The sequence below is a fragment of the Camellia sinensis genome, chromosome 1, assembly GCF_055761805.1.
Source record: "Camellia sinensis isolate YWXY chromosome 1, ASM5576180v1, whole genome shotgun sequence".
Lineage (NCBI taxonomy): Eukaryota > Viridiplantae > Streptophyta > Magnoliopsida > Ericales > Theaceae > Camellia > Camellia sinensis.
Genome location: NC_138961.1, coordinates 253226106 through 253298194, shown reverse-complemented (window position 1 = coordinate 253298194; position 72089 = coordinate 253226106). Strand labels below are relative to the sequence as shown.

Below are 72089 nucleotides of genomic sequence, written 5' to 3'. Positions count from 1 at the left end.
AGGAAATTGTTTCAAATAGACTCAAGTAATTGTGGGTACTATGTCTTGCTTTCTAACATATATGCTGATGTTGGAAGGTGGAAAGATGTGGAAAGGATGAGAATATTAATGAAGAATCATGGACTGGTTAAACCACCTGGGTTCAGTTTGGTTGAAGTTAAAGGTGGGGTTCATGTATTTTTGGTTGGAGATAGAGAGCATCCTCAGCATGAGAAGATATACAAATACTTGGAAGAATTAACTCTGAAGATGCAGGAAATTGGTTATGTTCCCAATATGACATCAGTTCTTCATGATGTTGATGAGGAAGAGAAGGAAATGACACTGCGAGTTCATAGTGAAAAGTTGGCTGTTGCCTTTGGAATAATGAGTACAGTTCCTGGCACAACGGTTCAGATCATTAAGAACCTCAGGGTTTGTAGTGACTGTCACACTGCTATTAGGTTGATTTCCAAGATTGTTAACCATGAAATTGTAGTCAGAGATTCAAAACGATTTCACCATTTTAGGGATGGGATATGTTCCTGTAGGGATTATTGGTGATATTTGAACAAGAATAGGATAATTTATGCAAATGTTTAACTGCAAACTGTTGATCATTCTTGACCTCTTCAACAGAATTGTTGACAGGGAACTGTTTTGAAGACAATTTTGCACCATGATGAGATGCCAGGTATATTTGTCCAAAAAGACGTTTCAAATGAATTGTTTTTTGGTTGAGGTATACTGTAGAAGAATGAAAAGGAAAAAGTGAAAGAAAATGAAAGAGAAGTAGCAATTCAGTTCCTCAATTTAATATGAGTCATAAAAAAATTGTATTGGCATTTCTTTCAAATATTCTGGATAGAAGTTGGATTTTAAATGGATTGGCTACATTGTCTTGTGGGGAGTTGAGGCTGACACTGAAGGCATATGTAAAAGGGTTTGGTCTGCGTATCAGCAGTGTTCAAATTGCTCAGGTGAAATGTTGGACTTGACATGCCATCCATCTTGACTTTATCAGAGCTATGATTTCCATTATGGCTTTCACTGGCTTATCTATCTCTACAAATATTTCACAATTTCAAAGGTTAGTGAAATAGAACAGAACTCGGTATTAAGTATTTTTTGTTGGAGGAATTCTCTTTTTTGATTGATTGATTGATTTATTTATTTATTGATGTTTTTGTTCAATTTTTACTGGGCAGGCAAATATATAAACCTACTATATTGATGTTGTTGGCCTTCTCTAATCATTTTAGTGTACATCTAAAACTTTTCAGTGGGTAAGTCACGCGTGTGTGCATCAGTGCATGTGTGTTTGGACAAGTGGGAGAGGAGAGTGAGAGATACCACCTGATAAGAGTTGTCTGAAGCCATTGAGAATGGTGGGGGACTAAGCCTATGAGGGCTATCCAAGCCCCATGAGACAGAAGTTGACCACAACTACAAGAATAGTCTATGTGGTGTGGACCACCACCAGGCCTTGCAAAAAGACAGATACCACCGGCCTACTTCCTCCATAGATCCTTGGGTTGACCTCCCACACTCCTTACTTTTTAATAATAATAAAGCAGAGAGTCTTTTTGTCCCGAGAATAGGGGCGGCGGACCCAACTTAATCACGAATCCGGATCCTCGGCCGCCCTACCCGGCGGCCCTACCCGACAGCCCCCCAAAACGACGTCGTTTTGGGGTTTTTTTTTTTTTTTTTTTTTTTTCTTTCTTTTCTTCTTCTTCGTTCTTTCCTTCTTCTCCATTTTTTCCGACGAGCTGCCATAACCAGAGGGGAGGGGAGGGAGGAGGCTGCGCGTCGCAGCCCGTCGCCTCGCCGCCAGCCGTCGCAGCCGTCTCCGCCTCCGCCTCGTCGCCTCGCCGCCGGCGCGTCGCAGCCGTCGCCTCGTCGCAGCCCGTCGCCCCGTCGCCTCCTCCTCCTCCCCCACTGGTTATGGCCCCCTCCAGTCCGGCCCTTCCCTTCCTCCTCCTCCTCCTCCCTCCTCCTTCCTCCCTCCCTCCCTCTTCCTCTCCTTCCTCCCTCTCTTCCTCTGCGTTTTTTTTTTTTTTTGAAAATTTACCCCCAAAACGACGTCGTTTTGGGGGCTGCCGGAAACGGCCGCCGGGTAGGGCGGCCGAGAATCCGGACTCACTTAATCACTGCTGGAACAAATTCCTTGTGTGTAGTGCTTGATTTGCTACTCTTTTTTTTTTTTTTTTACCACATTGTGTGAATGAAGCCTTGAGGTTTAGCCACAATCAGTTGAAAAATGTTTTGGACTCTTATTTTTGGATTCCTAAACCAACCCTTAGTGATGTGTCGTATGACACATCATTTGAAAATTTCACAAAAATATAAAATCTATCTAATAATAGCTTGCCATGTCATTAAGAATAAATTTTAGGAGTCCAAAAATAGGGATGTATCATTACTGCAGACATTGTCTTCAATTGGCTGGTTATTCACCCCAAAAAACAAAAAAAAACTTTAATTGGCTGGAGCCACATGGTAAGGAAAACCAACCAACTTGAATATCAAATTGGGCCAAAGTTGTTGAATGGATATTTGACGCGATATGGAGTTGGTGTACGTAAGTCTTCTTTATCATGAATTCTGAAAATTAAGATAATAATAATAATAAAATGTTGCTTGTACGGGGAGAAAATGTTCGTCTCTCTCCGTACTCCTTGGATCTAAGCCTAGCGTTGCTCTAAGTACCGTCGCTCAACCTGAGAATAAAACGACGGTGAGCTACTCGGTGAATATGCAGTCAGAAAACTCCTTCGACAATCAAGTTAGCACACTCAGAGGAAGAAAGAGAGAAAGAGGACAAAAGATAGGTAGCCCTGATAACAAGAATTCCAGACCTGTTGTATGGAGGCGCAGCACTGTTTATATAGTTTCTACGCGCACTACTCTGTTCGTCCTTCCTTGGATGCGTGGATGTACTACCCTCTTGCCTCTTTACACGTGTATGCACAAATATTGCCAAACAGCATCAATAAAACAGCCTAACGGTATTGACGCGTACGGATGGCAGAATCTCTTTTCTGCACTTTGATTGGGCCACATGGCAATTTCTACCGGGGTATGCCTAGCCCGGTATGTCCCAACCTCCATCTTGATCATCCTCTAGGGCTGAGCTTATTAACCAGCTCGGTTCATCACGCGGTTTATTCAAGCCACGTTCGTTCGTCGAGATAAACCACGCCTGACCTCGACGCATAGTAGGAACGTCTAGCCTGGTCGAAGGCACGACCACGACTAGCTTGGCTCACGACCCAAGTCTAACAACTACCCTGGTTTAACTTCCAGATCTCGGGCCAACCCAATTGTGTGATCCAAGACCTCGGCCCAAATCTCACCAAACCACGTCAGCTTGGTTGCATAACCCAATGACATGGCCCAAATCACAACCAGCTCGGTCTGTTTGCCCAGTGCAAACTCCTCTCTCATTGCTGAAGAAGAAGGAAAGAATAGAAAGGGTAGCCAATAATAAGACCAAGTTTGGCAAGTCCATAAAAAGTCAAAAAGTCAAAAAATTACTCAAAAAGTTAAAAAGTTAACACTATTCACTAAAAGTCAACAATTACGGCTGCACAATTCCCAATTTTAATTTTTCCCTACACACTAATTTATACAATTTTTTAATATACATTTTTTCATAAAAAGTCAAAAAGTTAACCCAAACATCCATATTTTTTTCTTCAATTTTTTAGTCCAAAAAGACAAAAAGTACACTTATTTAGGACACCCCAAAGAACCCCTAAATAACAATAATGTTAGACATTATGAAAAGTGTTCCTGAAAATTCTCTATTATTAAGGTCTCATTTAGCAATTTCACTTTTTAGTCTAAAAGTAAAAAAGTCAATAAAAAAAAATTAAAAAGTCAACAATTTATATCAAAAAGTCAAAAATTCCCTTTCTCTCTACTTTTTGCACATCTTTTCGTAAAAAATTAAAAAGTCATCTCAAACATATTAGTTTTTTTTACATCATATTTTAGTTAAAAAGTTATTAAAAAAATATTTTTCCAAACGAAGCCTAAATTAATTTATAATATTTTATTATATGTTATGTAATTATTTTTAGATTAATTTTATAAATTTTTTTATGATATTTATTTCATAAATAAACCAAAAGTAAAAGTTAGAGAGAACATGTGTAGAGGGGGGATACACCAGCACACCACTCCGTCAATGTTACTCCGTTATGTGTCTTTCATAAATGCCTACTCTCTTGCCACAGAATTACGGACCTGCCCCCAGGATTTTTTTTAAACCTATTTTCTCTATTAATTCTCCTTATTCTTTCTCAATTATATTTAAATATTATTATTTTAAATTTAAGTTGTCAAAAAATTATTTTTGTATTGATTATAAATAGGTTACAAGCAGGCCAATCATCAGATACAAAATTATTTTTTAGAAATTAAACATTATATAGTCTTTTAACGGTATAGACTATGGATTGTAAAATAAAACAAGAACCAATGTACTAAAGTAAAAAATTTATGCTTGCTGTAACTCCCTACATTTCAGGAGTAACTCTAGCAATTCCAAAATTTGGGAACCAAGTAAGGGATATGTTGGAGATAATTTTTTGATAAAAGACTACTCAATTTATCTAAAAATAAGGAACAAGAACTCCAATGCTTGTACGTATTTACTTATCTAAACATTACTATAAAGTATATATTTTATTTTATCTATCAACTTTTTTATATTTCTATTTTAATCATACTTTTTATTTTAACTATTCATTCAAATACTATTAATATTATAAAATATTACATTAGAAACAAATATAGAGGAAAATGATCATAAGATTAAACATATTTTGTCTAGTTTTTGAAAACTAATTACATGTAACTAATGAATGTGAGTTGAGTTAAAATGCTTAATTATATGACTAATGTATTGGAGGAAAAAAAATGAATTACACTAGGTATTTTAACAAACAAGTTTTATATGTCTAGCAAATTTGAAATGAATTTGGAAATCAAGTAAGAAATATGTTATATATAATTTTTTTAAAATTTTTTATTTTTTGATAAGACACTCTTCAATTTAACTAAAAAGAAGGAATAAGATATCGATTGTGTGGATGCTCTAACTGCTGTAGTATATATTATGCGTATGCATCTATGATCTTGACCAAAGTGAAACTAACTTGACTTTGTGTTATTACCCTTCTACTTTGCTAAGTGCATGACTGACAACATTAGGTAAGGAAAAAAAAATCATAATGGTTGGTCTAACAAAATAAGCATCCTAAGTATAAAAATATATATTATGAGATTTTTCTTATTATTAAGACTGCATTTGGTATATGATTCTTTCTCTTAAATTTTTGTATTTATAATTATTATTTTTCAGTAGATTACTAATCTATCTGTGGTAACATATAGTAACCACAATACTCTCTTTGAACATATGTGATTGTGAGCTGCACGTTTTGAGAGATGTGAACATAACATTACTAACAATCTTTTCTCTTTAAAAAAATAAAAATAAAATTCTTCTTTCTTGAATTTTACTTTTTACAGAGCTCTTTTGGCAGCTGGAAAATTATTGCAAGGTGAGATGTCCATTTTGGTAATTAATGTTAATTCGGAGGGGCCGTATGGATAAAATAAGGAGAGGGGGCTTTAGCGGCTAATGAAAACGGGATATCGCTTTCTGTTAGAGCATTTCCAATTGAGTTGCCAAATGAGCTACCAAAGTTATAATTTGACAAGAATGAAAAAGATGGGATCTCCAATGACATGCTATTTCTCCTGCCAAATATAGCAGATGTTATTTATGCTGTCAAATTTGGCAAGAGTTTTGACATTTGCCAAATATGCCATATCATCAAAGATTAACAGAATTTCGGGTCCAAATTCACAAATTCTTCTGATTTTGTTCTTTATTCACAAATTAAAAACAGGTCTCATAAAAAAATTTAGAACAAATTTTCACAAATCTCAGAACAATTTTTAGAACAAATGAACCCAATTTTCACAAATCTCATAACAAAATTTAGAACAATTTTCAGTGAATAACAAATCTGAAACAAATTTACCTAGATTCACAAGATGCGTGATGAATTTTAGACGATTTCAACAATCTCAATCTTTCATCTTGTTCATATTCTTCATCTGTTTGCTTCGTCTTCGGGTTTGTTTGTACTTCGTCTTCATCTTCTCCATCAAAAAGACGATTATCTATAGTTGATTTCAAGGGTTTCGGGTTTCTCAAATGGATCGAAGATAGAGAGATCTAAAGGGTTTAGGGTTTAGAGAGAGATAAAACAGAGGGAATAGAGAGAGGTAAGAACAATCTGTGGAGATATAAATGAAGGTATCTGCATGAGAGGCATAGCAAGGCAGGGATGATCAGGTGGAGATAGAGATAGAGATGGAGAGAGAGAGAGGTAAGGACGATCCGTGGAGATAGAGATGCCATTGCTGCGTGAGAGATAGAGCAAGGTAGATATGATCAGGTAGAGAGAGAGAGAAAGAAAGAAAGAAAGAAAGAAAGAAAGAGAAAACAGAGATGAAAATGGAGATGGAGAGAGAGATAGGTATCTACGCGAGAGACAGAGCAAGGTAGGGATGATCTGGTGGAGAAAAAGAGAGAGAGAGAGCAGAGATAAAAATGGAGATGGAGAGACAGACATACAGAAATGAGAGAGCCTTGGGTTGAAATTAGAGAGAAAGAGAGAGAGATATGAAAATGAAAATGAAGATTCCAAAGACTGAATCTCATCCATGGATTAAGAGATTATCCAACGGTTTGGATGGTGTCTTGGGATTGCACAATGGCTCTTTTTGTTCCGAAAAGGAAAAAATAAATTGTAAAAAAGAGACGACGGCTATAAAAAAGAAACGGTCATATTTTTATGTTGCAACGGCTATAAAAAAAAATAGTTATTTTTGTTTTTATAAATACAAACCCCTAATCTCAATTTCATTTCACAGTGAACCTCACAAATTAAGGCTTTCTTTTTCTCCTCCATTTTTCTCAAATTTATTTCACAACAAACCTCCCAAATTATATTTTTATTTATAGTTTTTTTACACAATTACTATGGAAAGTGATGGGTCGGTGGACTCTTATAAGTACTGTTCACTCAACCTTACTATTCACTCAAACTTTGGGTCCAATAGGGGGTTTTGGGTACTTTCATAATTCCCATGTGCTTCCGTGTAACCCTAATTCTATACTTATAAATAGATGAGGGGGCACCTCTTTTAGGTTCAAAAGAGAGAGTTGTATTTTTTTGATCATAGTAAAAACCGCAACAGCCGTGGACGTAACCCTATTCTCGGGTGAACCACGTAAGTCTTTGTGTTCTTGTGTGTGTGATTCGTTTGATTCGTTAATTTCTTTCTTGTTTGTTATTTCGTATCTCACCGATCTTGGTTAGGAATGGTCAATTCCTAACAATTGGTATTAAAGCATTGGTTTGAGTGGGAGCTATGGCTATAGACGAAAAGTTTGGAAGTTGCTGGTAGGAGCTATGGTTGTTGCTCATGGTAAAAAAGAAAGCACCCTTTACATGACTACAAACAATAGGGATGCAGTAGCAATTACTAGTGAGAAGGAAGACTCAAATCTGTGATACCAAAGGCTTGGGCATATGAGTCAAAAATGGATGAAGTTACATGCATCTAACGGGAAATTGTTATATTTGAAATTGGTGGAGATTGACTTTTGTGAGGATTGCATCTTCGGCAAACAAAAGATGGTTAGTTTTTCAAAGAATGGCAGGAAACCGAAGTTAGAAAAGTTGGAGTTTGTTCATACAAATGTGTGGGGACCTGCACCAGTTTCATCTCTTGGAGGATCATCATACTGTGTTACCTTTATCGACGACTCAATGAGAAAAGTATGGATTTGTTAATCATGTTGTTTAATTTTGATGATGTTTACAATATTATTTAAAAAAAATTGGATCTTTTTTTTTTAATATACATATTCTATATTATTTGACACAAAATATTATTTGTTTAAAATATATATTGTATGATATATTTGCTATAAATATTATTTAAATAGAAATATTTTGAAAATATTACTATTCATGTTTTTGAAAAGCGCAGCTGGTCACTATTCACTTTTTGACAAAATTATTATTGATTAGTTGTATTATTTTGACAAATGTGATATTAGTGAGTTGTCATCTTTTGACAAATTTAATATACTCACATGGGATGGTTGGTTCATAGCAAAAATATTTGATTTATATCTTGCATGCAAAGTAAAATATACTTAAATGGTGTTTGAATGCAAATCATACTTTTTATTTAAATATATAAACACACACACACATATATATTAGGGCTGGGTATAGGGTTATCCGGCCCGCCCAAACCGCCTTACCCGAACCGAACCGCACGCTTGTGGGCGGTTTCGCAAACACATTAGGGTAGGGTGCAGTTTGGATTTTATATAAATTTTGGGTTACGAGCGGGTTGCGGGTTTGAACTGCACCCGCCCAACCCGCCGCATTAAATTAATTAATTAATTATTTTTTCTTTTAAATCTAACCGTTCAATGTCCATCATCATCTCACTTACTTACCTCATTTATACCAATCAAAACAAAAACCCTAATCTAATCGTCTCCCTCACTCTCTCAGTCTCCTCTCTCTCTCACTCTCTCGTTGTTCATCTCTGCACCGATCACTCTCTCACTCTCTTGTTGTTCATCTCATCGCACAGATCATCGCACCGTCGATCTACTCACAGGTAAACTCTCTCTCTCTCAATCTCTGTCTCTCTCTCTCTCAGCCCTATGGTTGATTTTTTTTATTTTATATATATATATATATATATCAAATATGATCTAATCTCATCAGATCTTGAATCCTATCTCTCTGATCTAATTTGTGTCCCTCTCTCTCTCATCTCATCAGATCAGTCTCATATCTGTCTCTCTCTCTCTCTCTCTCTCAGAACCGATCGAATCTGTGTGTTTCTTTGGAAAGAAATCTGTTTTTTTATTTTTTATTTTAGTTGTGTTGAATCTTAGTTGTGTTGATCTGTAATGTCTCCCTCATTCTGATTTTTTTTTTTTCTGATCTCACCTCTGTGTTTGTTTTGTTTGATCTTAGTTGTGTTGAATCTGTAATGTGTTGATCTTAGTTGTGAAATCTAAAATCTGTATGTTAATTTTATTGAATCTGTCTGTTAATTTCTGTTAATTTTATCTTAGTTGAATCTGTCTGTTAATTTTATTGATCTTAGTTCTATTAATTTCTGAAATCTGTATGTTACATTGAATCTGTCTGTTTACATTCAAACTGATTGAATTTGTTTACATTGATTCTAATCTGTCTGGAAATTTTATTGAATCTGTCTGTTTACATTGATTCTAATATGTTATTAAAATTGAATCTGTGTCTGTATTTTTGTAATCCGGTTTAAATGGAGGATAGTATTCAATCTCCAGCAATCAATCTTGTACCTCCGGAATCCTCTAATTCTCAGATGAATCCTCTCTTAGTCGAACCCAAACCTGAACTTGAACCTAAGCCTCCTAGACCCCCAAAGAGAAAAAGTGAGAGTGGAGGGGGGAGAGCACCATCAACAGTTTAGGATCATTTTGACAAGGTTGTAGGGACCGATGGGAAGCGTAGAGCCGTATGTAAATATTGTAAGAAAGAGTATATGGCTGACTCTAGAACTCATGGGACTAGTAATTTGAGGAGTCATACACCCAATTGTAAAGAATATCCAAATAGGGATACAAATGGTCAACAAACACTAAATCTTAAACCGAAACAAAATGAAGAGGGTGTTGAGGTTGTAGCAACAATTTTTAATTTTGATACTTGTAAAAGGGCTCTTGCGGAGATGGTGGTCATTGATGAGTTGCCATTTAGATTTGTGGAGGGTGTTGGCTTTAGAAGATTTTGTAATGTCATGCAACCCAAATTCACACCAATTCCCTCTCGTCAAACCATATCTAGAGAAGTGCTCAATATATTCAAGAATGAAAGGGATAAGTTGAAGAAGGCCATGAAGGGTCGTAGGATTTGCTTTACTACGGACACTTGGACATCTATTCAGAATTTATGTTACATGTGTTTGACTGCTCATTTCTTTGATGATAACTGGAAACTTCAAAAAAGAATCATAAATTTTCAACAAGTTGAGGATCACAAAGGAGAAACATTGGGTCGAAAAATTGAGTCGTGTTTGATTGAGTGGAACGTTGATAGCATATTCACCTTAACAGTTGATAATGCTAGTTCTAATAATCTTACCATTCAATATTTGAAAATGATAACCAAAGATTGGAAGGGGACTATTTTGCAACATGAGTTTATTCATATGCGTTGTTGTGCACATATTCTTAATCTCGTTGTGAGTGATAGGTTGAAAGAAATGGATGATTCTATTGCCAACATTAGACTTGCGATGAGATATGTGAGGTCTTCTCCTCAGAGGCATGATGTTTTTAAGAAGTGTGCGGCCATACTCAAACTTGATTCAAAAGCTCTTGTATGCCTAGATGTACCAACTAAGTGGAACTCTACCTATTTGATGTTAGAGGCCGCCGAAAAGTATGAGAAGGCTTTTAACCGATTGAAGTTTGTGGATTCCAACTTTGAACCTTATTTCAAGGATGTTGATGGTGGCATAAGAAGAAGTCCGAATGAGTTGGATTGGAAAAAGTATAGAATTTTTTTGAGGTTTCTAAAATTATTTTATGTTGCAACTAAGAAATTTCCGGGGTCTCTCTTTGTTACTTCCAATGCTTTTTACAAAGAGATGTTTGTTATTAAAAGCAAAATTAACCAATTAATTTTGGAGGAGGATGATACTTTGAGCACAATGGCAAGGACTATGAAGCTAAAGTTTAGCAAGTATTGGGGGGATGGAAGTAAAATCAATTTGTTATTGTATGTTGCGGTGGTTCTTGATCCTACCAAAAAAATGACATACTTGGAGTTTTGTTTTTCCAATTTATTTCTTGGAGATAATAGGAAGGTAGAAGAGATGGTAGACAAGGTTAAGAGTTGCTTGAGTCGTTTGTATAGCCATTATGTCACACTTTATCCTTCAAATGAGAAACTTTCAAGTGTGAGTGAAGTTGTGAATATGGTGGAAGATGATGATGATGATGATCATTATTCTTTAGTTGACTCCCAATTTAATTCCTATTTGGAGGGGCGATGCACTAGTGGATCTAAGTCGGAATTAGAACAATATTTATCCAGGTTTAACATTTTGCAAAGAATCAAACATTTGAGATTTTGGATTATTGGAAGGTGAATGCAACCAAATATAGGGTGTTATCACAACTTGCAAGGGATGTGTTGGCCATGCCTATTTCTACCGTTGCATCGGAGTCGGCTTTTAGTACGGGAGGGCGTATTCTTGACCCATTTCGTAGTTCACTCTCGCCTTCTATGGTTGAAGCGCTTGTATGTACTCAAAATTGGCTTCGAAGCAACTTTCCAATTTCTTTTCGAAAGGCAATGGATGATGTGGAAGGATTTGAGCAATATGACTCGAGTAAATGGGAATTTATTTATCTTTATTTTTATTTGTATTATTCATTTTCTAATGTAAGTTTTATTAATCTTCTCTTGTTGACTTCTAATTAGGTACTTTGGAGTCAAGCTCATCTTCAACTTCAACTTCAACCTATAATGTTGATGCTATAATTGATGTCTAATATCCATTTACTCATTGGTAATTTTTTCATATACTGAACACATTTTCTTACTATATTGAGATGCAATATATAGACATTTGTTTATCTTTTTATTTCTTTCTATAAATGAAGATTAAAGTTTATATTTTTTCAATTTGTTTTTGTATAAGGTTCATCAACTAAATGCATGGAATTAGAATTGGAATTCGAATTGGAATTTGTGAAAGTTGAATTGGATGTGATTCATGAAGATGAAGTTTGATATCTTAGAAATGTTTTAATTTTATTTCATGGGCATGTATTGAATGAAGTTTGACAACAATTTTTTTTTTTTAATTGCGTTTTGGTTTTGCATGAATGTAAGTTAATGAATTATTATTTTTTTTGCATTTTGGATGAATGTAAGTTAATGAAGAATTTTTTTTTTTTTTTATTTTTTTTGGGTTAGGAATGATGAATGTTGAATTTTCAATGTAGGATTTTTTTATTTGGGTTATGAATGATGAATGTAGGATGAATGTAAGTTAATGATAGAATGTAGATTTTGAATGATTTGTTTAGATGAATGTAGGATGAATGTAGATTTTGAATGTAGATTTTGGGATTTTGAATGTAGATTTGTTTAGATGAATGTAGATTTTGAATGTAGATTTTGGGATTTTGAATGATGAATGTAGATTTTTATTTGGTTTTGGATGAATGCAAGTTAATTGAATTTGTTGTGTTTTTTATTTATAAATTTTTTACAAGTTTTAATTCATTAATTATTAATGTTGGAGCATTTTAGAAAATATGAGAAAAAAGGTCCAAAATAAAGACTAACAAAATTGGAGAAAAAAAAGTTTAAAAATAAATTTTTGAAAAAAAAGTTCAATCCGCAAACCGCTCGCACATCCGCGAACCCTATATGCACAAACCGCAAACCTCATTGCGGGCGGTTGCGGGTTGATTTTTTCCCAAACCGCATAGATGCAGGCAGGTCTAAACCGAACTGCAAACCATCCCAAACCGAACCGCGGACACCCCTAATATATATATATTATTGTAAAAAGAAAAAGATAAGCAAATCATTTGACGATGGGTTTTGCATCATTCATACACACACACACACACACACATATATATATATATATATATATCACTATAATAAATAGAAAAAGTTAGTGTAAAAGTTTGACAAAATCCTTGCATATATATAATATTATATTCAAAAAGTTGATTTAACTTGCTTGAGTTTGACAAAGGGAAAAAGTATGCTGAGCTGCAAGCTATCTATAGGAGCGTCTGCCTCTCTCCTAACGGGTATATTTTTGTGTATAAATAGAAATGTTTTGTATAGAGAAAAATCTGTGTGCTCCAAAATTTTGAGTGTATTGTATTCTGCTCTTTCACTTTTAGATTTAAGTGTAATTTTTGTTCTTACACTTTCATATTTACTATTTGTAAGAGAATTACTGTAAAAGAGGGTTGAGTACCTCTCATCCTTATTTATTATTTTGTAAAGGAATTTTGTAAGAGTGAGAAATTTATTGTTAAGTGAGGCTCAATAGATAAAAATAAGACCTGTGCAAAATCCACAGGCTTGGTGAAGTCTTGGTGGTGTATTGATTCATTTTGATAGTAAAGAAATTCTCAATGAGGTTCCTTGGGGTGTGGACGTAGGCTCAGTATGCCGAACCACTATAAATCTCAGTATTTGAATTTCTCTCCCTATTTCTCTTACTTTTATATTGATAATTATTGTTCTGTTTTTTTATTTGTTAAAATTTTAAATATTGTGTTTATTATTTTTAATATTGTAACATTTTTTAATAACTCAATTCACCCCCCTCTTGGGTTGCTTACCTGGGATAACAATTGATATTAGAGCCTAAACTCTAGTTTATGTGACTTAACCGTCTTAGAGTAGATCATGGCAAACCCCAGTTATTTCTTACTTGAGGGACAAGCATTCAATAGGCCATCATTGTTTAGCAGCACAAATTTTAGCTATTGGAAAACTAGGATAACCATACATATTCAATCTAATGATTATGAATGCTGGAAAATTATTTGCAATGGTCCAAAAATTCCTACCAAAGCTGTAGATGGCCTTAAGGTACCAAAACCTAAAGATGAGTGGAATGAATCAGATACTATAATAGCTCAAATTAATGTCAAAATCACAAACATGTTGTACCGCGCCTTAGATGCCAACGAGTTCAATAGGATCTTCACATGTAAAACCGCAAACGATATTTGGGATAAACTTATAGTGACTTATGAGGAAACCGAACAAGTTAAAGAATCTAGAGTCAATTTGCTAGTCCATAATTATGAACTCTTTAAAATGAAACCTGATGAAACTATTCATCAAATGTTTACTCGCTTTACTGATATTATTAATGGTTTAACTTCTCTTGGCAAAATATATACTAATGCTGAAATTGTAAAAAAAAATGCTTAGGTCATTGCTAAAAAGTTAGGAGACAAAAGTCATTGCTATTATCGAAGCCAATGATTTATCAAAGCTAAGTCTAAATGAGTTAATGAGATCTCTCTTAACTCATGAGCTCCTAATGCAAGAAGGAAATGAAAAGGAGGACAACAACAAGAAGAAATAAATAGCCTTTAAATCCACCTCAAAACATCAAGAGAATAAGGAAGTGTCACGACCCAAACCCGCCTCTATGGGTTTAGCACCATAACCGGCCAGTAATCCGAGATTACCGAAGGCCTACTTAACAGTAATACAGTAAAACAGAGTACAGGGGCCTGGCGGAAGCCAATACAGTAAATAAACAATGTCCAATGAGCTGTGACAGTCTGTATGCCAAAAAGACTTTTCATATATATATATATATATATATACACAGTGCAGAACAGTATGTATAACATTTATAATCATCCAGACCAGGGACCTAAGCCCTATTAAACAGTACAGTAACAGTCTATACAGTCTACAAAACAGTTACAGAGACAGACATGAGAAAATTAAAACACCCCTAAGCCATAGCTCGACAGGCTCGGAACCTCGCAGTGAGGCACAGTGGTTGGCTTGACAAAACTGGAGCTTATCCCGACACTTTTAGCCACGGTCTGGTGCCTGTACACCTACAAATATATGTGAGCAGTGAGCTAAAGCCTAGTGAATAACATAATGCGTAAAGAGGTTTAGAATGAATGTCCTTACAGTAATGAAAATAGTTCATTAAATCAGTATTTCAGTCGTTCAGTCGGTACAGTCATATCTGGTACATCCATTAGCATAACAGTACAGTAAACAGTAGGTCTTGAAAGACCGAACAGTCAATGATGGCCATCAATCAGTAAACAGTAGTGGTTTCAACAAGGGAACCGATAAAGATCTCTGTAACAGTAACAGTAGTTGCTAAGGATGCCACAATACAGTTCAGAATAGAGGACATACATTCATTCTATTAACAGTATCGATTCAGAAACAGTACAGTTCAATTGTTCAGAAGATAATCATTTTTGAACATATCTTTACACAGTTGTTACTCACAGAGTTCTGGGCTACAGTTAGGCTAGAGCACATCCCCAGTCGCCAACCCTACACAGTTTACAGATTGAATACACACTAAGCTACACAGTTGGGAAAGATAATAACTTAATCCTTATCTTGACTCGGTGTGGTTCTACATCTATATCCTCATTACGATGCCTTAAACTAGGCCTAAGAATGCCTAGGATGAAATGAGGATGCAAATATGCACTTTAAAAGTATTTTCAGAAAATAGGGGTCCCACTCGAGCGTAGGTTAATCCGCTCGAGCGGACATGCAAACAAATATTTCCGCTCGAGCGCGGACTTACCCGCTCGAGCATAATGCAAAACAGTCAAAAGTGCTGGATAGGTGAAATTCACGCTCGATTGGGCGCTCGACACCCACTCGAGCGTAATACACAAGGTCTTGCTCGAGCGTAAATTACCCCGCTCGAGCTGACTCAAAAATAGAACAAAATGCTGGGAGCACGATTTCCACGCTCGAGCGCCAGTCACCCCGCTCGAGCGTGAGTTCAAAATCTGGAATTCCCAGATTCGAACCTCAAGCTCAAAATCAAGTTTCAAACACCAAATTTCGATCCTCTTGGGCTCATTTTCTGGAAAACACTTCAAAACTCATAGTTTAACAGGATTCAAAGCTCAATTTGTAAAATCAAAGCCCAAAGGAAGATCAATTAAACTCATTTTCAAACCAAGTTTCAAGAACACACTCCAAGCATGACATGCATGAGTTAAAACCACTTCAAAGCTTCAATGCTAGCTCCAATGAGCCAATTGTTCCAAAAACAAGATGAAAACATGGACTTAACATAACTATGAGCATGCATGTGACAATTTTCCATGGAATCAACTCAAAATTCAATAATATAGGCATGCATGCATGAATTAAGCTATAATTCAACAATTAAGAGCCATAACTTGGCTCTAGACTTCAACTTGCTCTAAAACCATGCAAGAATCAATTGAATTCACAAACAAGAGGGTAGTTACACTACCTTAGGTCTTGTAGTTCAAGAATGGAAGCACAATTTTGAAATCAACCTTCAATTCTTTCAAGTTTCTAAGCAAATCAACAAGGACAATTCAACTCTCTCACTCTCTCTCTCTAGTTCGGTGGTGGTGAGGAAATGAGCTGATGAAACGTTTGTTTGAGTGTATAAAGGCTCAAATATGTTTAGCCTACATGGCCCACTAACAATGGCACTATTGTAAATAAGCCTAACAATGCTATTCAACCTTAATTAATCTAATTTAATCATACCTAATCAGTTTTCAGATAATTACACCATAAAATCACATAAATTATGATAATCGTAAAACACTAATCAATCTCCGATTCGGCCGCCGATTCGGCCGCCGATAAGGCCTTCAATTCGCAATTTAAACATAAAACATAAACAGATAATCAAACAGTCAAACAGATAGATAATGCATTTAAACAGATACCGTCAATCAATCAGTTTCAGATTTCAGTCAGTCAGTTCAGTACTTCAATCAGTCCAATTACTTTTTATAATCAGTCTCAGTTTAGCAGTAATCGGTAGTTTATCGGTGAACAGTGGTGAGGGTTGTTACAGTCTCCCCTCCTTAAAAAGAGTTTAGTCCTCTAAACTCGAGTTACTTTCAGTTTTGGAAGAAAACAGGATTCAGTGGAAATAGTTCAGGATATCTTTTAGCCATGTCATCTTCCCTTTCCCAAGTGGCATACACGCCACCATGGTTTTGCCAATCGACTTTCACTAACGGGATCTCTTTGTTTCTTAACTTCTTGATCCGTCTGTTTACAATCTGAATAGGCCGTTCCTCGTAAGTGTAGTCATCACTCAGCACTACACGAGTAAGCTCTGTCACATGGAAAGGATCCCGGAGGTAATCCCTCAGCATAGAAATGTGGAAGACGTTGTGCATATGCTCCATTTCAAGAGGAAGCGCAACTTGATACGCCACCGGATTGATTTTCTCAATAATCTCATACGGTCTGACATATTTTGGCGCTAACTTGCCTTTGACTCCAAAACGAATCTGGCCTTTCATCAGTGTCACTTTCACAAAAACGTGATCACCCACTTCATATTCTCTGTCCCGTCTTCTGACAACTGCATAACTTTTCTGTCTGCTCTGTGCAGTTTTCAATCTCTGTTGTATCAGTTTCACTTTCTCAGTCATTTCATATACAATCTTGGGCCCAAGCAAGGCCTATCTCCAACTTCTGCCCAGCAAATCGGAGATCTACATTTCCTGGCATACAATGCCTCAAAAGGCGCCATACCAATACTTGAATGATAACTGTTGTTGTAGGCGAATTCAGCCAATGGCAAATAGCTTTCCCAGTTTCCCTGAAAATCAAGAACACACATTCTCAGTAAATCCTCCAGAGTCTGGATGGTCCTTTCTAACTGGCCATCTGTCTGAGGATGATAAGCACTACTCAGTCTCAATTTAGTACCCAATGCAGTCTGTAGGCTTTGCCAAAATCTCGATGTAAACTTCGAATCTCTGTCAGAAACAATGGACACAGGTACTCCATGCAGTCTAACAATTTCATCAATATAAATTACAGCCAATTCGTCCGCATTATAAATTGTTTTGACAGGTAAGAAGTGAGTAGATTTAGTCAGTCTATCAACAATAACCCAAATTGAGTCCATACCTTTATTGGAGCGAGGCAATCCCACAATAAAATCCATGGTGATATGTTCCCATTTCCACTCCGGTATGGGTAAGGGCTGTAATAAGCCTGTGGGTCGTTGATGTTCGGCTTTAACTTTTTGGCAATGAAGACATTTCGATACAAAATCAACAATTTCTTTCTTCATTCTCGGCCACCAGAAATTCAATTTCAAATCTTGGTACATTTTCGTGTTCCCTGGGTGGATAGACAGTTTTGAATTGTGGCCTTCTTGCAGAACTCTTCTTTTCAATTCAGAATCATTCGGTAAACACAGTCTTTCTTAAAATTTCAGTACATTATTTTCAAATTTGAAACCCGGTCTTGGTTTAGATTCCCTTTCTTCGATGATTTACTTCAAGAAGTCATCCAGTTGCTATTTCTCTTTAATCTTTTCAATCAGTGCTGATTGAGCAGAAATAGCAGCTAAGGTTCCATCTTGTTCTCACAAAACAATTTCAATTTCAGCGTTTTCAAGGTCACAAAGCAATTCCTTCTGCCCGGTAAGCAAACAGGCTAAATTTCCAATCAATTTCCGACTCAGTGCATTGGCAATGGTGTTGGCTTTTCCCGGATGGTACAAAATCTGTAGGTCACAGTCTTTAATCAGTTCTAGCCATCTCCGCTATCTCATGTTTAGTTCTTTCTGTGTGAAGAAATATTTCAAACTTTTGTGATCGATATATACTTTACATGTCGCCCCATATAGGTAGTGACGCCAGATTTTCAGTGCAAATACTACTGCAGCAAGTTCCAGATCATGGGTTAGGTAATTCTTTTCGTGCGGTCTCAGTTGTTGGGAAGCATAAGCAATAACTCTCCCATTTTGTATTAAAACACATCCCAAACCCTTATGAGAAGCATCACTAAATACAGTAAAACCATCCGTACCTGAAGGTAGGGTAAGAATCGGTGCAGTTACAAGTCGAGTTTTCAACTCTTGGAATGCTGATCTCCTTTGGTCAGTCCAGTCAAATGATATCCCCTTCTGAGTTAACTGAGTCAACGGTAAGGCAATTTTGGAGAAATCTTTGACAAATCTTCTGTAATATCCGGCCAAACCCAAAAAGCTTTGGACTTCTGTCACATTTGTTGGTCTAGGCCAGTTTACTACAGCTTCAATTTTCTGCGGATCAACAAAAATTCCATCTTTGCTAACAACATGCCCCTAAAACATAACATGATCAAGCCAAAATTCGCATTTAGACAGTTTAGCATAAAGTTTTTGTTCTCTTAGGGTCTGTAGGGCAAGTCTCAGATGATGTTCATGTTCTTCTATACTTTTGGATTAAATCAGTATGTCATCAATGAACACAACAATAAAGTCATCAAGGTATGGTTTAAAGATTCTGTTCATAAGGTCTATAAATGCAGCAGGTGCATTGGTAACTCCGAAAGGCATAACTAAAACTTCGTAATGTCCATACCTCGTTCGAAAAACAGTTTTGTCAATGTCTTCTGGTTTAACTTTCAACTGATGGTATCCTGATCTGAGGTCGATCTTAGAGAACACTTGAGCACCCTGTAACTGATCAAATAAGTCATCAATACGTGGCAATGGGTATTTATTTTTCACAGTTACCTTGTTCAGTTCACGGTAGTCGATACACAGTCTCAGTGAGCCATCTTTCTTTTTCACAAACAAAATAGGTGCGCCCTACGGTGAAGTACTAGGCCTGATGAACTTTTTGTCTAACAGTTCTTGCAGTTGCACTTTCAATTCTTTCAGTTCAGTTTGAGCCATTCGGTAAGGAGCTTTAGATACTGGCTGTGTTCCCAGAATCACATCAACGGTAAATTCAGTCTCCCTGTCAATCAAATCCCCTGGCAGATTATCTGAAAAAACATCTGGGAATTCTCTGACTATAGGAATACTATTCACGTTAGCATTATCATCAGTAGATACAGTCAATATAGAACACAGATATCCTTTACACCTATTTCTAATCAATTTAACAGCTTTCACAGATGAAATCAAATACAGAGGAGGTACTACTCCAACCCCATTAAACACAAATTCGGGTAACCCAGGTGGACGAAAAACTACTTGTTTCATTACACAGTCTATAGTAGCATGGTATTTCGTTAACCAGTCTATTCCTAATATTACATCAAAATGATCAATGTTCAGTGGCAGTAAGTCAATAAACAAATGTGCATCCCCAACAATAATTTCACAAGCAGAGTACATATATGCACAAGTCATGGATCCCTCAACGGGTGATGATACAACTAACAGATAATTCATGGGTTCTAATGGTCTTTTCAATTTTCGCGAAAAAGCATGCGACACATATGAATGCGTAGACCCCGAATCAATCAGTACATAAGCATTTTGAGTACAAATAGAGAGAATACCTGACACAATAGTCTCGGTATTTTGCACATCTCCCGGTACTAGGGCGAACACTCGGCCCTGGCTCATGGGCTCTTTCCTGGTAGTTTTGGGGTTCGGTTTTGGTGCAACAGTTGATGCTGCCACGCTTGGTGCAGCTTTACTATTGGCTTGTGGAGCAGATGGGCAGTCTTTAACCATGTGGCCCACCTTGCCACACCTGTAACAGACTCCAGATATTTTGTAACAGACCTCTTTGTGCTTCTTGCCACACTCAGAATAGGGTGGTATGAAACCACTCCCTTGGCTAGGGCTAGTTGTTGACCCCGTTTTCTGTTTCTTGTTCAATGGGTTATGCTTGCCTTTCTTGAATTTGAAACCCTGTCTTTTACCACGCCATTCAGACGCTGGTGTTTCAATTTTCAGTGCCTTGATGTTCGATTCAGCCATCAAAGCTCGGTCAAGAACATTTACATAATTCGGTAGCTTCAAAACATTAATTCTATCCAGTATTGCAACATTAAGGCCGCCTTCAAACTTTCTGGCTTTCTTATAACCAGTGTCCACCATATGCGGTGCATAACGGGTATGTTCAGTAAATTTTGTCTGATATTCAGCAACAGATATTGTGCCTTGTCTCAGCTGTTCAAATTCAGTTACCTTTCTGTCCCTAACACACCGAGGGAAATACTTTTCGAAGAAGGCTCCTTTGAATTGAGCCCAAGTCATAACAGTGTTGTCACCACGGATAACCATCCACCACCTTCTAGCCTCTTCTTGTAAGGTGAAGGTAGCTAAGAGTACTTTATGTGCTTCAGAGCACGGAAACACCTCAAATAACTTATCAGTCTCAAGAACCTATGCTTCAGTTTTTAACGGTTCAAGGCCTCCTTGAAAGGATGGCGTTTTCATTTTACTGAACTTTTGGGTGAGAGCAATTATGTCCCCATCATTAACATTCACATTCTGTTCCGGTTGTACCGGAGGAGGAGGTGGGGGCTGTTGATTCTGTTGTTGATCTAGTCTTTCAGTTATTAGTTCTATCATTCTTTCTAGTCTTGTCATTCTTGCCTCAGAAGATGAGGATTCAGATTCATTTGTAGTTCTTGCATTATCCATTTCACTATAGGCAGTTATAATAGTTATCAACATAGGCAGTCATTTGTTTAAACAGATTAACACGTTAGCATATATTCAGTCATGTCATAGCCACACACTTATCATGCTTATGTAATGCCCTAATCGCTTTTCTAGGACATCCTATAGCTCATTTGGACACGTGTGTGCGGTATAACTCGTGGTAAGTATCGTTCTGATCACGACCCAAACCCGTCCCTATGGGTTTAGCACCGTAACCGGCCAGTAATCCGAGATTACCAAAGGCCTGCTTAACAGCAATACAGTAAAATAGAGTACAGGGGCCTGGCGGAAGCCAATATAGTAAATAAATAATGTCCAATGAGCTATGACAGTCTGTATGCCAAAAAGACTTTATATATATATATATATATATATACACAGTGCAGAACAGTATGTACAACATTTATAATCATCCAGACCAGAGACCTAATCCCTATTAAACAGTACAGTAACAGTCTATGCAGTTTACAAAACAGTTATAGAGACAGACAGGAGAAAATTAAAACACCCCTAAGCCATAGCTCGACAGGCTCGGAACCTCGCAGTGAGGCACAGTGGTTGGCTTGACAAAATTGGAGCTTATCCCGACGCTTCTAGCCACGGTCTAGTGCATGTACACCTACATATATATATGAGCAGTGAGCTAAAGCCTAGTGAATAACATAATGCGTAAAGAGGTTTAGAATGAATGTCCTTACAGTAATGAAAACAGTTCATTAAATCAGTGTTTCAGTCGTTCAGTCGGTACAGTCATATCTGGTACATCCATTAGCATAACAGTACAATAAACAGTAGGTCTTGAAAGACTGAATAGTCAATGATGGCCATCAATCAGTAAACAGTAGTGGTTCCAACAAGGGAACCGACAGAGATCTCTGTAACAGTAACAGTAGTTGCTAAGGATGCCACAATACAGTTCAGAATAGAGGACATACATTCATTCTATTAACAGTATCGATTCAGAAACAGTACAGTTCAATTGTTCAGAAGATAATCATTTTTGAACATATCTTTACACAGTTGTTACTCACAGAGTTCTGGGCTACAGTTAGGCTAGAGCGCGTCCCCAGTCGCCAACCCTACACAGTTTATAGATTGAACACACATTAAGCTACACAGTTGGGAAAGATAATAACTTAATCCCTATCTTGACTCGGTGTGGTTCTACATCTATATCCTCATTAAGATGCCTTAAACTAGGCCTAAGAATGCCTAGGATGAAATGAGGATGCAAATATGCACTTTAAAAGTATTTTCAGAAAATAGGGGTCCCGCTCGAGCATAGGTTAATCCGCTGGAGCGGACATGCAGACAAATATTTCTGCTCGAGCGTAGACTTACCCGCTCGAGCGTAATGCAAAACAGTCAAAAGTGCTGGATAGGTGAAATTCACGCTCGATTGGGCGCTCGACACCCGCTCGAGCGTAATACACAAGGTCCTGCTCGAGCGTAAATTACCCCGCTCGAGCTGACTCAAAAACAGAACAAAATGCTGGGAGCACGATTTCCACGCTCGAGCGCCAGTCACCCCGCTCGAGCGTGAGTTCAAAATCTGGAATTCCCAGATTCGAACCTCAAGCTCAAAATCAAGTTTCAAACACCAAATTTCGATCCTGTTGGACTCATTTTCTGGAAAACACTTCAAAACTCATAGTTTAACAGGATTCAAAGCTCAATTTGTAAAATCAAAGCCCAAAGGAAGATCAATTAAACTCATTTTCAAACCAAGTTTCAAGAACACACTCCAAGCATGACATGCATGAGTTAAAACCACTTCAAAGCTTCAATGCTAGCTCCAATGAGCCAATTATTCCAAAAACAAGATGAAAACATGGACTTAACATAACTATGAGCATGCATGTGACAATTTTCCATGGAATCAACTCAAAATTCAATAATATAGGCATGCATGCATGAATTAAGCTATAATTCAACAATTAAGAGCCATAACTTGGCTCTAGACTTCAACTTGCGCTAAAACCATGCAAGAATCAATTGAATTCACAAACAAGAGGGTAGTTACACTACCTTAGGTCTTGTAGTTCAAGAATGGAAGCACAATTTTGAAATCAACCTTCAATTCCTTCAAGTTTCTAAGCAAATCAACAAGGACAATTCAACTCTCTCACTTTCTCTCTCTCTAGTTCGGTGGTGGTGAGGAAATGAGCTGATGAAACGTTTGTTTGAGTGTATAAAGGCTCAAATATGTTTAGCTTACATGGCTCACTAACAATGGCACTATTGTAAATAAGCTTAACAATGCTATTCAACCTTAATTAATCTAATTTAATCATACCTAATTAGTTTTCAGATAATTACACCATAAAATCACATAAATTATGATAATCGTAAAACACTAATCGATCTCCGGTTCGGCCGCCGATAAGGCCTTCAATTCGCAATTTAAACATAAAACATAAACAGATAATCAAACAGTCAAACAGATAGATAATGCATTTAAACAGATACAGTCAATCAATCAGTTTCAGATTTCAGTTAGTCAGTTCAGTATTTCAATTAGTTCAATTACTTTTCATAATCAGTCTCAGTTTAGCAGTAATCGGTAGTTTATCGGTGAACAGTGGTGAAGGTTGTTACAGGAAGATAATTCAGATGATGATGATGAAATGACATTCATCACTAGGAAGTTCAAAAGGTTTATGAAAAAGAAACAAGTTGGTTGTAAATGCTTTGTATTGAATAATAATAAAGATAACTTAGAAAAATTTGATGATAAATCAGATGAAGCTATATTTCTTGGTTATTCAATATCCAATAAAGCTTATAGAGTATTCAATAAAAGAACTCTACTTGTTGAAGAATCTGTGCATGCTACTTTTGATGAATCTAATAACATTATTTCTAAGAATCTTCTAAGTAATGATATTATAGAAAATAAACCAAGCATAAAGAGCATTTACATAAAAGAAAATGAAGAAAATCCATTATGCGAACATGAAGAAGAAATGACAATGGAGAACTTCAAGAAATATATGCTCTTCTAGAAAACGACTCAAATCTACCAAAAGAATGGAAGTATGCTCATGGTCACCCCCAAAGACCTTATCATAGGTGATACAGGGAAAGGTATAAAAACTCGTTCTTTTGTTAAAAATGTTTGTGGTAACTTAGCGCTTGTTTCACAAATTGAACCAAAATCGTTTTTAGAAACTGAAAATGATGAAAACTGGATTTTAGCAATGCAAGAAGAATTAAATCAATTTAAAAGGAATGAAGTTTGATTTTTGACTCCTCGTTATTGGTACAGAATGGGTTTTTCAAAATAAAATGGATGAATCCGGAATTGTTACTAGAAATAAAGCTAGATTGGTAGCATAAGGTTATAATCAAGAAGAACGCATTGATTTTGATGAAACTTTTACACTGGTTGCTAGACTTGAAGCTATTAGAATGTTACTTGCTTTTGCATATTTTAAAGATGTCAAATTGTATCAAATGGATGTTAAAAGTACTTTCTTAAATTGGTACATTTCGAAGGAAGTTTATGTTGAACAACCTCCCAGTTTTGAAAATCATAAATACCTGGATCATGTTTTTAAACTTTCAAGAGCCCTATATGGTTTAAAACAAGCTCGTACAGCATGTTATGGAAGATTAAATAATTTTCTACTTGACAAATGATTTTCTAGAGGAAAAATTGGTACAACATTTTTTATAAAAACCAAAAAGGAGAAGGATATGCTAATTGTCCAAATTTATGTTGATGATATTATTTTTGGTGCTACTAATGAAAATTCGTGCAAAGAGTTTATTAAAGATAAGCAGGGTGAATTTGAAATGAGTATGATGGGGGAGTTAAATTACTTCATTGGTCTACAAATTAAACAAACTAATGATGGAATCCATTTAAATCAAACGAAATATATCAAGGATTTACTCAAAAGGTTTGAAATGGAATCATCAAAGCCTGCAACAACTCCAATGAGAACATCAATAAAAATCGACAAAGATGAGTAAGGTAAACTTGTAGATGAAAAGAAATATCGAAGTATGATTGGTTCTTTACTCTATCTTATTGCAAGTAGACCCGATATAATGTCTAGTGTTTGTATGTGTGCACGTTTTCAATCTGCACCTAAAGAGTCACACATCACCATAGTTAAACGTATTTTTAGATATCTTGTTAGCACTCCAAATTTGGGATTATGGTATCCTAAGGGAACCAATTTTGAACTTTTTGGTTACTCAGATGCTGATTTTACGAGATGCAGACTTGATCGAAAAAATACAAGTGATACTTGTCACTTTCTTACACTCACTCACTTCTTAATTTTGCAAAAAACAAAACTCAGCGGCTCTGTCAACTGCTGAAGCAAAATAGATTGCCGCCGTTAGGTGTTGTGCGCAATTGCTTTGGATGAAACAATAATTTCAATATTTTTGGATTTCACTATGGTTATATTCCTATAAAATGTGACAACACAAGTGCCATTAACCTTTCAAAAAATCCTATTCAGCACTCACGCACTAAACACATTAAAATAAGACATTATTTTCTAAAAGATCATGTACTCAAAGGTGACATTGAACTTGAATTTGTATCTACAAATCGTCAATTAGCTGACATATTTACTAAGCCTCTTAATGAAGAACAATTTTATTATATTAGAACTAAACTTGGTAGGATGAATACTCCAATATAATATATATCTATATATATATAAATAAATAAATAAATAATAAATAATTAAATAAAATAATTAGAATATACATATATATTCTCTCTTCCATCCATTTTGTCTTTATCTCTCCCTCACTCTCTCTTTTCTCCTTCACTCTCGCTTTTTGTTTCACTCTCTGTTCCCCTATCTCTTTTTCGCTCTCGCCTTTCTTTCATCATTCAACTCCGGCTCCACCATCCACAACATCATCCATCATTTTCATTATTACTATCATCCACTCAAATTTCTCACCAACCTACCAAGATCCATCACTGATCTACAAAAATTGATCATCGATCTACACGATCTTCTCCATTCTTTCACATCATCAACGTCATTGCCAATCAACATGTTAAAATTATTTTTGCACTGTGTTATATTTTTGCCTTGTTGTATGTGCTCCAAACTCTTTTGGATTTTATTATGATTGCTTCTACTTTGTCTGAAGAAATTGTTTTTATTTGTATTTTCTTTTTTTATGCTAGTGCAATTGGTGTAGTTGTTTGTAACTGGATCTTAATGGCCCTTGGTATTATGGATTGATAATCTGTTTCTTCCAATTTATGTAATTTTTGGTGTATTAATTTAGGGGGAGACTCATATTATGTAATATTTTGAGATTAAAACAATTATTTAAAAAAAATGGGCATTTGTATATTCTGTGCATAATTTTAGGAGGAGTATATATAATTTTTTTTACTCCTTATTTGCACCAACAATTTTTGTTTGCAAAGACAGAAATTTATTTTTTAAGAAGAGAGAGAGAGAGAGAGAGAGAGAGAGAGAGAGAGAGAGAGAGAGAGAGAGAAATGCTTGCAATTTTATTTCAGAAGGAGAAATATTACTCGATTACATGTAAGTTTTCAGAAGGCTTCATAGATTTTTTTTGTGTCACTTCTCTGAACAACCTTTCATGAGCCTCATTTACATTCCTCTATCTATTTTCGACTTCTGTGAGTCTTGGCATTATAACCGTTGCATAATATTGCACCGCATTCTCTAACTGCGCATTTTTCCTTTCTAGCTATCCTTTCTCCTTATGAATATTATCGAGGTTTTGTTTTAACAAGCACACATCATCTCTCCATTGCTGATTTTCTTGTATTCTTGCTTATAATTGTCGAGCCATATTGGAAACTACAGTCATTGCATGTGTACTAAGAGCCATAGTGTTATTAATAGCATCGATATCATTCCGATTACCATCAACACTAGGACTCTCATTTACAGGAATAGCGTGTGACTGCACCATTGGTAACCTCTTATTTGCCTGCATTACAGACACCTTATGCATGTCTGAACCATTAATGGCTAAGGTAAGGAATGATATGATTACATAAGAAGGTAAAACAAATTTTTCTAAACCAACACTTGACAATTTCATATCTCTGCCTATCATCCTTGTCACTTTTTATACACTTCACCGATCCAATACTTGAGACATATCTGCTTAAATCTTTTGTTTGTCAACATTTTGTGCGCCCGAGATGCTCCAAAATCCCCATAATGATCCTGACAAGACATAAGGACCATTATTATATTTTTGACATCTCAAATTATTTTATCAAATGTGTTTGTTTCCTCTCTTCATATTTTATTTTGATGATGTCAAAGGAGGAGAAAAAAATATGATTTTGAAAATTATATGTTACAGAGTTATCAAATATTTTGTTGATTTTAATTTTGTGTCAAATTCATACTTGTATTGCCATCATCAAAAAATGGGAGATTGTTAATCATGTTGTTTAATTTTGATGATGTTTACAATATTATTTTTAAAAAATTGGATCTTTTTTTTAATATACATATTCTATATTATTTGACACAAAATATTATTTGTTTAAAATATATATTGTATGATATATTTGTTATAAATATTATTTAAATGAAAATATTTTGAAAATATTACTATTCACATTTTTGAAAAGTATGGCTAGTCACTATTCACTTTTTGACAAAATTATTATTGATTAGTTGTATTATTTTGACAAATGTAATATTAGTGAATTGTCATCTTTTGGCAAATTTAATATACTCACATGGGATGGTTGGTTCATAGCAAAAATATTTGATTTATATTTTACATGCAAAGTAAAACATACTTAAGTGGTGTTTGAAAGCAAATCATACTTTTAATTTAAATACATACATATACATATATATATATATATATATTATTGTAAAAAGAAAAAGATGAGTAAATCATTTGATGGTGGGTTTTGCATCATTCACACACACACACACATATATCACTATAATAAATAGAAAAGTTAGTGCAAAAGTTTGACAAAATCCTTGCATATGTATAATATTATATTCAAAAAGTTTTGAATAGAAAAGTTAGTACAAAAGTTTGACAAAATCCTTGCATATGTATAATATTATATTCAAAAAGTTTTGAATGAATATTCAAAAAGCTGATTTAACATGCTTCAGTTTGACAAAGAGAAAAAGTATGCAGAGTTACAAGCTGTCTATAGGAGCGTCTGAGCAAGAAAAGAGCATTTGCCTCTCTCCTAACGGGTATATTTTTGTGTATAAATAGAAGTGTTCTGTATAGAGAAAAATCAAGAACTTGAAGAGAAAAATCTGTGTGCTCCAAAATTTTGAGTATATTGTATTCTGCTCTTTCACTTTCAGATCTAAGTGTAGTCTTTGTTCTTACACTTTCATATCTATTCTTTGTGAGAGAATTATTGTTAAAGAAGGTTGAGCACCTCTTATCCTTATTTATTATTTTGTGAAGGAATTTTGTAAAAGTGAGGAATTTATTATTGAGTGAGGCTCAATAGATAAAATTAAGACCTGCAAAATCCACAGGATTTGTGAAACCTTGGTGGTGTATTGATTCATTTTGATAGTAAAAAAATTCTTAAGGAGGTTCCTTAGAGAGTGGGCGTAGGCCTGACGTGCCGAACCACTATAAATCTCAGTGTTTGATTTTTTCTCCCTATCTCTCTTACTTTTATATTGATAATTATTGTTCTATTTTTTTATTTGTTAAAATTTTAAATATTGTGCTTATTATTTTTAATATTGTAACATTTTTTAATAACCCAATTTACCCCCTCTTGGGTTTCCTACCTGGGGTAACAGATTTATTTTCTGAAACATAAATCTGAAGTTTATACTACTTTTAAGAAGTGGAAAGCCTTGGTGGAGACTGAAACAGGTTTGAAAATAAAGTGCTTGAGATCAGATAATTGAGGGAAATATGAGGACACTAGGTTCAAGAAATATTGTGCAGAAAGTGGAATTAGAATGGAGAAGATTGTTCAAAAGACACCTCAACAGAATGGCGTTGTAGAGCGCATGAATAGAACTCTTAATGAATGTACTAGAAATATGAGGATACATGCCGGGTTACCAAAGATATTTTGGGCAGATGTAGTTAACACTGCAGCATATCTGATTAACCATGATCCATTTGTTTCATTGGATGGAGAGCTACTAGAAGAAGCTTGGAGCGGTAAAGAGGTAAATCTTTCTTTTTTTGAAGGCATTTGGCCGTGTTTCATATGTGCGTATAGATTCTGTTGATAGAAGTAAACTTGATCCAAAATCTGTTAAATGTACTTTTATTGGGTATAGCATTGATCAATTTGGTTATCGGTTTTGGGATAATAAAAATTGAAAAATAATTAGAAATAGAGATGCCATATTTAATGAGAAAGTAATGTTTAAGGATAGGGATAAGTCTGCATCTGAATCTGAATCTGTTACTTGTCATGAGCATGTTGAGTTAGAGGAGATTAGTGAGAATGATTTGAATAGTAGGATTCAGAATAATCTTGAAAATCTTATTCCACAATCTGAGCCATATACTCCTACTCCTAAGTTGAGATGGTCAGAAATAGAGTCTAAACCTACACAACGTTGGTCTCAATCTTTACATTATTTGTTGTTGTTTGATGGGGGTGAACCCGAAAGTTATGGTGAGGCTTTGCAGGTTGATGATTCAATCAAGTGGGAGTCAGCTATGCAGGATGAAATGGATTCACTCGTGGCAAACCAGACATGGGAGTTGACTAAATTACCAGTGGGTAAAAAAGATTTGCACAACAAGTGGGTTTATAAGGTCAAATAGGAACATGATAAGAGTAAACGCTATAAGGTCATATTGGTTGCAAAGGGATTTCAGCAAAAGGAAGGGGTTGACTACACTGAAATTTTCTCTCTAGTTGTGAAGTTGACCACTATCAGATTGGTGCTGGGAATTGTGGCTGCTGAAGATTCGTATTTTGAGCAGATGGATGTGAAGATGGCTTTTCTCCATAGTGATTTGGAGGAGAAAATTTACATGAAGTAACCATAAGGTTTCTTGGCACATGGCAAAGAGGAGTTTTTATGCAAACTTTGAAAAAACTTGTATTGTTTGAAACAGGCCCCAAGGCAGTGGTACAAGAAGTTTGATGGGTTTATGTGTAGCAACGATTTTACAAGATGTCAAGTAGATCATTACTATTATTTCAAGAGGTTTGACAAAAGTTATATTATGTTGCTCTTATATGTGATGATATGCTTATTGCAAGATCTAGCATTGAAGAGATAAAAAGATTGAAGAAACTTTTGTCCAACCAATTTGAGATGAAGAATCTTGGAGTTGCCAACAAAATTCTTGGTATGAGGATTCATAAGGACAAGGCAAATGGTACTTTGAAGTTGTCACAGGTTGAGTATGTCAAGAAAGTTCTCAAGAGGTTTAGCATAAATGGTGCAAAACCAGTGAGCACTCCATTGGCTAGCCACTTCAGACTTACCAAAGAGCAGTCTCCGACGACTGAAGAAGAGCAGGCTTACATGGAACGTGTTCCATATACTTCAGCTATGGGTAGCATAATATATGTTATGGTTTGTACTGGACCAGACATTGCAAATGCAGTGGGAGTGGTTAGTAGGTACATGAGAAATCCAGGCAAGCAGCATTGAGAGGCAGTGAGGTGAATCCTTAGATACTTGAGTGGTACTACAGACATGACACTTTGATTTAGACGAACCGGCATCGGGTTACATGGTTATGCTGATGACTTGGTTGGTGATATGGATAACAGAAAGAGTACTATTGGTTATGTTTATACATTGTGTGGTACAACAGTGAGTTGGATTTTATAGTTACAGAAGATTGTGGCCCTTTCTACAACAGAGGCTGAGTATGTTGCTATTACTGAAGCTAGGAAGGAGATGACTTGGTTACAGAATTTCCTAGCAGAGTTGGGTAAAACGCAAAAAATGAGTATTTTGCATAGTGACAGTCAAAGTGCTATTCATCTTGCAAAGAATCCGACTTTTCATTCTAAGACGAAACATATTCAGCTGCGATACCATTTTATTCGTTCACTTGTAGATGATGGAGTCTTGTCTCTTGAAAAGATCCAAGGCAGTAAGAATCCAACATATATGTTGACCAAGACAGTCACCATTGACAAACTAAAGTTGTGTGCAATTTCAGTTGGCCTTCAAGATTAATGAAGAAAGATCGAGTTGTTGTGGTGTTCCTCTATGTGATGAAGATGATGGAGAGCTTGTGTTATCAGCTTCCAAGTGGGAGATTATTGGGTCAATGGACCCTGATTAGTACTGTTCACTCAACCCTACTATTCACTCAAACATTGGGTTGAATGAGAGGTTTTGGGTACTTTCGTAATTCCAATGTGCTTCCGTATAACCCTTATTCTATATTTATAAATAGATAAAGGGGTGCCTCTTTTAGGTTAAAAAGAGAGAGTTGTATTTTTCTGATCATAGTGAAAACCGCAGCAGCCGTGAACGTGACCCTATTATGGGGTGAACTATGTAACTCATTGTGTTATTGTGTGTGTGATTTGTTTGATTCGTTAATTTTTTTTTCTTATTTGTTATTTTGTGTCTCACCGATCTTGGTTAGGAAGTGTCAATTCCTAATAAAAGGTTCATCAAAAACAAAGAGAGAAAAATTATTCACCATTTATGAAGATGTGACACTTTGCAAAGCTTGGTGTCACATTTTCTGAAGATCTAATTGTTGGCAATTTGCAATCTTATGCTCACTTTTGAGGGAGAATTTATAAAAATTATTGCTTATTTCAGAATGATCAGTCAAGAATACAAGTGTCTATCCAATTTCAATGGGGTATAATTATGAAATGTTCCAACAAATTTTGTTGATATTTAGTGCAAGTCAAAAATGTACACCCAAGTGGAATGCTTCAAGTTGATATAGTAAGATTTTATCTTCATTTATTATGTTAATTTTTTATTTCATATTGCATAAAAGTTAATTAACTAATTAATATTTTATTGATACAGATGTTTCAAGTAAAACTTTTATACCATCAAGATGAAAATAAATATTTTATTTTTGAACATTGTTGGTCAATCTTGCAAAAAATAATATCAGATGGCAAGATGTAATTCCTACGAACACAGTGAAGTTAAGAATACATATACCGCTTTCCCTTAATTCAGGCCCTGAATCTCTTATAGATAACTACATTTCTCTTGAAGACGACAACAGTTTAAGTATTGGTAACAATCCAACTGACGGTAATAATCCAATTGGTAAGGGTAGTGTCTCTACAAGGGATAAAAGGCCTATAAGAAGAAAATCTGCAACATAATTGTTTCGAAAAAATCAAGTTGTTTGAAGCTGAAATCCACAAATTTAACAATTTGTTGAAGACATTTAACTAACACCTTACTGAAAAGGAAATGAAAAAAACTGAAAGAGAAGAAAAAAATGATTAAAGAACTTAAGAAAAAAAAGAAAGAACATTTGATAATGACTACAAACATTTTTCATTTGGACCTTCAAACAAAAGCGTATTGCATAATACGTAAAAATGAGATTTTCGCTAAGTGATACGCACATGTCAGCAACCTAAATTACTATTTTCTTCGACCTCCTGATGAATAATTATGGATGAATGTATTTTTTAATTTTGAAATGTCATTTATTTGCCAATGTAATTTTTATTATTTCTTTTTAAATATAATTTTTATTTTGCAATGTAATGTAATGGTCCATGTAATTTTAATATAGTTAATAATTTATTTTTTAAAATTTTTTTTGTAGTCGTATGTTTTTTTTGGTGGCATGAATTATATAATATAAAAAAATTTAATTTTTTTACATTTGTCTAGTAAGGTATAGTGTAAATATTTAATTTTTAATTTTTTAAAAAAAATATCACAAAAGACAAAAAATAAATAACAAAAAAATTACGAAAAAATTTATATTCAAATATAACTTACAAAATTAAAAAAAAAAATTAATTAAAATTTATTATTATGTGACCATTAAAGTATCATTATCATAATTTGACAAGTTTTTATTATTTATTTATTATTATGTGACCATTAAAGTATCATTATCATAATTTGACAAGTTTTTATTATTTATTGTCAAATTATAATTATGACAAATGCTATCTTCTTGGCAGTTTTTTATTTTTTATTTTAACAGCTTTGTTAGCAGCTTCGGACAGAGAGAAATTAGGAGAGGGTGATTGATTCACTCTTTCTCTCTCTCTCTCTCTCTCTCTCTCAGAGACCCTTCTCTTTCTCTTTCTCGCTGCCGATATCTCTCTCTCCAACCTCCTGCTGTTATGGCTTTCTCTGAGAATTCTCGACAATCTCTCATCCCAAGCTTTCTCTACTCTTCTTCCTCATCATCTAAAGCCCTAATTCTTGAGAAAATGACCTTCAGTTCAAACCCTAACCTCTGCTCTTCACCAGCATCATCGTCACCTTCCGCAAATGGAACTGAGGGACTCTCCTCATCGCACAAGAGCTTTGTCATTCCTGCTCCGAGCGAGCCTCGCAAGATCGAGTTGTACTCTCCTCAGTACTATGCCGCTTGTACGGTCGGTGGAATCCTCAGCTGTGGCCTCACTCACACGGCCGTTACTCCTCTTGACCTCGTCAAGTGTAATATGCAGGTCCGTCCGACCGACCGACCTTCCTCGATCTGTTTACCCCCCCTCTCTCTCTCCGCTATTTTTCTTCATTCATGATCACTCTACTGTTTCGATCTGATTCTTTCTTAGTCCGGATCGGCCTCCCGTGTCATTTTTACACCAATTTCTGTATATCTCCATGAAATAGGCCTAGATTTGTAACTATCTGTTGCTGTTAGCCATTTTATCTTCTGATTTGGCTTTGTGATTCGTATATTCAATAATTTTATGCCAGACTTGTCTCTGCATTAGATCTGTTGTCGTGCATTTTTTTTTTTTGATTGTCTTGTTCATGCTTCAGATCTTCTTCAGGTTTACTGCTTAAATATATATATATATATATATATGTATGTTCTTCAGGCTTACAGCTTACTTTGTTGACTTGTGCTTTACTAAAAATCGACTAGGTCTATGGAACTATTGATTCATTGCTGAAATAGGTACAAGTTCTTCAGAGCCGTTTACATCTGCAATTATGCTAGATCCCAATTTTCTCATTAATTTTTCATTACATAGGTTTAGAATCTCTTGAATTGGCTGTTCTGCTTAGGCATTAATTTCTACTGATACTTTATTTTCCCTTTTTCCTTCATGATTTCATTTCTATTTTTTTGATTTCTGCATTTCGGAGTCTCTAAAATAATATACTTACACATATGTTAGCGGAAATTCTATTTGGCATCTGTCACACGACCTGTGTGTGATGTTATATATTATTTTTATGGAATGAAAGGGTGATGTTTTTGATTTTGTGATTGTCATATGTTCTTACTTGAGCAAGCAAATTTATGCTGGCTTTGTCTCACTAACCCTTCCTTGATGATATTCTCCAGTTTTTGCTGTGTAAGGATGTTCGAGGTGATTTATGCCATAATTTAGACCTTTCATCTGTGTTACTAAGTTTACATGATACTGATATGTTATTTTCCCTTATTCCTTTGTGGTTTCATTTCTATTTTGTGGATTTTTTTGTTGTTGTTTTGGAGTCTCTCTCTCTACATTAGAGGGGAAATTCTATTTGGCATCTCTCACTCCTCTGTGATGTTTATATATTATAAACTTATGTGACAAAGGGCGATGTGTTTGATTTCGTGATCGCCATATGTTCTTACTTGAGCAAGCAAATTTACACGAGTGTTGTTTTACTAGATTGACCCTTCAAAGTACAAGAGCATCTCGTCTGGTTTTGGAGTTTTGCTGAAAGAGCAGGGTGTCAAGGGACTTGTCAGGGGATGGGTGCCCACTCTGCTTGGTTATAGTGCTCAGGGTGCCTGCAAGTTTGGCTTCTATGAATACTTTAAGAAGTACTACTCCGACATTGCTGGACCAGAGTATGCAGCCAAATACAAAACTCTGATCTACCTTGCTGGTTCGGCTTCTGCGGAGGCCATTGCTGATGTTGCTCTTTGCCCCTTTGAGGCAGTCAAGGTTCGTGTTCAGACTCAACCTGGTTTTGCAAGAGGATTGGCGGATGGATTGCCTAAATTTGTCAAATCTGAAGGCATTCTTGGGTATGCTTATGAACTATTTCTTTTGTTTTAACAATAAGCTAGTAATTGGAATATTTATATAGTAGTTTAAATTTCTTAAAACCTTTGTAGGTTGTACAAGGGCCTTGTTCCTCTGTGGGGGCGTCAGATTCCATGTAAGTTAAGGGTCGTCCATATGACAGCTTTCGTCTTTTCCCAGTATATTTTTTATAAGAAAAGACCACTTTTTTTTCCCCAATATGTGGATTTTACATTATTGTTAATTAGTGACTTGACTCATGGTTTTGAATTGAAAACGTTAAACTGCTGATTAATGACATCTTGCTTATGGTTATCAACAGTTGGTTATTTTCTGCTGGATTTTATATTGCATTCTTGTTATTTTATTTACTCGTGCTCTGTTAGCTTTCTTGCATTCCTGTTGCTTTATAATGCATTATGCGTTCCTGCTATGTTAATTTTCTTGCATTTTTTACATGACAGCCTTGATTTCTCAATTATTTTGATTCCAAGTTCCACTTTCCTGCTATTTCATCTTTCTTCTTTATTTCTTCAAATACCAAAACAAAAAATATTTTTAGTATTACTTCTTTAAATAATTATGCACACAAATGAGCACATTCTTCCGATCATCATCTTTAGACTTTAGTTCTTTAATCCACATGCTCTTACAAAAATTTTATCCTGGCTCTCTTAAATACTTTTTGTTTGCATGATGTGAATGTTATTTATCACTGAATATTGCTTTTTTCAACTTAGTGGTTTTCCACATTTAGTTGTTATGATTTAGGCGGCCGTTATTTTCTGGGAGCAACATCTGCTGTTTATTTCCCTCAGGTTTGGTTTATGAGACTGGAGATACTTTTTTCATGATTATTTTGGATAAATCACATAATCAATAACATGTACGGTGTTGCCAAAGGTGATGTATTATTTCCCATTTTTGATATAACAGGAGATACACAAATTGTATCCAATCTACACCTCCCAGACCACCATCAGCGTACTTTTAGGAGATACAAAAATTGTGTGCTTTCCCAACCTTCCACAACCACCCCCCCCCCCCCCCCCCCAAAAAAAAAAAAAAAAAAAAAAATCTTCTCTTTCTGAACACAGCATTCAAATTTACCAAGTGGTAACAAATTTGAATGCATAATGATTATGCATTATAACACAAGAAATATTTAAGGGATAAACTATATCAAAAGGTCTACAGTGGAGGGATTTAGCAATTAATAACTTTCTTTTCTGCTATTGTTTGACTATTGTCAGTTGGTTTCTTCTGATTATATTTTGTTTGTATCTGCCAGAGCTCAAATGTTGTTGTCCTTGCCCTTTTGTTTTTTGTGTTTAGTCTGAATATGCAGCACCTTTAATGTTGCCATTTTGTGTGTTCACGGTGGAATAAGTTATAACTTGCAGTCTGCTTATCTTGTTGCTTGATTTCACGTACACTTTCTGTTCTGTCATTTGGAGGTGAACTCAACTGCTATAGTGAAAATTGATCTGCTCTTTGATTGGTTCATTGTGTATATCTTCTGATATAGATATTCATAGTATAATTTGCAAAACTATCGATTAAGAAGTCAAGCTACCTCTTTAAATGGTAAAAAATGTGAGTGTTTTCTTTTTCTTTCTTATATTTGGTGAGTAAACTCCTATACATCTGCTCTCACATCCTGCAAGATTGTCTTAACTATTTCTTCGAATGGAATTGGTAACTAACATCTGGGACCTTGGGCACAAGTCCATAATCCCTATTTCCCTGGAGTACATGAAGAAGATTATACTAAGAGCATAAGGGCATAAAAGCCCCACCATGGATAATTATTTAGCCTAAAATAGTGAACAATTCAAATTGAATAAATAAATTATTTGAACAACAAAATTTTAATTCAGAAATCGTATAAGCAAAATAATCATAATCATGGTACAGAACAGAACAAAAATCATTAAAGTGACAATTAAAACAGAGGTCAATGGATCCATGATAAACAGGAGGCCACAAAGTGACCAATCAGAAACTAGTGGTATATTTAAGTCCCCCAAGGCATGGGACTCCCGTGGTGGTATTTACAAAAATAATTATTTATATAATCATTATCAAATAATTTATAAAATTTAACCAATCATATCCATGAGTTTCAATTTAAGCAAATAGAGTTCATAAAATAATCAACGTAATTAAAATATTAATATAACTTATAAAACATGAATTGCATAAAATAAATTATGGTAATTCGAGATATACATAAAATATGTTATGGTGATTCAAGGTATAATATAACTCACCTTAGTATAGATTCCTTCTATTTATTTCTGCTGTGAGCCTTTTCACCCCTGCCTTCTTTTTTTTTTTTCTCTTTTCCCTTACTGCCTTGACAGCCCCCCCTTTATACATACATTGGGTGGTGAATCACCCTGTAATTATGCCCCTAAGTTGATGACTAACACCCCCCCCTCCCCAAGTGCTAGACAGCACAAATGGCTCAACTTTCGTCCCTCTAGCATTTTGCACACCTTTCTTTTAATCTACATAGCCCCCAACTTTTCTCTCTAATTAATTGTTGTGATAACTTGGCCCCCAAGTAAAATATATTCATCATATTTTTGATATATCAATGCCCAATGAAATTACATTTTAGCACGTATAATTACGTAATTAGATATTTTTATTTTATATATATATATATATTTTTTTACATGGTGTTAAATTAAATATTTGGGGTGTCACATTTCTCTCCTTCTAAATAGACGTTTGTCTTTAAACTTGTCGTACGTTAGTTTTCGAAAAAATGTGGATATCGAGTCCGCATTTGACTCTCAATTTCCTATGTAGCTTCTTCAACACGATGATTCCGCCGATTCCGCTATAAAACTTTTACAAGAGGTATAGTCTTGTTTCTGAGAATTTGATCACGACGGTCGAGGATCTGTATCGGCTGCTCTTTATAAGAGAGATCGTTTTGAACTTCGAGGTCTTCGTGATCAATGAGATGTTCTGGATCTCAAAGATATCACCAGAGCATTGACACATTAAATATATTATGAACATTGGACAATTCTGGTAGAGTCATTCTGGTTCGAGCCCCCGAGAGCCCACCTTGTCTTGAATCTACTAGAGGGGTGGGGGAGATTCATAGAGTATCGTCAGACAGGCCCACCTAAGACTTGACCGGCTTATGGGAGAGACCTGTATACTTACTGGCTGACCCCGATGAGGATTTTTGGTTTTGGAGACTTAACCGTGGCAGCACACGCAAGAGATACATTGGGCCGACCCATGTCATTCATTGGTCTTACTCCTGATCTAGGACATCCGCACTTTTTGGTTGCATCTTTGTCCCTGGGCTTTATGGAGAGGAGAGGGCACGCGTACCCCAGTAGCCACATACGTACTACGACGCCTACCCCACAACACATTATCCATATCCCAGCTGTGGATTTCATTGATAGCGCGACATACTTGGAGGTACCTGTACGGATTACTGGGCGGGAGTTCTGGGGACACTATCATGGCGTTCCTGTCTATATGGTATAGGTTGTATGGCGTTGTTTTGGAATAGAGCATAGTGGCTGGGAGTTTGAGTCCCTTATGCAGAGTGAGTTTGCAGGGCTGTTTCATGGTCCGGTCTTTCAGAGCCAGTTCTCGTGGTTGCTTAACGGTCCATTTTAGATGCTCAACTAGGAGACTTTTGTAAACTGACCATGATTAGTTTGATCTTTATTTTTGTATTAGTAGGATTAGACACTAAGGCCTTGTTTGGCATATACTAAAAAAGTCAAAAAGTCACTATCCTATTTAAGTCACATCATCTTATTTAAGTCACATCCCCTCTCTATCACATCATTTCAAACCCAACCCATATTTCATAAAAAGTCAAAAAGTGCACTTATTTAGAATATCCCAAACAAACCCTAAGTGTTTGTTTGGCATGTGTTAAAATAACACATGTTATTTTAGCACATTATCCTATTTGGGTCACAATCATCTTATTTGGGTCACATCACTTCAAACCCAACCTATATTTTATGTTTTTTGGCAAAAAGTCAAAAAGTATACTAATGTAGCACTTCTCAAACAACTCCCAACTCCTGACTACTATATAAGTATGTAGTACTAATACCATATTTGTAGTAAAGCTAGTATTTTATATGTATATATATATATGATGTTTTATAAATGTGATGCCATATTCATTAATTTTTTTTTTACTTAAATCTACTTTGTAGTAATGGCCAATGATGGTAATGGGATCGGGTCGTCAGTTAGCGGAATAGAATCAATGGAAAGAATCATGGAAATAACAGTTACCAGTTTTCTGCAGGCTCTGCAAACTGACATAAATAATGGAATGCCCGAACAGCGAGAAAAATCACTTATGATAAAACAGTTCCAAGGTTTGAGACCCATCACATTTATTGGCAGTCCAAATCCACTGGTATCAAAAGCTTGGGTTAGGGAAATCGTGACCAAGGCAAGATTCTTGGAAATATTTTACGAAAAATACTTTCTGGATTCACTACGAAAACAAAGGTATCGAAATTCATAGACCTAAAGCAGGGAATAATGACGGTGGCCGAATACGAAAGCAAGTTGACGCAACTGGCTCGATTTGCGACATGTCATTTCCACCGAAACTTGGAAAGCTAGGAAGCTCGAAGTCGGCTTAGATGATGGCATCAGAAACAAGATTAAGGTTCTGAAAATGCCAACCTATGTTGGAGTGGTGGATCGAGCATACATTGTGGAAAAATGGATTAAAGCCTCGCGTTCCAGGGAAACGAGCCAAAAGAAGCGATTTTGAAAAAAAGGCAACAGAAGATCTAGTGTTGCACCCCTAAAGAAGGTAAATACGGGTTCAATTAGTTCAGGCAATCAAGGTCCTACTAACCCCAGAAATGGCACTATTCCAAATTGCCCTACTTGTGAGACTCATTGGGGATGATGCTATCGAGACACGAGAGCATGCTTTAAATACAGGCAAATTGGCCATTTGCTGCGGGATTGTCAGCTACACTTTCTATCTGTGGTCATTTAGCTCATGTTCTCTTTGACTTTGGTTTAACTCATTCTTTTGTTGCACCATACTTTGCTTCCAAGTTAGCATCAACACCCCGAACTCTTAGGATATATACTATCTGTGTCCTTTCCTACTGGTAATTCTACCCTTGGTACTGATGTGTACAAATCTTGTGTTATATCCTTAAAAGGTGAAACCTTGTACATAGACTTGATTTCCCTCCACGTTGGTAATTTTGATGTGATCTTAGGAATGGATTGGCTAGTTGCCAACTACGCTTTTATCAATTGCAAAGCTAAAAAGGCATCCTCTAGTTACCAAACCAACTTGAACTTGTCTTTGATGGAACTAGGATTTCCACCCCAACATGTGTTATATCCGCTATGACAGCCCAACAACTTTTAAGAAAGGGGTGTTGTGGTTATATCTATTATGTGATCGATACTTAATAGGAAATCCCCACAATTGATGCAATCCCTGTGGTTAGAGAATTCCCAGATGTCTTTCCTGAAGACCTACTTGATACCCCAGTTGACCGGGAAATCGAATTCACTATTGAAACACAACCTGGTACACAACCAAAATCAAAAGTCCCTTATCGCATGTCAATGACGGAATTGAAAGAACTAAATACCCAACTCTAGGAACTACTGGACAAAAGCTTCATTCGACCAAGTACCTCACCATGGGGAGCTCCAGTACTGTTCATAAAGAAAAAAGGATGGCACGATGAGGTTATGCATCGATTACCGGGAGCTGAACAAGGTCACCATCAAGAATCGGTACCCCATATCACAAATCGATGACTTGTTTGATCAACTTCAAGGCGTTAAAGTATTCTTGAAAATCGACTTGCGATCCGGCTATCATCAACTAAAGTCAAAACGGAAAGTATCGAAAATATTGCTTTTAGAACATGTTACGGGAAGAGTTTCTCGTCATGCCATTTGGCGTCACAAAATGCTCCAACGGCCTTCGTGGACATCATGAGCCGAGTGTTCAAACCATACCGTGATGAGTTCGTCATCTTCTTCATTGACGACATTCTGATATACTCCAAGTCACCGAAGGACTATGAGCAACACTTGCGAATAGTTTTGCAAACACTACGTGATCACAAATTTTATATCAAGTTGAAGAAATGCGAATTCTGGATCACTAGTGTACACTTCCTCAGTCACGTCATTAACAAGGATGACATCTCATTTGACCCCCCAAAAGTTGCAGCAATCGTAAATTGGCCACGACCTACTAATGTGTCTGAAATTCGAAGTTTCTTGGGTCTAGCCGACTATTACCGACGCTTTGTTCAGGATTTCTCAAAGAGAGCGTCACCTTTGACCTAACTAACTCAAAAGAATAAACCCTTTAAATGGATTGACAAACATAAACGTTGCTTCCAAGAGTTAAAAAGCAAAATTGTGTCAGCTCCTATACTAGCACTCCCTACGAGAACAGATGGGTTCGGAATTCATAGTGATGCCTCACACAATGGTTTGGATTGCGTTCTTATACAAAATGGAAAAGTCATTGCGTATGCCTCATGTTAACTAAAAACTCACAAAAAGAATTACCCGACCGACGATTTGGAATTGGCCACAGTAATTTTTGCCCTCAAAATCTAGTGTCATTATCTTTACGAAGCAACCTGTGAGATTTATAATGTTCACAAAAGTCTTAAATATCTGTTTAAGCAGAAGGAACTGAATATGAGGCAACGATAGTGGCTAGAATTTATGAAAAACTACGATATAGAAATCCATCACCATCCAGGCAAAGCCAACATAATAGTAGATGCATTGAACCGAAAGACGACCAGAAGTTTGGTATGTACACTCGTTCCCCGCCAAATTAATGGCTTGCTCGCCAACATGACTGTGGAACCCACGTTGATTGAAGAAGTTAGAGCATGCCAATGTGAAGATAGACTTTTGAAGAAAAAATATGAGGAGCAAAGAAGTACGCCCGATGTTGACTTCACTATAAGCCATGGGATGCTGAAATTTCGAAATCGAATTTGTGTGCCTAACATTCCAAAACTCAAGAAAAAGATATTGGTGGAAGCTTATAGCTCGAGGTTTGCAGTCCACCCTGGCAATACAAAGATGTACCACGATCTAAAGGAACACTACTGGTGGACAGGAATGAAAAGAGACATAGCAAGCCACGTCTCCAAATGCCTGCATTGTCAACGGGTTAAAGCAGAACATTAGAAACCTGCAGGAATGCTTCAACCACTCCCTATTCTTGAATGGACATGGGAACATGTTACTATGGACTTCGTGGTCGGGTTACCATAGTTAGTCTCGAAGAATGACGCAATATGGATCATAGTAGACCGATTAACGAAGTCGGCACATTTTTTACTAATCAAAATCACACTCTCTTACTAAGTTCTCTACTCTATACATCAAGAAAATCATTCGGTTGCACGGTACCCTAGTTTCAATTGTGTCTGATCGAGACCCTCGCTTCGTGTCTCACTTCTAGAGCAAATTGCAAGAGGCTATGGGAAACACATTGAAATTTAACACTGCCTATCATCTGCAAACTAATGGGCTATCTGAAAGAACAATCTAGGCTTTAGAAGACATGTTACATGTGTGCATGCTAGACCTCAAAGGTAATTGGGATGAGCACCAACCTTTAGTAGAATTTGCCTATAATAACTACCAAGCAAGTATTGGAATGGCATCGTATGAAGCACTGTATGGACGGAGATGTCGATCACCTCTGTGTTGGACAAAAGTCGGAGACAGGAAACTGTTAGGCCCTGAAATTGTGCAAATAATGAGTGATAAAATTCAACTTATCCAACTGTGAATTGGCACTGCGCAGAGCTGCTAGAAAAGCTATGTAGATACACAAAGACGGGACTTAGAGTTTCAAGTAGGAGTGCATGTTTTCTTAAGAGTCTCACTGACAAGAGGAATCATTCGATTTGGAAAATGAGGAAAATTGAACTCACGTTACATCGGGCCATTTGAAATATTGGAAAAGATTGGCCTGGTAGCATACTGTCTTGCCCGTCCACCAGAATTGTCCAATATCCATAATGTATTTCATGTGTTGATGCTCTGACGATATCTTCGAGAACATCTCATTGATCACGAAGACCTCGAAGTTCAAAACGTTCTCTCTTATGAAGAGCAACTAGTATAGATCCCCCGTCATGATCAGATTTTCTGAAACAAGATTATATCTCTTGTAAAAGTTTTATGGCGGAATTATTGTGTTGAAAAAGCTATGTGGGAAATGGAGAGTCAAATGCGGGCTCCATATCCACATCTTTTCGAAAATTAAGGTACAACAAGTTTGAAGAAAAACTTTTATTTAGGGGAGAGAAATGTGACACCCTAAGTGTTTAATTTAACACCGTGTAAAAAATATATATATATATATATACTAGGAAGCACGGATACGGATACGATACGATACGGCGATACGACAAAATTTGAAAAAACTAGGATACGGGTACGGCGGGGATACGTTCGTAAAAAATATTATTTTAACAATTTTTAGTAATGCAGTATGCATAAAAATAAAACTTAAAGCAAAAGACAACTTGATAAAGAAGAAAGATTCCTACAAAACTAAGAGTCTTCAAGGTCAATAGCTTCAACTTGTTCCCCTTCATCAGTGAATATCACAAGACCTTAGCTAAGGCCAAAGCCAAAAAACCATTCTTAAATAAAAATTTCAACAAATATACTTTTTTAAGTCATCAATGATAGCCTAGGAAGCACGGATACGAATATGGTGATATGGGGATGTGGATATGGTGATATGTCAAAATTTGAAAAAGTATGATACGGATACAGTGGGAATACATTCATAATTTTTTTTTTTTTTTTTTTAATAATTTTAATAATGTAATATTCATGAAAATAAAACTTAAAGTAAATTAATAAATAAAGAGAGGGATTTCTATTAACCTAAAAGTGCTCAAACATTCATAAAACATCCAAAACTAAAAGCAAATGCAAATGTAAATTAAACATCATCCTTACATGCCAACACCAAAAAAAGAATGAGAGCAGAGAGAAGAAACGTGAGAGAGTGAGAAAGCGAGAGAGAAGTGAGAGAGGCAACAAGGATACATCAATTTGACAAATTCTATTACTTTAACTCTCACTATATTCCTCTTATGAAAGAATTAAACAAAATATTATAAGTAATATGTAATTTCGAGTATCCGATACTTCAAAATTAATAAAAAATTAATTAAGAAGTATCCGATACTTTTAAGAAGTATCCGATATGTATCCGCGAGTATCCGAGGAGTATCGGTATCGAATAAGTATTCGATCCGGATACGTCATCCTTTTTGAAGTATCCGTGCTTCATAGTATATATATAATAAAATATCTAATTACATAACTATACGTGCTAAAATGTAATTTAATTGTGCATTGATATATCAAAAATATGATGAATATATTTTACTTGGGGGGCCAAGTTAACACAACAATTAATTAGAGAGGAAAGTTGGGGGCTATGTAGATTAAAAGAAAGGTGCAAATTGCTGGAGGGACGAAAGTTGAGCCATCTGTGCTGTCTAACACTAAGGGGGGGGTGACTCACCAACTTAGGGGCATAATTACAGGGTGATTCACCACTGACCTAACCTCGGTACCCAGGGGTTAGGCATCGCAATAATAAAAACATAATTCTAAAATTTCTGTATTGATAGCACAAGCAGATAAAATAAATGGGTACCAAAATGACAAGTTTATTTAAAAAGATAAAATAAATGGGTACCAAAATGACAAGTTTATTTAAAAGAAAAACATTCATTTAGCCTTTTTTAATTACAAGAGTCTAATTAGGATTACAAAGAGAGAAAAAAAAAAAAAACTGTGATTCCCAATCTCGATCTCGCTAAATCTCATCACCTAGAAGGGGATAACAGCTATAAGCACATAACAGAGCGAGAAATATTATACTAAGGGCATAAAAGTCACCATAGATAATTATTTAGGCTAAAATAGTGAACAATTCAGATTGAATAAATAAATTATTTAAACAACAAAATTTTAATTAAGAAATCGTATAAGCAAAATAATCATAATCACGGTATAGAACAGAACTGAGGTCACCGAAGTGACAATCAAACCGAGGTCAATGGATCCATGATAAACAGGAGGCCACAAAGTGACCAATCAAAAGCTAGTGGTTTATTTAACTCTCCCAAAGTATGAGACTCCCGTGTGGTACTTACAAAAATAATTATTTATATAATTATTGTCAAATAATTTATAAAATTTAAACAATCATATCCATGAGCTAGAAAGCACGGATACGGATACGAGGTACAGATACGATACGATACGGATACGGCGATACAGCAAAACTTAAAAAAGCAGGATACGGGTACGGTTAAGATACGTTTATAAAAAATAAAAAATAAATAAATTATTAGTAGTGAGTTACACATAAGCACAAGAATATTGAGAAACCACAGTAATTTTATGATGCAAAATACTAATCTTTAAGAATTAGGTATTAATTTAAGGCATTAGCTAATTTAGTTTTTAGATTTTCAATAGGTCTTGCAAATATTTCATTTCAATATCAAGTCTAATATGTTGATATTATAATATCAAAACAATCCACAACTTGATCCTATGCTTTTTTCTTTTGCACTAGTCAAAAATATTTTATGCAAGTTTATTTGCTTATTTATTTATTGATATTTAATTTTACTATTGTTATATCAACTTATTAATCCTTACTTCTATATAGTTATAGGGGACATGCATGATACAATGAAGATATGTCAGTTTGATGAATTCTATTACTTTAGCTTACTATGTTATTTTTATAAAAAAAACTAAGCAAAGTATTGTAAAAATATTCTATTTATCCTTACAATTATATTATATTATGATGTTATGCAAGAAATGATATAATTCTAATTTCGTAAAAGGAATAATATGTGACTTGGAGCATTTGATACTTCAAAATTAATTAAGAAGTATCCGATAATATGTGACTTGGAGCATCCGATACTTCAAAACTAGGTATTCGATACTTCAAAATTAATGAAAAATTAATTAAGAAGTATCCGATACTTTTAATAAGTATCTGATACGTATCCGTAAGTATCCAAGGAGTATCGGTATCCGATATGGATACGTCTTCCTATTTGAAGTATCCGTGCTTCATAGTCCATGAGTTTCAATTTAAGCAAATAGAGTTCAAAAAATAATCAACGTAATTGAAATATTAATATAACTTATAAAACATGAATTGCATAAAATAAATTATGGTAATTCGAGACATACATAAAATATGTTATGGTGGCTCAATGTATAACATAATTCAATAACTAAAATTATGTTTCTTAAAGAATTATCTTGACCGACACTAAATGGTATTCACAGACATTTCTTGGTTCCTTCAAATAACTTCGGGTGTTTCTGGACACATACTGTGTACTTCTCATGATGTCTACATGAAGTTTACATACTTCTGGGTTTTTTGTAGTCTCTATTTCTAGTTTTGGCACTCTAGTTTCGTGGACTTGTTTCCTCTTAAGAGAACAATTCGTGGCGATTAGTTTCTAAATTTTAAATTCAATTTTTGGCAGAATGGGAAACAATTCGTGCTCATGACAATGTTGAATGTATTTTTTTATTATAGAGGCTTAGAATCTACGATTTGCATGTCAGTAGGCCTTTTTGTAAAATTATTCTATCAGTCAAATAGATGTACTTTGTTTATTGTATTAACTTTTCATTCTTTTTGTTCTGATAGAAACATGAAAATTTAAATCACTTGTTATGCGGAATCCATGGATGATATGCAGTATCACTAGAGGAAAGCCCATGGTAATTAAAGGCCTTAGAAAAGGAGTTGCAATTCACCCCCCCCGCCCCGCGTTTTTACATGAATTTCATCTTCTCAGAGCTCAGCATTCCCACTTGCTGAGGCGGAAGTTTCCATGTAGCAGCTAACCATGATGTTCTTCATATTAGTTCTGAACTGTTATCATGATTTCTATTTATTAATGCGTTTTAATTCTTAGCCACATCTTGTCAGCTTTTTTGTGGATCTGTAAAGATTAATTTGGTTAATTTGCAGATACCATGATGAAGTTTGCCTCTTTTGAGACCATTGTGGAGATGCTCTATAAGTATGCCATACCCACCCCGAAAGATGAGTGCAGTAAACCTCTGCAGCTTGGCGTGAGCTTTGCTGGTGGATATGTTGCTGGTGTTTTGTGTGCAATTGTGTCTCATCCTGCTGATAATCTTGTCTCTTTCCTTAACAATGCCAAGGGGGCAACTGTTGGTGATGTGAGTACTGTAGTTTGTAGTTTGGCATGCTTTGCCATAAACTATTCTCCCATTCAATTCCTTGTGGCCAGGTTTGTTTTGTGGAATTGGATAAGGTGGGATAAGGAATCTGTGGCCATTTGAATCCCGGGACTCGAATGTGTGGGATGGCAAGTTTGTAATTTGTCCTCCAATGGATAATCACTGGATATGTAATCCTACTGTATGTGCAATTTCGTAGTTTGGCCTCCAACGGCTAATCACCAAATATGTAATCCTACTGTATGTGCAATACAAGTTCCAGACTGGATTTCTCATCCTGATGATCAATTCGAACAAACACGGGATGATGGTGGATAACACGTGTTTTCTATCCCGACCTCCTTATCCTGAGAAACAAATGTGGCCTGTTTACTTTGTTACATTAGCTTATTCTAAATTTTTGACTCCTGGTTGTGCAGGCTGTGAAGAAGATTGGGGTCTTGGGTCTCTTTACTCGGGGGCTTCCTCTCCGTATTGTCATGATTGGAACTCTCACTGGAGCCCAGTGGGGAATTTATGATGCATTTAAAGTTTTTGTTGGGCTGTAAGTTCCTATTACCGTATTTTTTATGCATTTCATTTTCTGGAAGCTTATTAGGTTTGGCTGTATTGGATTATATTTCTGATGGAGTTTAATATGATTTCCAGGCCAACCACCGGTGGTGTTGCTCCTGTTGCTGCTACTGCTACTGAGCTTGCAAAGGCGTAAAATCAATTCAAATAGTTTTGTCATATAGGAACCTGAGAAAATAGTTATCCAGAGGGATGAATAATCGTAGGATATAGCTGATGATGCTTGTGAGGCATCTGAGCAGTTCGGGAGTACTCTTTGCTTTTGAAACTTGTTGCAGTTTTTATCGTTCCCTCCCTAACTTGGGTTTTTGGGGGGATGCTTTTCGCCACATTTTCTGTACATTGGAATTGGAACACTTTTTGCCTTAGATTAAATACGAAATCACATTTTGATGTTAGGATCATGCTATGTTCTGTTTGAGGACCCCTTTAATCATGCAAGTCTTGCCAATTGCTTTTCAATTGTGTCTCCAAATGTTACCAATGCATGCTAAGCGTTTCTAGCAAGCTTGTCTCTATTAATTTATGCAATGATAAAATTATGATGAGCATGCAGCAGGTACACAAGCAACCAAATAAATATGCAGTAGCATGTTCTTGTGTAAGCAGCTTCATTCAATCCTCTGCATGCATGTGTCCTCATCTTAGTTTTAAGCAAGCTTACCTGTTTGATGTAGTAGAAAAAGAGACCGACGATACAATCAAAATTGTGTTTCATTTGTCTCATCTGTGACCTGGAGATCAGATCAAGTTTTGCTGCATTAATGTGAATATATTATCTATAGCTTGTCAAAAGGGGAAAGCTTCTTCATCGGATTCACATCTTCCACTGATAACCAAGATCCAGTTTCATTGGACAACCAGCTACTCTGGAAATTTAGAATCCAACATGCAATGATCAAACAGCAACTCAAAATGCCTGGTGATCAAACCGCTTTGGGTATTTTTTGGGCTTTGACTGGGACTGATGTTTTGAAGCGCTCTTTCCAGTTGTCTTACTGTATATTTTCTCTTCTTAATTCGGAATTCAGAATAAAATAAAAATTAAAAAAAAAAACCTTAGTTCCCATGCTTTCAAAAAATTATACGCCCACCGTGGGGCTCGAACCCACGACCACAAGGTTAAGAGCCTTGCGCTCTACCAACTGAGCTAGACGGGCTTGTTGGTTTGTTTTGGGAGATTTTAAAATATATTTGGATAAAAGCGTCCCCATTTCAACTAATCCAGCAGTACTTGCTAGTTGTTGCAAGAGCGCTGAAGCCTACTGAACCTGGAAAGGTTGTATTCATTCATAGGTGGTTTTTAGTTTTTAGCTCTCCAACAAATTAGAACTCAATAGATTAATTCTCTCTTTATTATTATGAGCTCAATTACTATTCAACTCCACATCACCCTCTCACATACTTCCGTAACTGTTTCTCATCCTAATTCCATATCCCGCTTTCATTTCCCATTTTGACACCTTGATTTTGACTAACTGCAAAAATATGAATAAAATATGCAGATGGACTGCATTTGAATATAAACTGAAGGCCAAATATATAATGTCATTTCACAGAGAGAAAGGGGCGGCTAGAAAACCTTCATGAGGCCCATATTCTTTAGCGGGTAATTACAAGAAGAAACGATGATAAAATGAGGTAAAAGGCTTATGAATGTGAGTGTGTAGTGCAATGGAGGGTTGTTTTAGGGTAATGGAGCTCAACAAGCTGATGATATTGGTATGGTGACTGGTGAATGTAGTCCAAAGCAAAGATGAAGAGAGCTTTGAGGTCAATGGCCAGCTATGATATTAATTTCCTCGCTATTTGGACAACCCTAGTACACAACTGTGGCTGGCGGTATGTTCAAGTCGGTGGCTATGTTGAGGGAAGAGAGTAGGAAGCCTATTATACTATATTACTACTACTAGACATACTGAAAGGGTATCAAGTAGCAACTAGTCAATCTTTAATGAAAATGCAAAATAAATATACTCAGATTGCAAATGCATTACGCACCCTCCTAAAATAAAACGTCCTCCTTTAACCACAAAAGACGCAATGAACTATCAATACTTCATTTGGCTTTCCTTGCTAAAACAAATTCCATTGTATTCTGATGCTTTAGGACAATAACTTTATTACACAACAGTAATTAACTTGTAGGTGTTGCGACACAATAAAGAAAAACTATTTAAACATCCAATAGAAAGGGACAAGTATAAGATTTCTGAAGTTTTTGAACTGGTTACTTACTTATTACATATATATATTATATTCTTAACAAAAAGTACATTAGTTCAGTAACATAATATAAGTCCCTCCCTAACATTGCACGTAGCATGTACTAGCCCTATTATCTGATACTACCACTCCACTACTAGAAGCTTAACAAAAGTTCCTCAAGGGACAAGTTCTCGATGGATTCAAAGCTTCCAATAGGTTCAACCTTCGGGTGGTAGGTCATTGGTCCATTCCAAAAATCAAACAAAGAGTCATTTGAGGAGGTGGTCTCATAAACATAAGACGACTCCGAGTCACTTGAGAAGGTAGTTTCATAGACAAATGGCATCCCAGTATCATCCACGGTGGGAAAGTTCACAGGAGGAACCAAACCAGAGTCATTTACCTCAAAATCATCAGCGAAGTACACATTGACAGCATTCGTTGCAGATTCAGAATACAAATCCTGATCGGAAGCTTTCCTTGCTCGAATCACCTGGTAAATAACAGATTTAGCTATCAGTAACCAATACCCATGATTGCTGAAATGAATTTAAAGGAGAGAAGTTCCCAAAATTATAAAGATCTAAAATTGCACACTAACATAATTCCGGTTTTCATAATCTTGATACAGCATCATGTAGTCTCCCTGTTTTAAGCCATGTGTATTGACGAATTCCCCTACAACAATTCAAGAAGATATTTTTTATCACAGTTTGAATGAAAGGAGAACTAAACCAAGGAAAATAGAAAACCAAATGGGGGTCTGAAGATCTCACCAGTATTTTCAAGTACATACATTCGACTGCTGTTGTTCGGCCAGTATCTGGATACAAAAAGGAGGAGAAGAAAGAACTAAATCTCAAAAGCGAGTTGCTTGCATATGCAACGGACTAGACACTAATCTTACATCCAAATATTCTTTCACACTTTGGCATGTTAGAAGGAAAGATTCTATTCATAAGAAGATGAGTATCACCTGGATTTAACATCCACATAGCTAGGATTTAAAATTAAAAAAACTAGCAACAACATCACACTATATAACAGGGCTTGAACTCAGGACTCCTTTTTTTTGTTTGTTTTTTTGGGTCAAACTCAGGTCTGTTATTTGGGGAAATGGCCCCGCAGGCTATTGGAGATGTCTCCTCAAGAACACCATAGCTAGGTTTTTAAAGCCAACACTTCATCATTGTATTAAATCAATCAAGTTTTGTTTGAACTGAACTAAGTTTTAATGAGGGTAAGAATGATTTAGAACAAGTTGTTTGATAACAATTCCCTAATACCAGCCATCCTCACAGCTACCTTCCAGTGATCAAAACAAACCAGTTAAACTCAAACCTGAATTTGAAACTCCAAGCATGCAGGCCATCCATATCATCCATGCTGATAACAAATGCTTCCTTCTCCTTGAGGATGGGAAGGTAATCCTCAGCTGCTTTCTGAAATCAGGTTGTCCCATATACCAAAAGGAATTAGCAGTAGCTAATTAGTTCAGGACCAAGCTAATATGTTTACATGACAAATGCATCAAGTGAAATAGTAATAAATTGAAAACTACAATGGAAATTGCAATTCAAGTGATTCTCTATGCTACCCATGGGCTTAATAATATAATTTCATATTAGAAAAGATAAAATACAAACCTTTGGGACTATCATTCTCCTGAGGGAGCCTACATCACTTGTCTGAAGCTCCTTCTGAAAAAGAAACCTCAACCTTGTTCGGTCGATTGCCTAAAAGCACAAAACTATTAGAGAGTTGCCAAATTAACCAAGTAAAGCATCAATTTAAATATAATTAATGCTGAAAGAAACATTGAACTACAGGAAAAAATCTGTGAAAGGACATAATAAAGAAACATTCAACCACTATTTATCTTCATGTTTCTTACATAGAAACATGATAAAAAGTAGCACTTCACAATTCCAACGGTTCTTGTTTGACTGCAGATAATTAGTTGTTTAAGATTAATGGCGGTTGTTGTTGGTCACTGCTAATTAATTGGTAAAAATTAGCACCAACTCTTATCTAACTGCCAGTAACTAATTGCATGAGGTTATCTATGCTTCTGTCTGACCACTGCTGATTAAATGTTTTAGATTTAGAGCGGCTGCTAATTAATTTTTGAGACTAGTGGTGGTTGTCCTGGCTACTGCTTATAGCAGTTCCTTACAAGTTTTTTTTTTTTTTTTTTTTTTGGAGGCACCAATAGAGTTCCATCATTTATGGGGCATTTGCCAGTAATCATTGGTAGAATGCACCCAAATACAAAACCTCCACTGTCATACAGAGCAGTATTATAAATTTATGCAAGCAGATTTTGGAATGATGGTTGATTAAAATACAGAGCCTAGAGAGACCATGCTTATTGTTGGAGAGTGATGAGTAATTTTTCGACAAACATTAGTTTCTTTCTGAAAAAGAACCATGCGAATTTCCATCTAAAGCTTAAAACTTTGTTTTTGCCTTTACCAAGACTAATACCTATAAGGTAGTATAGGCAACAATCTATTAAAATAAAACATCACTTTAAAAATTTTCATCTTATAAAGGAGTATAGGCAATAACCTCCTAGAATCAACATCATTTTCAAATTTTCTGACACATGTTACAAACATTAATCAAAAAAAATTTCAGTGCAACAAATTCAAACAAAATGTTGGATCATAAATCTCTTTGTATAACAAACAATAGTTGCACAACACAAATGTCTAGTCTACATGGAAGTTTTAGCATTTCCAAATGTGCCTTTTTTTTTTTTTTTTTGGATCGGTTCCAAATGTGCACCCTCTTTGTGTACATTACTAAGCGCCCTTCATGTTTGCTTTTATCAAATTACTTCATATGACACTACCAATACAACATGAAGTATAATAACTAAAAACTAGAAACTAGAGAAGATGTACAACGAACCTCGAAACCAGTCTTAAAATAAGAGGCAACATCCTCAAAACACAAGAGGCAAAATCAAACTAGAAACCATAAAAGAAGAGCAGAAAGCATAAGCCAAGGACACTACTAAACAACAACCACACGGACATAATTTCCTGATCCACAACTAACTAGTTCTCTCTTACCAACTTCATTAACTATGTATACAAACATGACCCATGCATAACATATGTTCATAATTCAATAAAATGGGCAAATACCCATCGTATATAGTATATACTAATCTTCATAAGACAACAATATTATGAAAAAAATGAAATTTTGTTTACACCCTAATACCCTATATAATTTTAAGTATTTATGATATACTTTGTGTATTGACCCTTAAAACTCTATTTGAATTTGGTTTTACCCTCTCACTATCCAAGCAATTTTATCTTGACCTTTGAAATCCCTTCTAATTACTTGTTTATCCCCATATTTTCCAATTGCCCTAACGTAGTAGAATCACCTTTTAAAAAAAATATTTACAATAATATTATAGTGATCATATTTTCTTATTATGTATTGTTTATCCTCTTATCTGTTAGTGCTATATTAGTATCAAATATGAGTGGTTAAGGTAATAACAAATTGTGATAAAAAAAAGATAATCATTCTAACATTATTGTAGTTCAAAAAAAAATTATAGCATTATTGAAAATATTTAATCCGGTCCATGTTAAAGACAATATAGCTTATTTGTGAGTTTCTATAATATATTTAATGGAATCACTTGTAAAACTATATATACCTAAGTATATTGTGTAACAGATTAATTATATTAAGATTTTTTTAAGTATTACCAAATATTACCTTAACATTTATTTATAAATTCTTACATTTTGACCTCCTTATTCATGCAAATAATATTTAATTAAGACTAATCTCTTATAATTTTATTGGTCCAAATTTGAGTAATATTTAATAATGATTTAATGAAATAAAACTCCAACGGATCCATCGACGGATGGATCAGTAGATTTATCCTATTCGTTCTCTTGGACGAAATGACCCCCCTTTCTCCCCCCGAAGAAATCCTGACTCCGCCCTTGTACATAGCCGCATTATATCATTCTTTTAATTTACTTGTTTGTTCTTTATTCATTATTTGTACTTTTTAAAGTGAATACTATAGAAAATATATTTTTATTTTTCATTTTTAAGAAATTGCGAAAAAAAAATAGTTACAAAGTAAACCTCTTACCTCTTAAGTGAGAGCGATGGTAAGAGTTTTATAACAACCATTCATTTTCTATTATACTAGTCTAGCACCATTACATATTTCATTAATATCAATTATAATTAAGAATTTTTTAAAATAAATAAAATCATGATATTTATTAAGAATACATGATACAATAAAGAATAATGCTTGGGACCCCCTTTTGGGGTCACCCCCTCACTCCCCTTTGCCACGTGGCAGGAGGTGATTGGTGGAGCAGGAAAAAAAAGAAAAAGAAAAAGAAAAGGTAACCAATGAGAGAGAGAGGGGGTGAAAGGGGGTGGTGGGAAAAGGGGGATGAATCATTACTCATATATATATATATATATATATATGAGAACCAAAAGTATCAAATTATAAATTATAATAATAAGCAACATGATACAATTAATACTTCAATTAGACTTTTGAAATATCTTTTCGTGAGACTTGAGAAACTCAAGATGAAATTATTCAATTGCGGAAGAATAAAATATCAGAATAATCCGTGAAGAAGAAAATTCATAGCTGCAATTGAAGTTTATTTAAAAGTAAAACAAAACCCAAGTCAACTGATTTTTGTCTTACTAACACACACACACGCACACACAAATTGTAATGGGTCTCAGATCAGATCAGAAAGGGTAAACGCAATAAACAGTAATACTATATATAATTGAATTTTTACTAGATTTTCTTTCTTATCACTAAATATAAAGGCAGTAGACTCACATTTAAATACAAATGGGGAAGATTGCTCTGTTTGGTAATAATAAATATATCTGATAAAATTGTATTTAGGTATTAAACAGTAAAATAAGTTAAAGGTAGCTGAAATTACCAATTTTCATGAAGAATTCAAACAATAGGTCGCATCAAGAAATTAATCGGTACGAAATGGACAACCTTTCACCAAAACTAATCTACACATAACATGGCTTCACAAAATCATATGCAATCCGAGACTTTAGAAATTTATTTTTATTTTATTTTTTATTACACCTAGTTAGTATATATTTTTATATAAAAAGATTGTAATAATAAAGCAGCAACCAAAAGAAAATGAAGAGGAAGAGGAAAAAACGGGAAAGGACGTACACGTGCGGGAGGGTGAAGGGGAAGGGGAGGTGGAGGTGGCACGTGCGAGCTGAGGGATAGAAAAGGGAGGAGCTTGATGGAGGATCGCCTCTGTCGGGGCATCCTTTTCTTCCTGAGAACACCGAGACTCGTCGCGGAGACCAGGTTCAGAGCCAACTCGGTCCGATCCGACTCGTCATTAACACGAGTCTTCCGAACTCTGTCTCCCTTGGTTGCGACACTAGTAGTGCTGGTGACCCTCGTTCCGACACCACCACCTGCCACCAAACCATACGCCTCGTTTTTCCCCATCTGGTATGGTGTGTTTGTGCACTAGTAGGGTTAGGGTTTTCTGTGAACGCCCCGTTGTCTCTCTCTCTCTCTCTCTCTCCGTGTGGTTGTTTGGGTACAGTAGCACTACTGTTGATCGACGCTCGGCAATCGCGAAATGGGGGGTGATAAAGAGAGAATGGTAGTGGTAGTGGGTTTTTTGTAGTCATAACTTGGGTTAATTGGCCATGGAAGTCCCCGATCTGAGTGACATTTGTGCAATGCTCATTCATGGTTACTTTTTTCTTTTTTTTTTAATCTATTGTTTTTATGCACAAAAGCAATGTATGTATGTAGATGAATGGGTTAATGGAGAGAGTAATTGCAAACCCAGGGTTAAAAAGGCTTTGGGGGTTGGGTTGGGTTGGGTTGGGTTGGATTTGGTTTGGTTTGGTTTGATCTCTCTGGTTTAAAGAGAAGCATCATCAAGTGCGGGGGAGGGGTATGGTATGGGGATTCGAAAGTGGAGGATTAAAGGCAAGGCCAAGGAGAGAGTGACGGATGGAAGGTGGAGGAGGGTGAGCTGTGCGCTGAAGAGGAGGTCCAGGTGTTGAAAAAGCTCTGATTTCTGCAACTGAATTCAATGGCGTTTGTTTGGGACTACTATTGGAGTTTCCGTTTTTCCTGTAAAACGAGACAGATACAGATACAGATTCACACACAAACACACCCTCTCTCTAGAATTCTCTGTCTCTCTCTCACTCTCTCTCTCTTTCTCTCTCTAACCTTTCGCTCTACGGAAGGGATCAAATTATAGAGACCCCGGTGTTTTTTATTTGAAATACAGGGAACACTGAAACCGCTATTCTTTCTTTAAACGAAGACTCTGAAACCGCTCTTCGCGCTATTTCCACGTCAGCATCGAATGGTGGTGGGTCCTTCACTCTGATACTTTTGGGTAATGTTAGGGATGGATCTGGGATCCTACCGTGCTGTTTGTGAAGTGTAGTTTTCAATCTCTTTTCGATAATTTAATTTGTTCATATTTTAAAATTTGTTGAATAAATTATTTATGTAAAAAATTAAATTGATTGAATATCTATAATTTTATAATCAAAACACATTTGTTTTTATAAAAACTAACAGTTAACATAATTTTGATAAATTTTTAAAAATAATTAAGACCTAATCATAGGTTTATGAATATTCGATTAACTTGATTTTTTACGTGAATAATATTTTTGACAAAATCTTACAAAATGCCGGTTCAAATTATTGAAAAATATTCGGGATGAACTCCCACAAAGAGGCATAGCAGGCTTCGATTAGAGATATCAAATTTTTTACCATACAATTTTATGAAGCTCATTCCATATAAGATATTTGATCATTTATTTCATAAAAAAATTGACATCTATAGCATTTTCTCATACTTTTCACTCATATTCATATGGTACCCAAGACTGGAATTAGGAAGCACCACAATCGGACGCATGGAAAAACATTTGACACGATAACATAATTACTCCTGATTCTTGAGCTTCGACTGCTCTTGCACACACTCGATGCCAACCCCACACAAGTATTCGATGTTGTTACCGTAAATTACATTAACACCCCTCCATACTTTTTAAAATATCACTGCACCCCTCTACTATGATAAATATCACTCAACACCTTCGTCAACTAGTAATACAGTTAAATAAAATATTGAATTTGCCACAATAGCCTCATTTGATTGGTCAAATTTAGCCTACATTAGTTTCAAAATTTATAATTTAAAAAAAAACACACACACACATATACAGGCACAAAATAAAAACAAAACATATATAAAATATTAAACACTTTATTCATCTTCTCATCACTTTTTGTCAAAATACAATACGAACAAACACTCTCTATTATCTTTACGTACACATCCATAAACTCCACACCTCAACACATACATAACACAACCAATGACAAGACAGAAAACTAAATCAAAAGGGGCATTTATTAATTACAATTTCAAATTTTTTTCCATAACCAACAATAAACAAATAATAATTTTTGAATTAATATTAAGTGCAAAAACTTAAATAAATTATTACAAAAGTATTTCAAATAAAATTTTGGGTCAAGCACCATTAAATCCAAAATCCCAAATTGTAAACTAGTTAATCATGTGTTTCATTTTATAGACCCAAAGGTCCCATAATAAATGAAATTACGATAACATGGTATAGTATCAACGCATCTTTGATTGAAGGGAGGGGTTAATGTGGGATTTCGCAATTAGGTAAATTACACATTTGCACCAAGCTCACTATAGACTTTTATCCTTTCTTCCTTTGAGAGTGAATCCTACGCTATCAGGAATGCAAAAATTTTGAATCCTGATGTTGATTTGGTTGGTTATGTGTTTATATTGTGAATGGTATTATTGATAAGAGATTGTTGGTAGTAGTAATCACACAACCGAGACGCGAAGCGACGGTGAAACCCTACATTGGTTACACGTTGAATTTGGGAGAACACCAATCGACATTGACAGACACGCGCTAAACCAGTTGTGTAGAAGATGACTCCGAGGCGAGAAGGTTAGTGATGTTTGTTTTGTATTTACTTGATGTCGGATGTCGTGGTTTTAGGGTTTGTTTGTGGAAGGGTATGAGTTTTGTAAAATTTGGGTTAGATAATCAATGTTTATTGCGATGTGTATGTGGCTTGCGTATGGTGTTTGATATCCCAATAGTTATGATTGTACATTGGTTTGTGCGGGTGCAAATTCGTTAGTGTCGTGTAGTTTCCAATCTGGTTTTCATATTTGTGCTGTTTGGGTGCGTGATGTCATTTGATTGTTCAACATTTAGTTGACGTGGTATTCAACGGTCGAATGTTTTTTGTGTTGTTGCTTTGAGTAATGTTAGTAGAACCAGGGTTGATGTCGAAATATGAATTCAGCTATACAGTGTAGATTTGGGCATAATGTTATGAATGTCCAAATGGGTTTACAGGGCATAGTAGGCCCCTGTTTGTGGATAGTGTTTATTGCAAGTGTAAAAATGTGTTATATAGTTTCTATGAAACGGGCATTTACAAGAAAATCATTTAAGTTAGTGTGGGACGTGTGAATGTATTTTTTGGCCAGTCGGGTGTTTGTGCATGCAGTGTTATGTATGTTAAGAGGAGTTGGATGTCGTTGCCCGTTTGTGTTATGGTTCTTCATTGAGTGGTGAACAAACCAATTGGTGAGTGTGTTGGTTTTTGGCGTATGCACATGTAATCGAATGTTAGATTGAGTAGGTCAAATTGGATGTTATGAAAACAAACATTTGAAAACCGTATTGTAACCCGGCACAAGTGTGGTGGGGTTTTCATTTTATACATTACGTTGTTTTGATGTTGTTGTGATAGGACGAGTGGTTATGGTGTAATACTTATATTGTTGTGATACGTTTATTTACCCATGTATACATTTGAAAAAACTATATATGGCTGACACGGCCACCCACATTATCACGTTCAATATACGAATAGTGGCGTCTATGTTGTAGACATTAGGGTGATGTTTGCTTGCGTGTGTGCTTTAAGGACTAGATGAGGTGACGTTCTCAAGGTATGTGCAGCAGTGTTGTAAATTTGCATTACGTGTCCCAAATGTTATATGCCATTGAAATGCGTAACGCTGATTGAGACAATTATTTTAAGTATAAGTCGATTAGTTAATGTTTTGATGCGAGAGTTAGGTGGAAATGGTGTACTGACATTTATGGATGATTGTGATAGGTAATTTACAACAAAAAATCAACTCGTCGTAGTGCAAGAAAGACCAAACATGAACCAAGGTTCGCTATATCAACATCCACCAAATTGGTGGTGCCCTGACAAAGCAAAAAAAAGGATCCGACATTGTGAAGAAGCCGTCAGTTGACCCATTGAAGCTAATGTACCGCTCAAATATGGCTGGGGTAATTAAAACAGTTTCTGAAATTGAGTTGGGTGAAGACTACATACGGTATTTGCTGAAAACATCTTTTTAGCTAATGATTGATGCCATATGAGCATACCTGCTAAAGAAGAAAACTTACAAGAAATGTGACTTGACGGTCTGCTGTATAATTCAAACATACAATCTGTCGGATGTGAAATTTTATATTGGAGGAGAGGGAATACCACTTTGCAACAGTGATGTGCGACTCATTTTTGGGATACAATGTGGGTGAAAACAACTGGACTTGAACTACGGGACAAAGCTACCATCGGATTTTATTCAGCGTCGTTGCTCGAACTTCGGACGAATATCTTCGAAAGCTATCAAAGATCTGTTGTTGGAGGCATTACGGGGAATCACCCCAATTGATGAGGAGGACGTTACGAAACTATTGTACTTGTATATATGCGCGAAGCTTTTTTTTTGCAACGACCGGGGAGTCCATTGGTTGGGCATACGTACGAGTCATCGACAAACTTGATACGCTATGCCTTTATGATTGGACAGCTGCAATCCATTATACATTAATTGGGTCACTAAAAGAATTCCACAACTAGCTAGAAAATGTGATTAGTTGCGTGGTTGGTTTGTTGGTAAGTTGTTCATCAAACGTTTATTAGAATTTAAAAATGTGTATGCATACAACATTATTGTTTTGCTTATTCGTGGACTGATTTGGTATCCTATTCCTTTTTCCCACAGTTCTTCATTTGCGAGCATACTAGCCTAATCAAATTTGAGCGGCCTAAACTTTTTCCACGGTTTTGTAATTGGAATATTAGCAGACTAATCAGTAAGGTCAAATTATTGGACTTAACAATAGAAGGTGTATTTGAGGTTGGACAAATGAACTTTTGCGTTAATCTCATTTAGTTTTTTGCATCATGGTAACGAATGGTTAACATTGCTTGTGTGTTACGCAAGTGAGTTCCTAGAAGTTGTCGGGAACGGTTCTTGAACGCTACCAACTGAACACAAACATGGCTACGGTGGAATCGGCGAAGAACGTTAATATGAATGTTGACACGACTACTATTTTGAACGTGGCACCTGAAACAGTGTGAGATGGTTCTGCACATGACAATGTTAATATGGAAAATGTTGAACCAAGTTTGGACTATTGGAAAATAGATAACCGAAATGGTCGACACATTGAGAGTGAATTGGATTCAGGGATAATAACCAACTCTGCGAGTGGAGCTAAGAAACATACAATTGAGAAACCCACAATAGGGGATACAACGCCGACGCTGTTTCCTGACCTACTTGATTTGTCCAGCACACCACAGAGAGAAGACAATGGTAATAAAACAGAAACACCAGAGGAGGCACTGAGAAAAGCCATGGTTAGGATTAAGGAGCTAAAGATCTGTCACGATGCAAACCCGCCCCTATGAGTTTAGCACCGTAACCGGCCAGTAATCCGAGATTACCGAAGGCCTGCTTAACAGTAATACAGTAATACAGAGTGCAGGGGCTGGCGGAAGCCAATACAGTAAATAAACAATGTCTAATGAGCTATGACAGTCTGTATGCAAAAAAGACTTCTCATTCAAATATACACAGTCAGACAAAACAGAATGTACATATATACAATCATTCAGTACAGTACAGTCTATACAGTCGTACAAATCAGATACAAAGACAGACGAGGAAATTAAAAACACCCCTAAGCCGTAACTTGACAGGCTCGGAACCTCGCATTGAGGCACATAGGTTGGCTCGACAAAACTGGAGTTTACCCCGACGCTTCTAGCTGCGGTCTGGTGCCTGTACACCTACATATATATATGAGCAGTAAGCTAAAGCCCAGTGAATAACACAATGCGTAAAGGGGTTAAGAATGAATGTCCTTACAGTAATGAAAACAGTTCATTAATTCAGTATATCGGTCATTCAGTCATATGTGGTACATCCATTAGCATAACAATATAGTAAACAGTAGGTCTTAAAAGACCGAACAGTAAATGATGGCCATCTATCAGTAAACAGTAGTGGTTCCAACAAGGGAACCGACAGAGATCTCTGTAACAGTAAACAGTAAACAGTAGTTGCTAAGGATGCCACAGTACAGTTCAGAATATAGGGCATACATTCATTCAATCAACAGTATCAGTTCAGAAAGTTGTACAGTTCAATTGTTCAAAAGATAATCATTTTGAACATATCTTTACACAGTTGTTACTCACAGAGTTCTGGGCCACAGTAAAGCTAGAGCGCGTCCCCAGTCGCCAACCCTACACAGTGACAGATTGAACACACACTAAGCTACACAGTTGGGAAATAATAACTTAATCCCTAATTGCCTCGGTGTGTTCTACATCTATATCCTCATTAAGGTGCCTTAAACTAGGCCTAAGAATGCCTAGGATGAGATGAAGATGCAAAGATACACTTTAAAAACATTTTTAGACTTTTCAGTAAATAGGGGTCACGTTTGAGCGTAGGTTACTCCGCTCGAGCGGACATGCAGACAAAGGTTTCCGCTCGAGCGTTCTGCAAAACAATCAAAAGTGCTGGATAGGCGAAAATCACGCTCGATTGGGCGCTCGACACCCGCTCGAGCATGAGACACAATGTCCCGCTCGAGCGTCAATTATTCCGCTCGAGCGGACTTCAAAACAGAACAAGATGCTAGGAGCACGATTTCCACGCTCGAGCGCCAGTCACCCCGCTCGAGCGTGAGTCCAAATTCTGGAAATTCCAGATTTGAACCTCAAGCTCAAGACCAAGTTTTAAACCATAAATTTCGATCCTCTTGGGCCAATTTTCCAGAAAACACATCAAAACTCATACTTTAACATGATTCAAAGCTCAATTTGTCAAATCGAGGCCCAAGGGTGTTACAAACAACTCAATTTGAAACCAATTTTCATGAATATGAAGAATATGCAAACATGCATGAATTTCAACCATTTCAAAGCTCAATTTCATGCTCTAATGAGCCAATTCCTTCCAAGGACAAGATGAAAACATGGACTTAACATAACTATGAGCATGCATGTGACAATTCTCCATGGAATCAACTCAAAATTCAACAATATAGGCATGCATGCAAGGAATGAGCTCTTAATTCGACAACTTGAGCTAGTTCTAGGCTTAGGTCACTAAGAACACAAGAACCATGGATGAACATTCATAAATGCAACAATAAAAGGTTAAATTTCCTTACCGAAGTCTTGCATTAGAGGTATGGAGGCTCAATGTTGCAAGAACTCCTTTAATCTTCCTAATTTCCAAGCAATTCTCTCAAGAACAAATCAATTCTCTCCCTCTCCCTCTCTTGTTCGGTTGAGACAAGGAAAGGCTGATGAAAAAGTTTTGTATAGAGTATAATAAGGCTCAACAATAGTCCAAGTAGTGGGTCACTAGGTGGCACTAATGTAATTAAGGCCAACTATACAATTTATCAATATTTAATCTAATAATCATACCAAATAGTTATCAGATAAATATGCCATAAATTCACATTAATGCTAACGATCATAGAACATCAATCAATTTCAGATTCGGCCGCCGATAAGGCCTTCAACTCGCAAATTAACCATAAAAACACGAACAGATCAATTAACAAGCAACAGATAAAAAATGCATTTAAACAGATACAGTCAATCAATCAGTTTCAGATTTCAGTCAGTTAGTTCAGTATTTCAATCAGTTCAATTACTTCAGTTATCAATCACAATCAGTCTCAGCTTAGCAGTAATTAGTGGTTAATCGGTAAACAGTGACGAGGGTTGTTACAGTCTCCCCTCCTTAAAAAGAGTTTAGTCCTCTAAACTCGAGTTACCTTCATTTTGGAAGAAAACAGGATTCAGTGGAAACAGTTCAGGATATCTTTTAGCTATGTCATCTTCCCTCTCCCAAGTGGCATACACGCCACCGTAGTTTTGCTAGTCAACTTTCACTAACGGGATCTCTTTATTTCTCAATTTCTTGATCCGTCTGTTTACAATCTGAATTGGCCGTTCCTCGTAAGTGTAGTTATCACGCAGCACTACATGAGTAGGCTCTATCACATGGAAAGGATCCCGGAGGTAGTCCCTCAACATAGAAATGTGGAAGACGTTGTGCATATGCTTCATTTCAGGAGGAAGCGCAACTTGATACGCCACCGGATTGATTTTCTCAATAATCTCATATGGTCCGACGTATCTCGGTGCTAACTTGCCTTTGACTCCAAAACGAGTCTGGCTTTTCATCGGTGTCACTTTCACAAACACATGATCACCCACTTCATATTCTCTATCCCGTCTTCTGACATCAGCATAACTTTTCTGTCTGCTCTGTGCGGTTTTCAGTCTCTGTTGTATCAGTTTCACTTTCTCAGTTGTTTCGTATACAATCTCGGGCCCAAGCAAAGGCCTATCTCCAACTTCTACCCAGCAAATCGGAGATCTACATTTTCTGCCATACAATGCCTCGAAAGGCGCCATACCAATACTTGAATGATAGCTGTTGTTGTAGGCGAATTCAGCCAATGGCAAATGGCTTTCCCAGTTTCCCTGAAAATCAAGGACACATTCTCAGTAAATCCTCCAGAGTCTGGATGGTCCTTTCTGACTGGCCATCGGTCTAAGGATGATAAGCACTACTCAGTCTCAATTCGGTACCCAATGCAGTCTGTAAGCTTTGCCAAAATCTCGACGTGAACTTTGAATCCCTGTCAGAAACAATGAACACAGGCACTTCATGCAGTCTAATAATTTCATCAATATAGAGTATAGCCAATTTGTCCGCATTATAAATTGTCTTAACAGGTTAGAAGTGAGCAGATTTAGTCAGTCTATCAATGATAACCCAAATTGAGTCCATACCTTTACTGGAGCGAGGCAATCCCACAATAAAATCCATGGTGATATGTTTCCATTTCCACTCCGGAATCGGTAAGGGCTGCAATAAGCCTGCGGGTCGTTGATGTTCGGCTTTGACTTGTTGGCAATGAAGACATTTCGATACAAAATCAACAATTTCTTTTTTCATTCCCGGCCACCAAAAATTCAGGTTCAGATCTTGATACATTTTCGTATTCCTTGGATAGATAGAAAATTTTGAATTGTGGCCCTCTTGCAGTACTCTTCTTTTCAATTCAGTATCATTTGGTACACACAGTCTTTCTTGAAATTTCAGTACATTACTTTCAAATTTAAAACCCGGTCTTGGTCTAGTTTCCCTTTCTTCGATGATCTTCTTCAAGAAGTCATCCAGTTGCTGTTTCTCTTTAATCTCTTCAATCAATGCCGGTTGAGCAGAAATAGCAGTTAAGGTTTCACCTTGTTCTCGTAAAACAATTTCAATTTCAGATTTTTTAAGGTCACAAGGCAATTCTTTCTGCCCGGTAAGCAAACAGGCTAAATTTCCAGTCGATTTCCGACTCAGTGCATCGGCAACGGTATTGGCTTTTCCCGGATGGTACAAAATCTGTATCAGTTCTAGCCATCTCCGCTGTCTCATGTTCAGTTCTTTCTGTGTGAAGAAATATTTCAGACTCTTATGGTCGGTATATACTTCACATGTCGCCCCATACAGATAGTGACGCTAGATTTTCAGTGCAAATACTACTGCAGCAAGTTCCAGATCATGGGTCAGGTAGTTCTTTTCGTGCGGTCTCAGTTGTCGGGAAGCATAAGCAATAACTCTTCCATTCTGCATTAAAACACATCCCAAACCCTTATGAAAAGCATCACTAAATACAGTATAACCATCCGTACCTGAAGGTAGGGTAAGAACCGATGCAGTTACAAGTCGTGTTTTTAATTCTAGGAAAGCAGATTCCCTTTGGTCAGTCCAGTCAAACGATATCCCCTTCTGAGTTAACTGAGTCAACGGTAAGGCAATTTTGGAGAAATCTTTGACAAATCTTCTGTAATACCCGGCTAGTCCCAAAAAGCTTCGGACTTCTGTCACATTTGTTGGTCTGGGCCAGTCTACTACAGCTTCAATTTTCTGTGGATCAACGGAAATTCCATCTTTGCTAACAACATGCCCCAAAAACATAACATGATCAAGCCAAAATTCGCATTTTGACAGTTTAGCATAAAGTTTCTGTTCTCTTAAGGTCTGTAGGGCAAGTCTCAGATGATGTTCATGTTCTTCTATACTTTTGGAGTAAATCAGTATGTCATCAATAAATACTACGATAAAGTCATCAAGGTATGGTTTAAAGATTCTGTTCATGAGGTCCATAAATGCAGCAGGTGCATTGGTAACTCCGAAAGGCATAACTAAAAATTCGTAATGTCTATACCTCGTTCGAAAAGCAGTTTTGTCAATGTCCTCTGGTTTAACCTTCAACTGATGGTATCCTGATCTGAGGTCGATCTTAGAGAACACTTGAGCACCCTATAACTGATCAAATAAGTCATTAATACGTGGCAATGGGTATTTATTTTTCACAGTTACCTTGTTCAGTTCACGGCAGTCAATACACAGTCTCGGTGAGCCGTCTTTCTTCTTCACAAATAAAACAGGAGCGCCCCATGGCGAAGTGCTAGGCCTGATGAACTTCTTATCCAACAGTTCTTGCAGTTGCACCTTCAATTCTTTCAGTTCAGTTGGAGCCATTCGGTAAGGAGCTTTAGATACTGGCTGCGTTCCCAGAATCACATCATCAGTAAATTCAATCTCTCTGTCAGTCAATTCCCCTGGCAAATTATCTGGGAAAACATCTGGGAATTCTCTGACTATAGGAATACTGTTCACGTTAGCATCATCATCAGTAGATACAGTCAATACAGAACACAGATATCCCTTACACCCCTTTCTAATCAATTTAACAGCTTTCACAGATGAAATCAAATACGGAGGAGGTACTACTCCAACCCCATTAAACACAAATTCGGGTAGACCCGGTGGACGGAAAATTACTTGTTTCGTTACACAGTCTATGGTAGCATGGTATTTCGTTAACCAGTCCATTCTCAATATTACGTCAAAATGATCAATGTTCAGAGGCAGTAAGTCAATAAACAAATGTGTATCTCCAACAATAATTTCACAAGCAGGGTACATATATGCACAGGTCATCGATCCCCTAATGGGTGATGATACAGCTAACAGATAATTCATGGGTTCTAATGGTCTATTCAGTTTTTGCGAAAAAACATGCGACACATATAAATGTGTAGACCCCGAATCAATCAGTATATAAGCATTTTGAGTATAGATAGAGAGAATACCTGACACAACGGTCTCGGTATTCTGCACGTCTCCCGGTACTAGGGCGAACACTCGGCCCTACCTCATGGGCTCTTTCCCGGTAGCTTTGGGGTTCGGTTTTGGTGCAACAGTTGATACTGTCACGCTTGGTGCAGCTTTACTATTGGCTTGTGGAGCAAAGGGGCAGTCTTTAACCATGTGGCCCACCTTGCCACACCTATAACAGGCTCCAGATATTTTGTAACAGACCCCTTTGTGCTTCTTGCCACACTTAGAACAGGGTGGTATGAAACCACTTCCTTGGCTGGGGCTAGTTGTTGACCCCGTATTCTGTTTCTTGTTCAATGAGTTATGCTTACCTTTCTTGAATTTAAAACCTTGCCTTTTACCACGCCATTCAGACGCTGGTGTTTCAGTTTTCAGTGTTTCGATGTTCGATTCAGCCATCAAGGCTCGGTCAAGAACATTTACATAGTTCGGTAATTTCAAAACATTAATTCTGTCGAGTATTGCAACATTAAGGCCACCTTCAAACTTTCTGGCCTTCTTATAATCAGTGTCCACCATGTGTGGTGCATAACGAGCAAGTTCAGTAAATTTTGTCTCATATTCAGCAACAGACATGGTGCCTTGTTTCAGTTGTTCAAATTCAGTCACCTTTCTATCCCTAACACACTAAGGGAAATACTTCTTGAAGAAGGCTCCTTTGAATTGAGCCCAAGTCATTACGGTGTTGTTATCACGGATAAGCATCCACCACCTTCTGGCTTCTTCTTGCAGAGTAAAGGTGGCCAATAGCATTTTATGTGCTTCAGAGCACGGAAAAACCTCAAACAATTTTTCAGTCTCAAGGACCCATGCTTCAGCTTTTAACGGTTCAAGGCTTCCCTGAAAGGATGACGGTTTCATTTTGCTGAACTTGTGGGTGAGAGCAATTATGTCCCCATCATTAACATTGGCATTCTGTTCCGGTTGTACCGGAGGAGGAGGTGGGGGCTGTTGATTCTGTTGTTGGTCCAGTCTTTCAGTTATTAATTCTATCATTCTTTCCAGTCTTGCCATTCTTGCCTCAGAGGATGAGGTTTCTGATTCATTTACAGTTCTTGCATTATCCATTTCACTATAGACAGTTATAACAGTTATCAACATAGGCAGTCATTCATTTAAACAGATTAACACATTAGCATATATTCAGTCAAGTCATAACCACACACTTATCATGCTCATGTGATGCCCTATTTACTTTTCTAGGACACCCTATAGCTCATTTGGACACGTGTGTGCGGTATAACTCGTGGTAAGTATCGCTCTGATACCACTCTGTCACGACCCAAACCTGCCTCTATGGGTTTAGCGCCGTAACCGGCCAGTAATCCGAGATTACCGAAGGCCTGCTTAACAGTAATACAAAGTACAGGGGCTGGCGGAAGCCAATACAGTAAATAAACAATGTCCAATGAGCTGTGACAGTCTGTATGCAAAAAAGACTTCTCATTCAAATATACACAGTCAGACAAAACAGTATGTACATATATACAATCATTCAGTACAGTACAGTCTATACAATCGTACAAATCAGATACAGAGACACACGAGAAAATTAAAAACACTCCTAAGCCATAACTTGACAGGCTCGGAACCTCGCATTGAGGCACATAGGTTGGCTCGACAAAACTGGAGTTTACCCCGACGCTTCTAGCTGCGGTCTGGTGCCTGTACACCTACATATATATATGAGCAGTGAGCTAAAGCCCAGTGAATAACACAATGCGAAAAGGGGTTAAGAATGAATGTCCTTACAGTAATGAAAACAGTTCATTAATTCAGTATATCGGTCATTCAGTCATATGTGGTACATCCATTAGCATAACAGTACAGTAAACAGTAGGTCTTAAAAGACCGAACAGTAAATGATGACCATCTATCAGTAAACAGTAGTGGTTCCAACAAGGGAACCGACAGAGATCTCTGTAACAGTAAACAGTAAGCAGTACAGTTCAATTGTTCAGAAGATAATCATTTTGAACATATCTTTACACAGTTGTTACTCACAGAGTTCTGGGCTACAGTAAAGCTAGAGTGCGTCCCCAGTCGCTAACCCTACACAGTGACAGATTAAACACACACTAAGCTACACAGTTGGGAAATAATAACTTAATCCCTAATTGCCTCGGTGTGTTCTACATCTATATCCTCATTAAGATGCCTTAAACTAGACCTAAGAATGCCTAGGATGAGATGAAGATGCAAAGATGCACTTTAAAAACATTTTCAGACTTTTCAGAAAACAGGGGTCACGCTCGAGCGTAGGTTACTCCGTTCGAGCGGACATGCAGACAAAGGTTTCCGCTCGAGTGTAGACTTACCCGCTCGAGCGTTCTGCAAAACAATCAAAAGTGCTGGATAGGCGAAAATCACGCTCGATTGGGCGCTCGACACCCGCTTGAGCATGAGACACAATGTCCCGCTCGAGCGTCAATTATTCCGCTCGAGCGGACTTTAAAACAGAACAAGATGTTGGGAGCACGATTTCCACGCTCGAGCGCCAGTCACCCTGCTCGAGCGTGAGTCCAAATTCTGAAAATTCCAGATTTGAACCTCAAGCTCAAGACCAAGTTTTAAACCATAAATTTCGATCCTCTTGGGCCAATTTTCTAGAAAACACATCAAAACTCATACTTTAACATGATTCAAAGCTCAATTTGTCAAATCGAGGCCCAAGGGTGTTACAAACAACTCAATTTGAAACCAATTTTCATGAATATGAAGAACATGCAAACATGCATGAATTTCAACCATTTCAAAGCTCAATTTCATGCTCTAATGAGCCAATTCCTTCCAAGGACAAGATGAAAACATGGACTTAACATAACTGTGAGCATGCATGTGACAATTCTCCGTGGGATCAACTCAAAATTCAATAATATAGGCATGCATGCAAGGAATGAGCTCTTAATTCAACAACTTGAGCTAGTTCTAGGCTTAGGTCACTAAGAACACAAGAACCATGGATGAACATTCATAAACGCAACAATAAAAGGTTGAATTTCCTTACCTAAGTCTTGAATTAAAGGTATGGAGGCTCAATGTTGCAAGAACTCCTTTAATCTTCCTAATTTCCAAGCAATTCTCTCAAGAACAAATCAATTCTCTCCCTCTCCCTCTCTTGGTCGGTTGAGACAAGAAAAGGCTGATGAAAAAGTTTTTTATAGAGTGTAATAAGGCTCAACAATAGTCCAAGTAGTGGGTCACTAGGTGGCACTAATGTAATTAAGGCCAACTATGCAATTTATCAATATTTAATCTAATAATCATACCAAATCAGTTATCAGATAAATATGCCATAAATTCACATTAATGCTAACGATCATAGAACATCAATCAATTTCAGATTCGACCGCCGATAAGGCCTTCAATTCGCAAATTAACCATAAAAACACGAACAGATCAATTAACAAGCAACAGATAAAAAATGCATTTAAACAGATACAGTCAATCAATCAGTTTCAGATTTCAGTCAGTTAGTTCAATATTTCAATCAGTTCAATTACTTCAGTTATCAATCACAATCAGTCTCAGTTTAACAGTAATCAGTGGTTAATCGGTAAACAGTAACGAGGGTTGTTACAAGATCGAATCGAGGAAAAAGTTCGAACATGTGCAAGAACTGGAAGGGAGAGTGAACACCATGGAACGGTTGATCGGTTTGCAATGCACAAACATGTTCATGGGTTTTGAAAGTGTGATACATACCGTAGACATGTTCATGGTTTTTGAAAGTGTGATACGTACAAAAGATGCTGAGATAGAACGTTTGTCAGTGGTTGTTAGTGCATTACAAGGCAGCATCGTACGATTGGAAGACTAAATAGACGACCGCAAGACGCATGAAGTGACTCAGACAGTAATGAAAACAACATGGACACTAAAAACAACATCGAGCGGCAGTGGGGGAATAAAATGTGGGGCAAAACAGGTGGAACATGACATGAGTCCGGTAAATTATACATTGGCAATTGTGAATCCCAAAACCCTTCCTGGGCAGACACCAGATGATGTGTGTGAAGGGCATATTGTGAACGATAGTGACTTGGGGGTTAGACGACGTAATGTACTGTCTGACTGTGGTGGAGCTGATTACAAATATATGAATTCAGAAAATGTAGTGACGGACACCGTTGAGAGGAACATTGAAGGGTCCAATGGGACAATTAACACCGGAGTTGGGGATTGAGTGGAAAAAAAGAAGCCGCAATTTTTGTTGAAAAACACAATGACTCCAGAACTGAGCTCATTAATTAAACGTGTGAATGAGGAAGCAAGACGATCATGGAAGTTACCAGATTACGAGTACCCCGATCTAATTGGACGTGCAAAATACGCATTGGATGTGCATATGAGAATTGTGGGTGTTATCGGTGACGTGGTGGATGTTGATGATGACATGATGTTGAGGAAGACGTGGGTCAGGTTCAAAATGAACCATCGACACGCTTTTTGGAGAATGCTTAGTGAGGATGAACAGAAGCAGCTACAGGACATATACAATTTTGAGGGTGATGGATGAGCTTCCATTTACAAAACGTATCATATTTTCTTTATGGGAAAAATAAATAAAATTGCATTGTTTGGTATGATTTCTCGTTGTTGTAGAGCTATAACATGGGACGGGAAATGGAGTGGCATTCACGTACGTTTCACGGACGTTCAGACTTTGGTACAACAGGCGGGCATAAACAGAAGTGTAAGTCTCGTACATTTAACACTAAAAATTCATGTATGCGAATTGTATAATTTGTTCCACTAACAGGCCACACAATATCATGACCATTAGGTGATTGATGCACATGCCGATATACTTATGGATTTATAGAAAAGGGCAGCTGCGGAAACTGAATATAAAGACCGATCGTACTTTTATAGTAGTATATGTTCGGTACCATGAAACAACCCTCCTA

General features: G+C 36.4%; 3 protein-coding genes and 1 non-coding gene across 4 annotated transcripts in view; 2 read left to right on the top strand and 2 right to left on the bottom strand.

Moving 5' to 3' along the window:
- The window catches only part of LOC114315870 (Tetratricopeptide repeat (TPR)-like superfamily protein), an 8316-nt gene extending 7051 nt beyond the window's left edge, over positions 1-1265 (top strand). The window contains exon 2 of the mRNA XM_028262488.2: positions 1-1265. This exon is cut by the window's left edge and continues 501 nt beyond it. Coding sequence (XP_028118289.2) covers positions 1-543 — 543 coding nt within the window. The 3' untranslated portion in view covers positions 544-1265.
- A 32061-nt stretch (positions 1266-33326) lies between these two features.
- Positions 33327-48708, top strand: LOC114315868 (mitochondrial phosphate carrier protein 3, mitochondrial). Its single transcript, XM_028262486.2, has 6 exons — positions 33327-33877; positions 35045-35406; positions 35497-35540; positions 47496-47710; positions 48151-48275; positions 48380-48708. The coding sequence occupies exons 1-6, from the start codon at positions 33545-33547 to the stop codon at positions 48438-48440; spliced, it is 1140 nt and encodes a 379-aa protein (XP_028118287.2). The 5' UTR covers positions 33327-33544; the 3' UTR covers positions 48441-48708.
- A 683-nt stretch (positions 48709-49391) lies between these two features.
- Positions 49392-49464, bottom strand: TRNAK-CUU (transfer RNA lysine (anticodon CUU)). Its single transcript has one exon. It is a non-coding gene; the product is annotated as a tRNA-Lys (tRNA).
- Positions 49465-50455: 991 nt separating this feature from the next.
- LOC114315867 (B3 domain-containing transcription factor FUS3) lies at positions 50456-56842 on the bottom strand. Its single transcript, XM_028262485.2, has 6 exons — positions 55749-56842; positions 52159-52248; positions 51854-51954; positions 51289-51335; positions 51114-51190; positions 50456-51005 (listed from the first exon to the last, which is right to left on the bottom strand). The coding sequence occupies exons 1-6, from the start codon at positions 56037-56039 to the stop codon at positions 50667-50669; spliced, it is 945 nt and encodes a 314-aa protein (XP_028118286.2). The 5' UTR covers positions 56040-56842; the 3' UTR covers positions 50456-50666.
- Positions 56843-72089: the final 15247 nt, after the last annotated feature.

Excerpts from the sequence above, each read along its gene's own strand:
- LOC114315867 (XM_028262485.2), bottom strand. The coding sequence starts at position 56,039 with ATGGGGAAAAACGAGGCGTATGGTTTGGTGGCAGGTGGTGGTGTCGGA. Across the intron at positions 51,336-51,853 it reads GCTTGGAGTTTCAAATTCAG|ATACTGGCCGAACAACAGCA; the intron begins GTTTGAGTTTAA and ends TTTTGTATCCAG. Across the intron at positions 51,191-51,288 it reads GTATGTACTTGAAAATACTG|GGGAATTCGTCAATACACAT; the intron begins GTGAGATCTTCA and ends GAATTGTTGTAG.
- LOC114315868 (XM_028262486.2), top strand. The coding sequence starts at position 33,545 with ATGGCTTTCTCTGAGAATTCTCGACAATCTCTCATCCCAAGCTTTCTC. Across the intron at positions 35,541-47,495 it reads GTGGGGGCGTCAGATTCCAT|ATACCATGATGAAGTTTGCC; the intron begins GTAAGTTAAGGG and ends GTTAATTTGCAG. Across the intron at positions 47,711-48,150 it reads AGGGGGCAACTGTTGGTGAT|GCTGTGAAGAAGATTGGGGT; the intron begins GTGAGTACTGTA and ends CTGGTTGTGCAG.